The sequence below is a fragment of the Balearica regulorum genome, chromosome 2 (genome assembly GCF_011004875.1).
Source record: "Balearica regulorum gibbericeps isolate bBalReg1 chromosome 2, bBalReg1.pri, whole genome shotgun sequence".
Lineage (NCBI taxonomy): Eukaryota > Metazoa > Chordata > Aves > Gruiformes > Gruidae > Balearica > Balearica regulorum.
The window spans coordinates 88,808,272-88,880,360 of record NC_046185.1 but is presented as its reverse complement, the minus strand read 5'-3'; positions in this window follow the sequence as shown (position 1 = coordinate 88,880,360).

The following is a 72,089-nucleotide window of genomic DNA, read 5'->3' as shown; positions in this document are numbered from 1 at the left end:
TTAAGCTGGTCCTTCATGCAAACATTCCAAGAAATCTGATTATAATTTTTAGTTGGCAACCTACTGATTTTATAGGGAACCTAGACAACGTCCTATTTTTCTGCAGGGCTCTGATTTACCCTACTGTTAAACAAGATAGTAGCACTGGCACTATCATAAGTTCCACATGTCTGCCCGCGAGCGTATGGTGTCATTGCCATTCCAGCGATTTCTGTCAGGAGATATTGAGATCAGGTCAGAAGTTATGTCAGAGGTGGGGATTTTTGGTTTCTAAGTTGGTTTGTTTATGTGGTGGTTTGTTTTAGGGTTTTTTTGGGTAGGATTCTGATTATTATGGAAGACCAGATAATGCATCCAAGTAAATGACGGTACATGTTTTCCCCCATGATTCTAAACTGTTTTCTTTGACCTTTAAAACATGTCCAGAGCTAAGTACTTTGGGCGAGTCCAACAAAACACCTTAGCATTAGCTTAACGTTGCTCTCTGCCAGTGTTTACAGGGCTTCATAGATGATGCAGGTTGATTTGCTGCATCAAGACAAGGTTGTTAAACATCCTGAAGGAGCCACCCCATGAACTGTCCCCACAGGCTCTTCTATTAATCAAATTTACATAGTAGTCATATCTTACAGATGTAAAATAGTTAATATAATTCATCCCATGATAATTAGCGAAGGATATTACTACATTTAATAAACCACATTCCCAAATCAAGAGCTATTTTTTAGACTTCTTTCCAACATATTTAAAAATAAACTCCTTAGGTAAAAAAATGCCAATAAGAAATTAAATTAAACTCATAATTACTACTAACAGAATACATTTATGCTTGTTGCTTACCATGTACCAGATTGCACGCATAGTTAGCTAGTAATTTATAAATGAGCAATTATCCATCACTAGGGAATGAGAAGGAGATAGAAAAGTTCAAATGTTATGTATCAGCATTTAATGGTTTAGATAATAGAAAAAAATACTTAAACCAAAAGAAAAACTACTACTCTGTAGAGGATATGGATTTAAATACTCCCATAGAGAAAAATGTCAGTGAAAAAGAAAATGTAATTTATTGTTTGCCCTTTTTTTTTTTTTTTTTTTTTAACACTGCTAGACTCTGGGAGGAGACCTTCAGACAGAATTACTTCTTGGTCGAATGTTTTCTATCCCAGAGTGCACTGGTAGCAAAATGCAGGAGTATGAGTGAACAGTCATCAGTAGCTAAGTGGATGGTGAAGCACTTACTGTAGAGGAGTACAGCCCATCTGCACCTGCAGTACTATTGAATTTGTAGCTTTGGTACCCATGTAACCTATTTATTTTCTTAAGGTAAAAAAGGAAAGTTTTCATACAATTATTAAAAAAAAAGAAAGCCAGTGGACTTCACACAGACCAATATCCATGAATGTTTTCCTGTCTGCAGGGATCTACTAGAGGGGAGGCTTTATATGTGCTATATAAACAGGATTTATCATACTTTATGACACAGACTACCTCTCCCGTTGTTGATAGCCATAGGCCTTTGGAAGCAGTGAGTCCCCTTTTTTCAGATTAGAGGAAAAATTTTTTCCAAATGACTCCCAGCCTGTCATATTTTTAATGGGATGGGTTTGGTTTGGTTTGGTTTTTTGTTTTCATTGAGATTCATTTCAGAACGGGTAATGCAACTCACTTGAGGGAAAACAAACAAACAGATGAACAGCAAAATAACTTATCATCTCTGACAAAGGTTTGGAAACCAGCTTAGAAATAGGAAAAAGTGGTGTCAGGATGCAGCAAGGACTGCCTGCTCCCTAAAGGACGAGGAACTGGGGGCTGAGGTGGCCCAAGGGCGGCCAGCACCCTCTCCAACGGGCAGCATCTCTCAGGCTCTGACCACATTGGGCAGAGCCACGTCCTATAATGGGGTCCATCGACAGCCCCAGGCAGGACAAGCGATTGCACCGGTGTCAGGGTCCGTCCAGCAGCAGGAGATGGGGACGGAGACAGGGCTGGGGACATGGCTACAAGCGTGCACCTGAGGTCCGCCCAGGGCCGCTGGTGTCTGGACTTGGGGTGAGGATTGACAGCCCTGGGGGAGAGGCTGAAATGGCAGGACTGGAGGAAGGCCCCAGAGAAGGCCGGGCAGGGTCAGTGCCCTCAGGGCCCTGGCAAGTGGAATTAACCATGCACAATAAAATAATTCTCTCCAACTTTAACAAGTAACAGAAGCAACAGTAAATCTCTGATTCTAGTGGGTAAACTTAAAGTATGAGGGAGAAAGTGGAAAATTCTAGCAAAGCAAAAAAAAGGCAATAGTTGAACTTGGATTAAGAAAACAGTTTTCTACTAACATTTAAAGCTTTTCAGATTTGTCTGTTGCTTTGTACATTACTGTCATTGTTATTCTACCTCTGTTTGCAATTACTTTTATCTTGTATTTTAAAACAGTGATGAGATTGTATTCTTGATTCAAATTGCAAGATGAGAAAACTAGCAAAATATTTGTCAGCATGGCTTGAGGGTGTAATTTCTTTATCTTTGTAGTTTGTTAAAATAACCATAAGAGTGGATGAAATTTGTTGGAAATTCTCTGAAGAATATTTTCCTACAAGTATGCTGAAACTACAAGTTTCTAGGACTGAAAATGCCAAGTATACTTTCTCACAGCAGTCTATTAATGCAGCTTCCTGTTCCAGAAAGCCAGGAAACATGGAAATGTGTAAAATAAAACGTAGCAATTTTTCAAGTGTTAGCCACACATTTCATGTGCTTAGTAATAGTAACATTTTAGTTTTAACTGAAGCTGCAGGACAATATTTCCGTTTTAACCAAACTTGTTTTATTGTCCCTAAAAGTTTTACTCATAGATTCTTTAACTGTACATCTTTAAATTTAAGTCATAATTAAAAGAATTTGAGTGACTGAAGTGCAGATACTGCTTGGATGACTGGAAACATGTAAAAGAAAAAAAACCAGTAAAAATATAGTTATAAATAGTAATGTAAGAGAGAGTTAATGATTCAGAATACATAAATACAATAGCTTTATTTCATTTTAATACAAAATGCACATTTTTACAGGGTAAAATATGTTTAAGAGCAAAGACTAAACAATTTACCATGAAGAATAATGCCCATGCATACTATTAATTTTTCCAAAACAGCAGAGGGAAAGAAAATAATGCAATAATTCAGGTTTAACATTTAGATTCTCACACACAGGGGAAAAAAAAAGGCCATCTATTTTCTGAAAACAACGAGAAATATATGTTACTGATTCTTACCTAAGCATACTTGCAAAATAGTATTTCTAAAAATGCCTTTGGATTAATAAAGGTATACAACAGACACTTGTATATATGTTTTACTCACTTAAATTCTTAATCAAAATTTCAGCTTTTGTCACTGCTACCTGATGAGAGAACACGCACACAAGGGTATAGCACCTTCCCTTTGGGCAATTCAGTTCAAAACTGCCTTAGTATTTTCATGGAAACTACTGAGCTTCAGCCACCAGTCGAGCACTAGTACCTTATAATGTTAGGCTATAACGGTTACTCGGTGTCCGATCTGTCTGAGTCATGGACAGATGGGAACAAATGAGGAGAAAAGGAAGCGCTACATCACTGCTGCAATCCCTCCAGACCTTGTCTGTAAGGTAGAAGGTGAATTTCCCTAACAATTAGAGGCAGATGCTTTGTAAGGTTCAGGCGTTTATCTGTGATACCATGAACAGTGTTTAAACTGCTGTCCCACTGCAGCCAAACTGAATGTCATTCATTCTCTGGATTGTGAAATTTGGAGTTGTGTAAACATGAGCTATATCCATAATATGGGCAGAATGGACATAGTTGAACAGATCTACACAGGTTAACAATAAATTTGTCTGCCCAGGTATAAACATTGAAGATCCATCATCATGAAACTCAGAGAGAGATATTTTATTCTATTTTACCTAAGTACTTGCATTAGGATATTCATATTCAGCAAAACACGTTTCTTAAAAAACAATGCACTTCATCATCTGTTTAAATATTTTGCTAAATTAAGACCTTAATTAATCCTCTGCTAAAACCCTGTACTTGGACCCATCTATAATATGAGCTAAACCAATTTGATTCCACCTTCATAACTAGCTGTTAATACAAACTTGACAGTTTTACCTTTTCTCTTGAAAATCTTACTTCAGTAAATTCACAGGTTCTTCAGAACTGTGTTGTGAGAGAAACCTGAGGGAAATGACATTAAGCAGTCTCAGCGAAACTCACTTTATGAGGAGCTGTGGATTTCAGTACAGTTCTTTACATTTTCATAGATTGCTTCCAGTGCTGTGCCTGATGGAGGATGACTTCTCTCTCCCTCTCTTTGGAGAATGTCAAGCCAGCCAAAATCCTGGGTTAGACAAATCTTTAATATACAAGGAAATCAGCTGTCATGTTTTTATTTTGTCTGGTAGACTTTCTATTGATGTGATTGAGGTAAGAACAGTTTTTATCCATCCCTGCTTTGCTGATATTAGGCAATAACACAGTCATATCACAGCTCTGCATGTCATCCAAATAATACCAGATCTACAAGGAATTTTGATTTGATAAGGGCAACTGTCTTACATGTATCTAGCTATTTCCTGTCACCTTCCAAAAAACCAGCACTGTTCATAAGGATCCTTCATGTTCAGATTATCCAGCAAAGTTGGCATTACTTACTTTAACATTTTGGTTGTTTTAATATCTAGTTCCCAACCCAAATCTAAAAACTAAGCCATAATTCCATCCATATCATTCTTATCTAGCTGGTAAAAGTGTGGTCTTGCTACTGTAGTATCTACTCCCTGTCTTCCTTCAAAGCCTTGACTTCAACGTGGCTAGGACTGTTGAATTTTTCTTTAACATAAAGCCTGTGATAAAAATTGAGTGGAAAGTCAAGAGCTCCAGACTTGTGCTGAGATGGGATGACATGCCAATAAATACATGGGAAGCTTGGACATACATATTTTAGGGAAATCTCTAAATATACTTTCAACTCAAAACTTAAACACTTTACTCCTGATCTTATCTTTGTCTCTACAATCCATTATTAATGTATAGCTTTTGGAGGTAGAAAAAAAATGTTTTATAATGTTTCTTGAGGTCTGTATCTTTCTCATGCAACTCTGCTTTCCTGGTACTTAAAAGCTTTGTTTTACAATTCTTAAAATTCTGAGAATATAATTCTGTGCGATTAAAAAAGAACTCTTCAGCTCTTGCAAGAAGAAATTAAAATAAACTAAAAAGAAAAATATAAATACTCTTCCATGTACATGAATACTGTTAGAAGTTTAGCTCAAGCAAATTTACTCTTCAAAATTTTCTTTTAATTTTGTGTATTTGGATTCTACCTGCATGTAGCAGATTCAAGTCAGTTATTCAAAGATGAAAAACAAAAGGTTGTTCATGTTAAAGGGGGTATTTCTGGCTATGAAATATAGAAAGAGCTCTACATCTTCCTCATGGTTCATCATCTGTCAAGGAACGCAGCTATTTTGGTTAATGACAAACAGCGTACGCTATCCATCTAGGTAAGTATGTTGTGCAGTCTGTCAGCTTCTGCATTCTTTGTTATATACTTTCTGCATCTGAATGTGATTATCAATAAAGATTCTAAGAATCTGCAAAAAATACTGATGACAAGATCGGATGGGTATATATGCCACATTAAAGAAAGAACATGTGAAAACAGGAATCTGCCATGGCTTCAGAGCATAAAAATTGTATAACTGCAATCAAATATTTAAAATATCCTCTAAACCTATTTAAATTTATATTGCAAATATATTTCAAACACTATCAGATGTTTTCGTCATTTTTAGTGTTGCAGCGCAAGTTTAGAGAAGAGTGGATTTTTAAGTCGGATGGGCAATTTAAATACACTGCATAAACAATAAATTACTTTGGACAAAACCAAAACATTGTTATCGAAAGTGTTTTTAAAACCTTTAATGTCACACCAAAATATTTTATTCAATCTGAAATGCATGACTAACTAACCCCTCTTTATTGTTTTAAAAAATGCTGATCTTAAATAAGAATGCATTCTTTCTCAAAATGAAAAAAAATCTGAAATAAAACATTCTGTTACAATAATTCCAAATAGAATGCTTTGAAATTTTTTGTTCTTTTTTTCAACAGCACACCAAGGACACATGTGACCTAATTTAAACCCTTCTGGAACTATTTTTCAATTAATAAAAAAATCACCAAATTCTATGTCTTTCTTCCAGAGATTGTAAATCATCTATTTACATAAAACATGATCATCTTCCTGTATATTATCTGTATTTCTGAAATTAACCTCAAGAAATCCCTAAATTCTTCTAAATAGATAAATTTAACCAAGATATCAGTAGATGATTTAATCCTTTTATCACCTTCTCATTTAATTTTCTTTTTCCTTTTTTTTATTGCAGGGGGAGGAGTGTCATTTCAGTCATACCTATTTTCTTGCCATGAGCCTTTCACCTAATGAATGGTTATCTGGGAGTCTCCAGCCCTGATTTTCTTTTAAAGAATAGGATTTATGAACAAACCTTATTTCCCTGAACTAACCAAGAGTACTGTTACTCCTGTGAGATTCTGTGTAGCTCAGTCAGACAGAAAATAAGATTGGTGTCTGATGAAGTGTTTTTCCACATAGCCCTACATATTGGAAAGAATGGGTGGAGGGTCAAATGCAGTTTAATGTTTTGTGCTGATTTTGCTGAGATAGAGTTAATTTTCTTCATAGTATGGGGCTATGGTTTGGATTTGTGCTGAAATCAGTGTTGATAACCCAGAGATGTTTTCGTTACTGCTGAGCAGTGCTCACACAGAGCCAAGGCCTTTTCTGCTCCTCACCCCACCCCACCAGCGAGGAGGCTGGGGGTGCACAAGAAGGTGGGAGGGGACACAGCAGAGACAGCTGACCCTGACTGACCAAAGGGATATTCCATACCATTTGACATCATGTTGAGCAATAAATCTAGTGGGAGGACATTGGTGGGGTCAGGGGGCTGCTGCTCAGGGACTGGCTGGGCATCAGTTGGTTGGTGGTGAGCAATTGTTTTCATGTGCCTCACTTGTCTTTTCTTGGGTTTTATTTTACTCTGTTATTTTTTCTTTTCCTTACAAATTATTATTATTGCTGTAATTATTATTATTAATAAACATTTATTTTTATTATTAATCTGCTTTTATCTCAACCCACGAGTTTTCTCACTTTTACACTTCCGATTCCCTCCTTCATCCCACCAGGGGTGGGGAGGGAGCGGGTGGCTGTGTGGTGCTTAGTTGACAGCTGGGGTTAAACCACGACACTTTATTAAACACAATCAAAATGAACACATTTTCAAAATTAAAAATAATAATTTAATTATAAGAATCTGAAATGCAGTTCTTTATTTTGACTCCTATTGCAAATAAAATAAAAAAATTATTCCACGTAATTTTTTAATTTTGGGCAAACCACCTTTTTCTTCTGAAAATTCTTTGATCAGATATCTCTAGATAAGTTTTATTTCTAAACTGAAACATTGAATTTTGCTGTCTTTTTATGTTAGTGAATGATTGCACATCCATTTTTTTCACCTCTTCTGACATCCCGATCCATGTGAGGGAGAGAATTAATCAGAATTACACTTTTCTAGGAATCATAATTTGCAGAGATTCTGAATGCTTTGTGCAGTATTTGCTTCTTGCAAAGTGCAACATCTTCATTATATTACCATTTAGATTTATAGAAGAATTCATTGAGACATATTTCTGCCAGCCCACTGCTAAGGATAATAATAAGACTTGAGATCTTTCACTTTTAACCAAAGCAAACCAGTGATATGCATTGTACTAAAGGGAAAAGGCACCACCATGATGCGTGACAATACGAAAAGAAAATGCTTCTGGGCACTGTACCTCTGGCATAGTTTCAAAAATTACCACTTTTACACTCTATTTTAAGTATTCATGCTGTTTTCATAACAGTGAATCACTTTTGTCAAAATATAAATGATGGTAGTAAAAGACAGTTCTTTTTTCTAAAGGATAATAAGAGTTGGTGGAGGTTACAGAGTTGTCACATCTGATTGCAGCAATCCAATCAGTTTTTTAAGAATGTGTATAATTGCCACATGTTCAGAAACCCTTGAATTTCAGACCATCTTCCCATTTTGCTGTTGCTTTCCAGCCAGCTATCACTGACACTTCCCAAGAGAAGTATCAGAAGTATCTTTCCACCATCTGGACATGCTTCCAGCCACCTCCTGAAGCTTGGAAGTGTTTTGCTGCCCCTCGCCCTTGCAAACGCCTAAATCTATGGTGCCCAATAACGTTTACTCTCAGTGTGCTCCCCATTGTGCTCTTTTAGAAAAAGAGGTACCAACAAGGTTGCGAAGTTTGAGAGGCTCTCCTGTAACACCTAGTTGTGAAAAGAAGTTTAATAAGGCTGTCATCTTATGACTTACCTGTTCATGAAAAGCTGTCCTCTGATACGTAATGATGCTTTTGAAATACAATTCTCTCACTGGGCAACCATAGGCAACATCATTAATTACGTAATAAACAATCTGTTCACACACTATAAAGGCAATTTCTCCAACACCTCTGAGTTCATACAAGTTTAAGTACATAAACTCTCTAAAAACACATAGTTCAAGGTGTTACGGCTGCAGGTGAATGACTAGTTTAAGAGAGGTTCAGCTAACTGACAAGGACATGGATGACTACAAGACGCGGCATGGGAAACTGCTGGACATGACAGGAGACAGTGTGAGAGGCTGACAAAAGTTATGGATGGTGCCATGAGGGATGGCTGGGTGTCACAGGTGGTTAAAGGGGAGTTATGGGAGAAGTGACCGAACCTCACAGATAGTTGGAGGGGAGCACTGGGAACACTTTTGGGAGCAGAGTCTTGCAAGGTCAGTTCCATATAGAGCTAAGGTTACCTAGGCAACAGTATCATAAATACCAACTTTGTGTGCAGTTGCTACAAAACTGGGAACAATGGAAAAAAAGAGTAAATAGAGCAGGTTGCTTAGCTAGGTGGAGACTGGTGTGGAGAAAGAGAGGTACAAGGGTGTTAAAAATCAAGGTCAGGAAATGAGAAAAAGAATATTAAGAAAGAATATTAAATCCTGTCTGGGGGTACCCGTCAGCAGCCCTGGGTACAACCACTGGCACTGGAGCAGGACAAAGAAACAGACCTGTTTTTCTGACCACACCACAAGTGTCAGACCTGCTCCCATGGTCACAGAGGATGAAGCAGGTGCACGAGCAAAGGGAACACATGGATTAATGACTCAAGCATCTTGGTATCATCATATCCATGACCAGTGCAGGTCTGGTGGCATTGGCAACAGCCCAGCACTTCATAACATGCAGCAGAAATCCTTACACAAATGTATCAATGATGTTAAGGCATAAAACTTTCTACTAGCTCTTGACAGAGAACAAATGAGGGAGGAAACAAAATGTATCTGAGAATAACTAATCAGTTTATCAAATACAATCTGCTGACATGAGCAAAGTCCATCACAAAAGTCAGATGCTGAGATGAATAATGTGGACCAGGACACTACTAATTCATATGTCAGTGCCACTAGCAGAGTAACATCAAAGCTCCACAAATATTTCAGAAAAGGATATTTTGAAACTGCTGCCCAGTGGAACAGTCCCATGCTCTTCCTGACCCCATCAGACCAGAATTAGGGAGATTTTACAAGACTTTTTTCCTTCATATGTGTAATTCTGGCATAAAATAGCTTAAAATGCTCCCAGAACCAGTGCATGCTTCTGCATTATTTCTTGAGCACAGATCAGGCAAAGGCTAAAGCAGAAGTTTCACATCACAAAATGCATGATGCCTATATATTTCAGGTCAGGTGTTACTACTCCATTATGAAAGCAGCTGGAGATTTGGGGGAGGGAGTTGTGGTTTTAGTAAGTTTTTTTGAGCTACAAACTTGAAATCTCCTCATAGTTACTTTAAAACCCCTCAAAGTATTCCAATGTCCAAAGAGATATAAAGGCCCAGATCTGTATATTTTCAACAAATATACAAATAATGAAACACATATACCGATCTCTTTTTTTGGGGTGAAGCTCCCTACTTGCTAGGTGGATTTAAGTCCAAGTATAACCAAAAGAATTTCAATATCTGAAAGTATAATGTTCATATTTGTGTCCTTCTCCAGTAGTTTACCAACAATTTATAGGTTTAAAGTATCAAATATTTATCTCAAACTTTTTGTTACAACTCCTCTAGGAAGATCGTTAGGGTGAGTTGTAATTTTTCAGTGTAACAGGTATAAAAGTTAGGCCATATTGTCTTCCTATCTTGAATGGATTATACAGGTCTGTTAATTTTATAGTTTTGTCTCTGAAAGGTCTGAGTTTATTTCTGTTATATATTTTTTCCAACTTAAAAACAATACAAGATAAAACACATAAAAATTGTTATGGGCAGTGTATCCATAAAGATATGCCAAGACTTTTACAGAAACAGAGTTTCTGTCTGCTGACCCTGAAAGAAAACTTGATTAAGACATAAGGCATTCAAGCACACATCCTATACTGCAGTTGTTAAAGAGCTAGAGAGCCTCATATTGATCTGTTTGCTCACGGGTACACTGCTCTTGAAGTATGCACTGCAATAACAGCCAAATGTCATTTAATAGAGCAAATCATATGTGTGCGTGTGTCTGTATGTGTACTCATATTCATGCATACAGAGCAATAGGGAGATTATAGAAGTTATAGCTGAAGAATATTTTTCTGTTCTGAAATGTCATGACTTTAAAGCAATAAAATATGTTATTAAACAGAACTCACTAGAAAAATCTGCAGGTGTGAGTAACCATGACAAAATAGCATGTGAAACTCTCATACTTTTCAGCTTCTGATGGAATAGTGTAGTGTAGGAGCTGCTAGGAGAATAAGGAAAACAAAAGAGAGGACCAGGGGCATGAAATAATTAAACCAAAAATAAATAGGATATAATCTTGCTCATTTGTAAGTATTTTGTTTTATTTAGTTTTAGAAATTGGGCTTTTACCCCATTTGTAATTTGTTAATTTGCAAACAAAATTGAAAGCCCACATCACAGAATGGTCTGCTCCAAATTAAAAGGCCGTTATATATTGCATAAATGGATGCAAAAATGAGATGTACACACATTCGTCTTGTCTCCTGGTGTCCCTTCTGCATCTGGTTGTTTGTAGCTACAGTCTCTGTGGCTTCTTTTTGCTATCCAAATACTTATTTATGCTTGTGAGAAATAGTCACTGGTTGGTGGGGATAGCAATTTGTCCAGGAAGACAGAGCATAATTGCTCCAGGTTTGCCAGCTGGAGAGGCAGAGAACCAAGGGAGCCAAGTGTTTGTCAAAAGCAGACAGCAAAACAAAAAATGTCCAAAATAAGGTGAAACAGAAGGAAGTGGCAGGGCAAAAGCTGCTGCTGCAGAGCCTGACAAGCCTTGTGGTTTGTATTTGTTGTTGGAGTTCTGCCCTGTAAGAAAATGTATTGTCACATCTCTGAAAAGTACTGCAATTTATAAGCTAACCTTGCTGCACAAGCCAGTCCTGTGACAGCCTAATAGACATCACTGTCAGGGGAATTATTTAGTCTAGTAAAATATGGTGTATCTAGGAATAATGGACCTTAGATTGGGACATATTGTATGCTATTATTCCATTTAACATCCTAAATAATCTTCATCTTCCGGAGTTTTCTTACTCTTCACATACTAGTGGACTTTTGTCAGCCATCCAATCTATGCCTATTTAACTCTTCTAATCTTTCCTCCTAACTGATCCCTCCACCTCCCTAATTGTTTTTAATCCTCTTCTCCAAAATCTCTTCAATATTTCTCTGGCAACGAGGTGCCCTACATTTAATGCAGTTCTGAATATAGTCACACTGCAGCTGTACAGAAAATAATATTCTCTGTGGCAAGACACATGTATTAGTGATTTTTGGTCCAATATCACATTGCGTACTCAATGTTAGCTTGCAGCAACTGTGACAATGACATTTCTTTACTCATTATTGCATCCTAGATTTCTGAGGTGTTAATCCTGTAAAGACCCACATGGTGCTCAGCATGGAGTACGGAAGTGCTGCACTCCGTTACTACAGGTGGAGAACTGCTGTAGGGTGGGCAATATGTGAAGGCAGTGGCTCACTGAGGCTAGAAATTTTTTTCTTTGTCCCATTTGAGAGCTATTCAGGAACAATGGAGCAAGTTACTCCATTTTCATAACCTTTTCCAGCTGTTAGTGGGTCACCAGCCATTTGTTGCCATAGTGCATATCTGACCACTACTAGCATCTTAAAGTTGCTGTACCTGTTTTCAGGAACCTTGATCCCCCCTGCTGTAGCTTACTTTGCAAATACCTCTCCCAAAATTCCTTTAGCCTACCAGGGAACTAAACATCCTACAAAAGAAACCACTGGTACTCGATACTTACCACCAGAAAACATGAGTAAAACATTCGTTTGCTTCTTCCCCCAACCTTTCAATTGTTTGCTATAGGCACCAATTCCATAACAGTTCATTCCAGACCATCAGATAAAATATATAACTGCTCCTTTGTGGGAGAATTTTACACCATGGAGAATGCTTATGCATCAGTGCCAATATATTTTTGTAGCTGTCAGTACTTTTGGTTCCCAAGGATTCATAATTTTTGGGGGGTTTTTTGTGAGCAATAAAGAGTTAGTAGCTACTTGTAATATCCTCTGCTCCAGTATTCTACTATCTTTCAGTCAGCTCCTGCTGGGAAGATGCCCTAGATCTGTTCTAAATCTGTTTCTTAATGATTAACCAAACTCCTTAAAAAACTTTATAAGGTGTACAATTATGCATTCATCCTATTTGTGTCCTACTTGTTCCTTTTGCCAATGAAATGTAGCTTTGCCTGCTTCTGAGAGTACCTAGACCTAAGCAGCAGTTCTCATGAATCACTCATAGGTATTGTTCTTCATACCTTGTTTCTTTGTATGAACCTACTAATACACTGTTGAGAATCTGCAGTGAATGTGCAGAGAAAGCTGGGTATGTACCACTGAGCCAAAAGTGTAGCACTTTGTTCACAGATTCACATACCAACTTCTACAACTCATCCCCATGATTCTGAAAAAAAAAAGACAAGCCAGAATATTCAAACATATATAATACACTGAATTCTCTTCCCATTACAGTAATGAAACCTTAATGATACATACTCTTGGACATCATAACAAACATTTTTTTTAAAAAAAGTAATTTCTATTCATGTGAGCAAATAGCCAGACTAGATTGCCTAGAAATTTATACTGTCATCCTTTAATTATCCTTAAATTGACACTCAGAAAGAGAATAAACTTTGTATATATATAAACTACCAAATCCTAGCTGAGCCTTTCCTTGCTGAATCTGTTCCTGGTCCTGGAAGATGTTGTCACTCAGTAGCCAAAACACCACAACAATAAGTTTCTTATGAGAACTTCCCTTGCCCTCGCTGGCAGATAAGTAAATTCTTCCATGTTTAAAAAATTTAAATGAATGCTCAAGGTATTTGTGTCTTGTCTTGAGAAAAAACTAGTCTAGAAATAAAATTGTCAGAGGCTTAGCTGTGTTCATGTGAGCTCCTTGCCAGTTTCCAACAGCATTCTCATATTCTACTTTACAATCTGAGTAACCTGATGAATGAAGAAATGCTATCATTGCACACTGAACTTTGCTGACGGATGCTATAAAAGGACTTCTCTCACTGTGGATATGGTGAATTTATCAGGGAAGAGGATGAATAAATTAGGTAATATGAAGGGTTTAGCTGATCCTCCTTACTTCCATTATCCTCTGCTTCTGCACTTTTCTCTCCATCCCTCTTAGGTACTGGAAATGTCACAGATCTGACTGGTGTGGAGTGCCTTACCTTTTCCCTAAAGCCTCTAAAACCAGAAATAAATTGCTGAAGGATATGTGTCTTTCCTCTGTCCTTTCTAAACCTCTGTTTGGTTACACCACTGTTCCCCTAAGACTCAATTAGTACCATTCACACAAATCTTCTCCTGGGGATCCAAGGCAAATATTCCAGCATTGCATTCACACCATTTTTCAAGTCAAGACCATGCAATCTTCTCTTTGCAAAAATAGTATAACATTGGTTAAAGGATTGTTCTGTTCTCAATAACATCCCTGTCCTTTCATTTGCCTTTAATAATAAATTAGGTCTGGTCATGGTTGAGGCGGCAGTCAATTGTCAGATGCTAAACACCTATCCCAAGGACATCACATGTGTGAAATTGAAGCTGGCTGGGCATGTTGCTCACACAAAGTCTAGTTCTGTAGTTGCTCAGCTCTTTTGGCTAACATTCACATTCCTGCTGATTTATATACTCAGTGATGATATCTACCTCCATTTTTCAACTGGAGTCCAAGTGCACCCTGGCCTATTTGGGTGACAAGCTGGAAGTATTTTGAAAATTTAATTTGTTGGAAACCTTCCTGCCTTTCCAGCCACAAAATAATTAATTCACAGGTTTGTATTCTCCCTTGCATCCAGCTTTGCTGCAAATAAAAAAAAAATTAATCTAGAGGCATCCCTTGTGCAAAAATGATTTTAATCAAGAAGTGATTTGTGGCTGCAGGTAAGCAGTGACAGGTAGGGAAGGGATTGACAGTGATCATCCTGTTCCACATATGGGAGCACGACATGAACATCAGCTCCACGTGCTGATCCACAGCGGGTAAGCATTGCTGCACATGGCTGTTCTTTTGTGAATTGCTTGCACTTCAGATGTGCTCCCTGGTTGCCTTTATTCTGATTCTAGGGTGATACCATTCAGTCCTTGCTGGGGCCCTTCTGAGTGGAAGCTGGAGAAAAAAATACATGACCATGAGCATAGTCTTGGCAGACTTCATACTTTTTTTGCTGGTTTTATTTCTTTTTTTTTCTTTTTTTTTTTTTTTTTTTTTTTTTTTTTTTTTAAGACAAATTCAAACAGATATTTTGAAGCTGGAAGCATACCTTAGAAATGTTCCTGTTCTCTCAAATGATTTTACCCCTTATTGACTCCCCACCCCAACTCCAACCCATAAGGGAAAGTTCTTTTAGGTCATGCAATCTCTTTTTTGTGATAGACCAAAAAGAAACTCCTATACTATCTTGCTTCTGGGACTGCAAAGCTTACAGTGTGAGGTGGAGGTCTGCATAGGAGCATGCCATCCCCACATCCTGGTAAAATTCACAGTCTCACTAGATTTTGTGGGAGTTTCACCATTGATTTCAATAGAGTATATTTCCTTCTTAAACTGCATCCCCTGCATGAACAAATTCACTTTCTCAAGCAGTTATTTCATTTCTCTTAGTGTATTATATTTTAAGAAAAGGAGGGAGAAGGGGAGATGCATCAGGAGCATGTCTGAGGATTCAAAGATTTACTTGTGATTCATGTCATGGCAAATAAAATTATGCTTTCTTTCCTCATTCTCCTTAATCTTATTTCCAGGTAGTAACCTAGGACACACAATAGAAAGCTTATTAATGCAGGATCACATTTACATCTTTTGAATATTCTTATACTTTTATTTTTAAGTTTCATCTGTGCTTTATGGAATTTACATCAGCAAAGAATTTTAGCTTAAGCTTAATCTTATACCCGTGCTTAACTACTTCATTATTCCACACAACATGTGAGCTTATGATTAACACTTACTGAAGTCAATGAGAGTTAGAATATGCATAAGAATTTTGCTGAACTGCAGCTTACCTCACAAAAATTGGATTTTGGAAAATTTTACATAAAATCTGTTTGTTGATATTTTTCAGCTTTTGCTTAGGATTCAAGTTCATCTTCTGCATTAAAGTGCAGAAGTACACCACAGCACTTTAGCCTTTATAGTTCCTCCCAAGTTAGAACCCTCTGCAAATTAATTAATGTGCTGTTCATTCTCTCTTCTATGTCATTCGTGGAGGAACAGAATATAACCTGACCTTCTCTGGCAGTAAACCAGCAGTCATTTCCTCCTAAGTCACTGTTTTGCAGCTCATCATTTCCCTTTGTTTACTATCTTCCACCAGTGGTTATTCCACATGATAACATTCATATTCAAGCCAATTTATATTAATTTTGAGAGAAGAGCTTTTATAGAATGCAGTATCAAATGTTTTCCTTAATTAATTGGAAATGCATATCATATTATGCTTTTCTTTCATCCACTAATTTTATAATTCTATCAAAGAAGCAATCAAGTTTACCTGGCAAATCTTTATTAAATAATTTTGCTGCTTAGCTCTAAAAATATGAGAACGAATCCCACAGCTCTTTTTGACAAACAGTTTTCCTTATCCAGAGTGGAATCAGTAGATGCTATGACACAAGCGAAAGTAGCAAGAGAAAAAAATCAAACACAGATCTACAGAATTCTAATATTATAGTTATAACAAATTATTTACTGAAACAAGCAAGCAAACAAAAAGAATATGGATATTGTAATCATTAGGGCTTTCTTTGATTCTGGAGATGCTGTTCTGCTAAAAACTTCCCAGCTGATCCCTGGTAAACCAGTCACACTTCTGCGCTCTACCTCTTCCTCTGTAATGTTTACATTTAATGATGTCCTTAAAAGTACTTGTCCACTTCATATGTAATGAGAGAAAATACAGCTTTTCTCTAGCAAGAAATTCCCCTGTATTTCTAAAAGTCAAAATTCTCATCAAGTTGAAGATGTCTAGTATATACTGCTATCATGAATATTAAGAAAGGGCATATGTGACATCAGAGTAGAGATGGATGCATGTATAGATAGCATCAATCTAGACTTCATTTAGCTATTTGAAGTGCCAAAAGCAATTAAACTGCAGCAACCTGAGCTTGCTAGTGCCTATACAAGAATGTTGGAGATGCTTGAAAGTAATCTGGCTGCCAGAATTCTCTTCACCGCTACCCAGTGCTGTCAGTACCCAGGCTAATGTGGGCATGACCACAGGAGGTGCAATTATATCCATGGATATTGAGCGATTGATATACTTTGAAAATGTAGCAGACAGTTGTTGGGGAAGAACACAAACATATTGGCACAATACCACAACCTCCTGCAGCAGCTGTGCAGTTGCAGCAGGTAAGTGTACACATCAAGGAAAACCAAAGAAAGTAGAGACTGCAATGCCTGAACTGTTAGCAAAAGCCTCACTTATCTCACCTTCTGGAAGGCCCAGAATAGGGAATTCAGAGGGTTAGCCTTTCACCTCTTGATTCTCGGGGGGGGGGGGGGGGGGGGGGGGTGGAGAAAAACAAAGAGAGACAAAACCCTCAAGTTTGGGGTTTTTTTAAAATAAACTCAGATACAAGTTTTAAAATCCCACTACTTGTAACGTAATGTCTGTGTTTTGAAGGAAGATTTTAATCCCTAGAAGAGCTGCAGTGGAGTAGAGACAGCGATAGGAACATTAACAAAATTAAAATAGAATTTTTGAGTTTTACAGTGATATCTTTCACAGGTTATTAGTGAATCAATAATAATCTTTGTGCTTTCAACTTTATTAACATTTTTGGTCAAAGCAAATGGTACTTAAAGGACAGAGACTATAGCATAGGGCTTTCTGTTATTACTGGTAGTGCCTTGCAACATTTTGCATGAAGCTGAGGTCATTAACAAGAAGATAAACATGCAAAGAAAAATGCTTCTTACTTCTCACTGTTCTCCATGTCTTAACAGTGACATAATCTAAACTCAGCTAGAGACAATGGAGGAACTTTCTCGCTATGCTGTTTCTATTTCAGCATATGGAGGGGTCTTTTTAGTAAATTCAGCTCTGTATTCTGCATATTCCTAGCTCCACATCATCATCATCCTACTGCTAATGTCTCTCATCATCTGTGAGCAATGTAATCTCATAATTTTTCTTCTACCATTTGGCTTCATAGCTAACCAATGATCGTATGTGGGCATACCTTAACTGATAAGATAACCAGTGCTCCACTCAAGCAAAATAACTGTTCCACGTGAAACAAAGACAACACTGGTTTAGACACTGCTGTGCAATCATTGCAAATCTTTCTTTCAAGGAACTGTTTGTCTTTTGGACTGGAACTTTGTTCACATACTGCAAGAAGAGTACTTCTAGCACTAATGAATTCCCATTGTTATAACAACAGAAAGGAGCTTGTAGTTTAATCATATTTAATTGGCCTATGGCATAGCAGGATTTAAGTATTTTTTCAGCAGTAACTTAAGCCTCATGAAGTCTTTAGAGGTAACAAGATACAATAATAACAGTAAGATAAAAGGTGTAATAAGACCATTGAACACAAGTGGCCTCATGGACAGTGATTAGATTGAAGAGCTATCAAGTGAAAGGTCTCTCTACCTTCAGGCTGTCTGATATTTCTTTCAAATGAAATTGACAATACGAAGAGGGAAAAAAGAGTCATTTATCTGCACTAAACTTACAGTAATGCTTTGTTAAATCCTGGATGAGCAGTGACTCTTCAGGACTTAACTTCTGAAAAAAACAGTCAAAAATTTTAGGATGGATTTAAGGATCTTGTGGATTGAACTTAACAAAGACATAGCCTACATATTCTTATTGGGGTTTCCTGTTTAGGTTATGGGTGTTTTTTTGCGGGGGGAGAGGGTGTCCTTATTTTAACTGACTTCCCTCCCTGCCTAGACAATTTTAAACAATTGTCTTCAAGTCATGTTCATCTTTGACTATTAAGATCCGTATCTTCCTGCATAGCACCGCAGATGTGGAAAGGAGTTCAAGAAAACTTCTAGTCCAGAATACTTGAGATAAGACGGGGTGGAGTATAAGGAGGTGTTTATGAGAGGTTTTTTTAATGTCTCATTGAAATATTACTCTGAACAAAACGCCAAAACCAAGTGTTAGGTAGCTTTCCTACTATTGTGTTATCCCGAGGGTAGGAACATTTTTCCAAAATCAAATCTAGATTTTTGCAAGAAAATATATTTCTTCTCACTGCATTCCCAATGAAAGAAGAAAAGTCACAAGATTCCCATCATATTTGCCCCTCTGATTTCCTCATTGTTTTTTTTCTTGTTTAAAAAAGACTACTAACCTTTGATCCTAAACTGAGTAAATTCAGGGACTAAACTTTCTTAATATATGTTTTCTAAGATGCCTACAATTCTCACTTGTTATAGCTTTCTGAAAGACTGGTTCCTCAACTGCATACAGAACCTGAAATGAGATCTTCTAACTCCTTGATCAGTAGAGTAGAATAAATAACCTGGTTTCTCACATATAACTCATACATGAATATATACTAGATGAAATTTTCTTTTTTTATACAGCATTACTATTGCCTTATATTCAGTTTGTGATTCAATTCAACCCCCAAATCTTCTTCTGCTGTGCATCTTATATTGTCACCTTGCGTTTATGCAGTAGATTCATTTTTCTTAGTTCAGCATCTTTGCACCTTTCATCATCAAACAAATGAAGAAATCTGTTATGAATTCCCATATGGTCCTCCACCATAAACACAGTGCTTCCCGAACTGGTGTTTCCAGTGCAGTCCGTGTGTTTCCCATTACCCGAGATGTTAATGAACTGATTACAAACAGGCTAAGGAGAGACCTCAGGGACCACCATCTATTCCCAGGCCCTTTAGTTCTCATAAGGAACCAGATAGATACCATCATACACTGAGTTTTTCAGTCAATTGTGATTTCTTGCATATCAATGTTTCCCGAACTTATTACAGAAGAAAACCCCTTTTACGGCTATCTATTGCCTGATGATCTTTCCCACAGCATCTGGGAATGGGGAAAAGCTAACTCACTTCAGTCTTTGGCAGGAGCTCAGGTCTCCCAGAGCTGAGGAGCAAAAAGAGACAGCAAGAATTGGCTGTTGGCACATTGAAAAACTAAACTGCTGCCAACAAGTAGTTAGCAAAACTCATATTTTGTTATTTTTATTTTGGTTTACCTTTTACTTTTTCATAATTGTCCTGGTTCTGGCAAGGATAGAGTTAATTTCACAAGGAGCCAGGACAGATGAGCCAAGTTGGCCGGGGGCTATTCCATACCATGTGACATCATGCTCACCATAAAAGGGGGCTAGTGGGGCAGGGATGGGACAGGCTGAGCTTCTGGTCCATCAGTAAGGGTAAATTGTTTTCTGTTATCACCCATTGTGAATATCTGTTATCAGTACTGTTGCTGATTGTTTCCCTCTCCCTTGCCATCCCAGTAACCTGCCCTTACCCCAGCCCCGGGGCTTTGGCTTTGTTTTTTCAGTTCTCCTCTCCATCCCGCCGGGGGAGGGGTGAGCAAGTGGTGCCTGGGGCTCAGCTGGGGCTGGGGCTGAACCAGGACAGTACTTTTTGGCGCCCAAGGTGGGGCTCCTTAAAAAGGACTGTGGTGGGTTGACCCTGGCTAGAGGGCCAGGTGCCCACCAGAGCCGCTCTGTCACTGCCCTCATTCACCAGACAGGGGAGAAAAGGTCTAACAAAAAGCTTATGGGTCGAGATAAGGACAGGGAGAGCTTACTCACTAATTATCGTCATGAGCAAAACAGACTGAACTTAAAGAGGAAATTCATCTAATTTATTACTAAGCAAAACAGAGTAGAGCAATGAGAAATAAAACCAAATCTTAAACCACCTCCCCCACCCCTCCCATCTTCCCGGGCTCAACTTCACTCCCGGCTTTGACGGGGAATGGGGGTTATGGTCAGTTCATCACACGTTGTCTCTGTCGCTTCTTCATCCTCAGGGGGAGGACTCCTCACACTCTGCCCCTGCTCCAACATGGAGTCCCTCTCACGGGAGACAGTCCTTCACAAACTGCTCCAACGTGAGTCTCTCCCATGGGGTGCAGACCTTCAGGAGCAGACTGCTCCAGCGTGGGTCCCCCATGGGGTCACAAGTCCTGTCAGCAAACCTGCTCTGGCGTGGGCTCCTCTCTCCATGGGGCCACAGGTCCTGACAGGAGCCTGCTCCATCATGGGCTTCCCACGGCGTCACAGTCTCCTCTGGGTGCCTCCACCTGCTCCAGCATGGGTTTCTCCATGGGCTGCATGTGTATATCTGCTCCACCATCATCTTCCATGGGCTGCAGGGGAACAGCCTGCTTCACCATGGTCTTCACCAGGGGCTGCAGGGGGATCTCTGCTCTGGCGCCTGGAGCACCTCCTCCCCCTCCTTCTACACTGACCTGGGTGTCTGCAGAGTTTCTTACATCTTCTCACTCCTCTCTCCAGCTGCAAAAGCTCTCTCTAACTGGTTTTTTTCCTTCTTAAATATGTTATCACAGAGGTGCTGATTGGCTTGGCCTTGGCCAGCGGCGGGTCCGTCTTGGAGCCGGCTGGCATTGGCTCTATGAGACACAGGGGAAGCTTCTAGCAGCTTCTCGCAGAAGCCACCACCACCAAAACCTTGCCATGCAAACCCAACACAATAATAATTCCATTTTATTTTTAATAACTTAATTAACATTTACAATATTTTTGACAACTGTTTGTGATTCAACTGTTTGTGATTGAACTATGTCAATCTTGCAAATAATTTCAATATCTAAAGTAAAGAAGACAAGCAATACTCTTCTGAGTGCCTGAAATTTAAGAGCTATTCATATGAGCTATCTTGCTCCATCCCCTGCCAACCTGGTCGACCTGCAGTGAAAGCAAAGACAGTGATTTGCAGTTGAAACTTACCTTATACTCACAGTCATATTCTGAAGAAGCCTTTCTCTAGTGATGACATAGAACCCGGTGAGATTAAATTCAGTAGACTGGAGTTAATCTTATGTATATCACCCTTACTAGGTATCTCAGAGAATATACACATCTTATTGAAGGAGGAAGAGATGATGAATTTTTTAAGGGAGAGTTTCATCAAAACATTAATTATGATGCTTATGTAAATATTTACAGCCAAGAAGTTTTAAGCCTAACTAATAAGCAACTCACTTCTTTCAGCTGTCAGGTAAAAGGAGGAAAAAAAAGCATAGCAAACACTATCCCCGCCATCATCAGTAGACTTCAAAGAAATTTTTCTAGCTTTTCTTGTACTATTTCATGAGCTTTCTGGTCATTAAAGGATCTTTTAAGCTAGATGGGGATTTCAAATTTTAGCTTTGAAAACAACAAGAGAATAAAACAATCTAGGAAACTAATGAACACAAACTTCCAACCTTAATTATCATAAATTACCATTCATCATTATAAAAAATAAAAAGGTTACAGTTCCTTTATTTTCCCACCTTTGCCACTTCAAGGAATTTTATCTGGACAGTATCTAACCTTCTAAGCTTTGATTATAATTAAGAGTTTCTAGAGCCCAACCTTGTAGACACACACTACATCAATTTGGGTTATCAGTCATTAAAAAACCCAAAACAAAACCAACACTGTCTAACAAGCAGTTGTCAGCTACTATAACTTGAGTTTCATGCTTGTAATTTGCCTCTGGGAATTGATCTGACTACTTTAACACCTATTAATACTGTTCAAGGGTTAACTTTTCATAGAAGTAACATATCTCTGTGTGTTCCTCCCACTGAAATTTGCACAGCCATCTGCCTGAAAGGAATGATTACTCAATGATTTAGCTATTACCACAGTTAATGATGGTAACAGCTCAATGACGAGTTACCTAAATATAATGATGAATTACTACTCATTCTAACAGAGAAACAGAGGATAAAAGTCTATCACAGATTTGGAGGTCTTAGCCTGTTTCCACAGGCCAGTAATATCACATGAAACTCTCTTTCACCCCAGGTCATTCTTTCAAGCAACAATGTAGAGGTTACCTTAAAATGGAGCTATTTCCATTTTCAACAAAAAATCTAGATTAGCTTCATACAAAGTGTTCTCTGTTTCCTATGGCAAACCACATCAATAAATGTCTTACCAGTGGAATACTATTTTTTACAGGGAACTGAGAGCCCTAGAGAATGCCGTTTTAATGGAAGTCAACTAACAGCTTCTAGGTAGATCTGAAGACAATACGGAGGTAGGTGTTCCTGGGCTCCTGACTTTCTAGAGTTGGGCCATCAAAGAAAGAAAAAAAAAACCAAAAAACTTAACCGAATTAGCCAGGGAAGTCACAGAACAAGAGGAGATTGTTAGTGTCACAACTAGGAGAAGGCAGCCAAAAACAATTTGCAATTTTTTTTTTTTTTCCAAATATTTAGTGAATATAAGTTTGCAGTCCTCATTTGTTTCCTTTCACTTTACACTCTAGCAATCTGACATTTACTTGCTGGGAAGGTTTGCTGAAGAGGTGACTGTGCAGATACAATTTTTTGAGTCAGCAAACAGAAACTTTACTTCAGTCTATTCAAAACAAATAAAATGTGAACAGTAAATATGGAAAGAAATGGTTAAAAAAAAAAAAAAAAACAAAGAAAAGAAAAGACTGGGACACAAGCAGTTTTGAAGGATCAATGAGGAATACATTCTGAAAGTCTTCTTCCAAAAAGTACATATATGCAAGCAAAATTCTTTAAACATATGTAATCAGGATACAAAGGTATTTAAATATCTTTTAGCATAAATATTGCAAGTCGCCAGTAGGCTGAGATATATTCATATAAAACATAGGTAATCTTGTGTATTAGAAAAGAATTTATGGCTTTCGTGACATATTTAAAGAAGAAGATGCAATTTTAGCAAGTAGGTCAGTTTTTTCGTGAAGAGCTCCTCAAATTAATTTGTAGGGGTTTTTTTATTTCCTCTAATCTAAGCTCTTCTTTTCTGGGACTGTAATTTTACTCCCTTATGCAAGACAAAGCAAAGAAATATGGCAGCATTAAATACTCCCTATCTATATGATAGCTGGTGAATGGGTCATTAAATAATTTTCCATATTTTTTCCCTAATTTTTAAAATATGTTTTTCAGAGATTTTCACAAGTCAACACTGCTTTTGACCACCTAAGCCTCAACATAGCAAAATTATCTTATTTTGGAGCCAGAATCCCAAAACTTTATGAAACAGTGAATGTAGATGTAACTTAGTCTTGTAATTCCTTGCTAGCAGATTTCTTTTTTGCATTTCCCTCTCTCCTGTCAGAATGCAAATTTTACTTGGCTTCCATGCCTAAATCTCAGTTTTGTAAATATTTACAACTCTACCTTTTCTATCATGAATGACCCTATCAAAATCAAAGGAACTGAATGCATCATTAAGTTGTGTATAAGTATGTGGAAGACAGAGGGCAGACTCACCACTTTAATTAGCATTTCAGACACTTTAATCACCATTTGATTCATTTTTCAAATACTGTTGAATTGAATAAGTTACCCACATTATAAACCAAGTGAATGAACTATAACAACATAAGTACAGTTATATGAGGGACATAACCTACATTCTGATGAGATAAACTAAATTAGCATTTAATAACATTTTTACACCCATAATTAATCATAATGGAAAATGGGACAGTTACCTAATTACCTAGATGTTTCATCAAATCAGGTAACTGGATAATTAGACTCCTAAATCCAGTCATGTATACCTTTAATTAATTGTTGTTAATTATTATTAAGTGTGGATTAGCTCATACTGCACACTTTCACCTACGCATTAGGAGCTGTTTTATGGTCATTATTTATTCTGGAACAGCGTTGGGTTATTCTGGTTATTTGTGTATTTAAAAAATCTCATATCATTGAACTGGAATAATTTAAAAGCATTTTTAACATTCTTTGTTTCAGCTGTACTTCAAAAACCTTGAGTCCTTCACCTCCTGATGCAAATGTGTAATTTCTCAGTGTATTAACCAGCTTATGCTGATGTCAGTCATATTACCTTGCTAATTGCTTCATAGTTTTTAGAATTTGCTATCACACTGGAACAGAAAAGAGGTGGGTTTATTAAAAAGAATCATGAGATTTTAATTGCAGCAATTTCCCTGTCTGTTTTCCTCGTAGAAAGCTATAGTGATTTCTAATTTAACTTCTTCCCCCCCCCCCCGCAAGAGTGAATCTTCATTAACGTGAAACTCAATCTCTTACATTGTTGCTTTAAAACCTCTTTGACAGTTTACTTTGTTTTCAATATAGAGCATGATTTATTGAGAATTTAAAGCTAGATTAGTCATCTTTCATGTGAATAAAGTCTAAGGAGTAACTCAGGCTTTTCCCAAGTGGAGATGAGTTAATCTTTTGAGAATCGTTTAAGGGGAAGAATATCCATTGCTTAATGCAATACTGTATACCAATCTGTATCTAAATACCATGGTGATAAACTCATTAGAATTACCAAAAGCAGATAGGTATACCCATTCCAATATTTTATGTTGACCTTTTGGAAGCGTAATGAGGTAGAATGAAATGAACTCATACCTAAGTGGCAATGAATGAAAAAAAAAATTAAAAAAAAAAATCAGTAAAGACAGTAAAGTAGCTACATAGAAAAGAAATGAGGAAAGAGCAGAAGCAATAAGAAAGACTGGCACAGAGAGCTTCAGTGGTTAGTTATAATGCCAGAGAGAACGGGGAAATTAAGGAGGAGGTCTTAAGACATTGAGATAAAGTGCAGAGCAGAGAAAGGGGAAGGAGAAAAGAAGGGAAATGGAAGTTGGGAGGTCAAGTACCAAAGAAACTATTGTGCTTCCATAATAAGGGAACATCAGAGAGTTCAGCAGTTAAGATAAAAGCAACCAGCAGATGATGATTCTATTTTTAGAGATTTAGAAAGTTGACTTTTTCAGATCTGCACAGAAACTGAACATACTTGGAACTTCCCACAAAGGCATATTTTGAATATATTTCATTCTGGAATGCAATGTTTAGAAAAGCATCACAAAAAGGTTTGGAAAAAAACACCATTCTTTTACTTGAAATTTGGTGGGTTTTTTCTCATTTTTTCATTTTTAGTTTTTATAAAACTGCATATTCACAGTTAAAATGGTTCAATATTTTTTTTCCAAATATCTGTAGGTGTTTTTTCACTAATAATGATAGAACCTCACTTGCCAAAATCTAATAGGAACAGAAATAGATGATTTAAAAGGTGTATACACACTCTAACTCTTGGGGTCGGGGTGGGGCTTAAACCCTAAACCAATTTAGAGATGGTTAATTACAGGAACCTTTGATGCTGATGGGGAGAAAAAGGAGAGGGAAGAAGAAAAGGAGGATTTAATTTCTCATAAACAATTAGTAAGTGTTAGGACCAATTAGGATGGTAAAGGTAGGTTGTACACAGAATGTATTATTAAAGGAAATCTATAGAATGTGCATAGAGGGTTTGGTGGAAAGATATGTAGGCTAGCTCTGAACATGGTAACAGGTCTCCAAACAAGGCACAGTAAAAGATTGTTCAGAGAGACCAGAGCAAACCCCATGAGAGGCTTGCATGGGCGTTTGTGGGGAGAGAGAGGAGGAGGGCAGTTGGCTAATTAACTGGAATAAGCTATTACTCAAAGGATGCAAGTGTGGTCCTTAGCAGTTTTGCTTAAAAAGTCAATATTGACAAGCCCTTGGAAAATTTGCATTATCCATCCAGTTTTACTTTAGAACAGTGTTTTGACTGGTTCCTGAGTTTAGATACTGGTTGGCTCTGTACCTGGCTGAAGAGAGATTCCTCTCTGAGCCTAGTTGAGCTACAGAACTATCTGAAATGTTCAGTGGAAATTTTGGACTGCTGGCCCATACCCAGGCTTACTAAATCCTCTGATTAGTTCTTCATTTGCTCTAAGTTTGGGTTATTTATACAAGGAGAATAGGTCCAGCATAAATGAGATCAATCGATTCTTTCACGGCAGTAATTTTCTACACTGTCTCTAATTTCATTGTCTCAGTGAAATCAATTGAGAGAGACTACTTTTTTTAGCCTTTCATATGAGTCAGATTGTACTCTCGCTCATGGTTCACCTTCCATAATGGGCCATTTCACAAAGCTACACAGCTTTGTGGATGATGCTTTAAACAGCTTGAGGCAACATTAAACTGTTGGTACCTCTCATGTATTGGTTTGTGTTACTGTCAGACACATTTGTTCTCATTTTCCAAAGCTCCTGAAATGGGTATCTTATCCTGCTTCAACTGATGTAAATCAGAAGGAATTCTACAGAAGTATCAGAAATAGCGTGGCCAGCAGGACTAGGGAAGTGATTGTCCCCCTGTCCTTGGCACAGGTGAGACCACACCTTGAGTACTGCATTCGCTTTTGGACCCCTCACAACACAAAAGACATTAAGGTGCTGGAGCGTGTCCAAAGAAGGGCAATGAAGCTGGTGAAGGGTCTAGAGAACAGGTCTTATGAGGAGTGACTGAGGGAACTGAGGTTGTTTAGCCTGGAGAAAAGGAGGCTGAGGGGAGACCTTATTGCTCTTCTACAACTACATGAAAGAACATTGTGTAGTGAGATGGGTGTCAATCTCTTTTCCCAAATAATAAGTGATAGACCAAGAGGAAATGGCCTCAAGTTGTGCCAGGGGAGGTCTAGATTGTATATTAGAAAAAATGTGAAAAGTCTCTCATAAAATGTCATGGATTTTAAGATGCTTCAGAGCATTGAAACCAGGCTTTAAAGGCATCACACCCCAGATCCCTCACATGTTCTAGTGATGCCAACTCTGTCTTAGCTAAGAGATCTAGTAACCTAGGTTTTGAAGAGCCTACCTTGTAAGGCCACCTTGTAAGGCTTCTCAGACTCCTTGCCAGGAAGCCAGTAAATGAACAACTGTTTTAATTAAATATTGATTTCTGGATTCATCCTAGGGAGCTGGGAAGCCCCATAGCCTTCACAAGGCAGCCTGTCACAATTTTAGGTTCTGAGGTCCACAAGAATCCCAAGAAAAAAAACACTCCCATATCTCTTTCCACTCAGAAATGACTTTTCATGGGAAACTTTGAGACATTTGTCTTAATTCCACTTGGCTTAAAATAAAATGTCAATCCTGCATATCAACCAGTTATAATGGACAGAATTTTCACAATGTAAATTCATTATTGCTTAGAAATACATGAAATATAAAAGTGTGATATATTGCTAAAATATAAAATTTTTCACTTTATTTAAATTTTAATATGGTTTTGACATAATGTAATGACTGAATAGCATTAAAACAAAAAAAAGTGTTGTTTGTGAATATTTTTCTTTCTTTACCATTTTCATTTGAAAAGAAATGAGAGCTACTAATTTTGTTTAATTTTGTTTAGTTCTGGTTTAGACCAAACTGATGGTCTTTTCAGCCAGATAAGTATATCACCTTTCCTTTTGGTGCATATTAACTTTTTAAAGAATTCTGTAGTAGTTTTTTGGATGAAGTTCTGGGAAGGTATTTACAAATGTGTGCCTCTAAATCTTGCTTGGTTTTCCTTGTAGTTATTTTATCATATCCCTTTCATGATGCAGATGTCTAATTATTTTATAATTTTAAATTTTCCCTTGGTTCTCTGAACACTGGCTGAGATTCTCTGAGAGTTCGCACTGGACTCATAAACATACTAGATAAAGTTTTTACTTGCCACCTGAATAAAAGGATAATGTCTCCACTAAGAGCACTAGAACTCTTATCTTGCTGCTCTGGTGAACACGTATGCAAAAATTCTACCTGTAGAGATCTGAGCTCTAATTCAACAAGCAATGTAAGTACCTACCTAATTTTCAGCTTGTGAATAGTCCCGGTGAGGTCCTAAAATTATCCACTGATTATTTAAAAGATTAATTTACCTCCAGAAGATATGATTTTGAATTCAGTGTGAAAAATAGGGATTCTACAATGAGATGATAAGCAAAATGCAAAGTACATATGGAAAACCTGAGTATAAAACTGAGCTCATCAAGTCTAATTTATTCGTCAAAATCCTGTGCTTATTCTCAACACAGGAAATGCATTCAGATGAAATACACTTTGGCTTTAGGGTTTTGGCTGTGAGTTTGGGCTTTTTTTTAAGTAATCTACCAGTCCTTCCTCTGTGACTACTGAATCTGCAAAAGGTTGCCATAGAGATTAGCAAGAAATGAGAATGTGTAGCGTATAGTGCATCAGGCATAAAACCTATACTTTTAGACTTCATTAATTTTTTGTAGTTCTTTCCTTCACTGCAATCTTTTCACCAAAGAAGGTTGACATATCCAGAAGAAACTTCCTAGCAAAAGAGAAAAAAGTAATCCTATATTTCTACATAGCATTGGTAGGATATAGTGTGTCCAATTCTGTGGCTGTTTTAAGAAAATCCTGGAGAAATGTTGAACACAGGCAATGAAAAAGATTTGAGATTATATTGTGAAGGGACAAATATAAGAAGATTGAAGGGTGCTTTTTCTCTGTGCTTATAGTCTCATATCTAAACAGTTGGCACTTTTCACTTTTTTCAGGCAAAGGCATAACAATACACAAAGGTTGAAGTTAGACAAATGCTATGAAAAAATACAGGCAAGGTGATTATATACCACTTTTGTTTTGACAGTGGTTCATGATTAAGATCTTCCTGTGATCAGCTACAGATGTTAGGACAGATGTGTCTTCTTGATTTGCAATTGACCAGATGGATTTTTCTGTATTTAATTTAGACTTCCCTAAAATTTCATGAATTGACTACAGGAAAGGGGACAAAATGATATCATATAATGTCCCTTAATTCACTGCTTGGTTGGTTAATCTTGCTCAATGTCAAATTGATTAGCAGATGAGAATTAGAAAGCAAACCCCACCTCTCCCCAATCCCCTGGTTATACTGGCCAAAAAATCCCACAGAATCCTTAAAAAAAAAAATTTTTTCCCCCTCCTCTGCAGCATGGTTTGCCTGCTAAAATTACCTGGGCATATTTCACATAATCATTCTTTTGCCATTACAGATGTCTGAGAAATAGATGTCACTTCAACTATATTCAATGTGCCTGACACATATAGTTGCACAGTTTTATCTCCAAGACTAAAATGTTTTAGTTTCATTAAGGTTGTTGCATTTTAAATAGCCGTTTCTGGGCTAACTTTATTATGTGATCTATCGATCCTCTCCAGTTGCCTGAAAATGGAATTTGAAGGATCTGAAATTAATAAATACACCCCTCATTTTGAAATGTGCTTTGAAAATCCCAGCATGCCAGAAGAAGGTATTTCCACTGATTGTTATCACTGATGGTTCCTTGAGTGACATTTAGATTGCACTTTTCTTAACCAAACTGTGAGAATGGGCTCAATCTGTTTTCCAGATTAGAGTTTGATTACATTTAAACCATTGTTTATTTAAGAGAATGAATAAACAGCTTAATATTTTCAAACACTTGTATTATTTGAAAAGTCTTTGTTGGAACAAGTGATTTTATGGATCTGTGCTGGATTGTTCAGTGCATTTATTCACAATCACTGTTTGCACTGCAAGGCAGCAAGGGAGCACATCTGGCTGTTTGCATTGTCCTGGATGCTGTACATGGGCTCTGGTGGAAGCCTTTTGAGTGAGGGGAAACTCTGCCTTTACTTGCAGCTAAACGAGACATGTTTGGAAGGAAATACTTCTGTAATTTGGGGTGGGACAAGTAGAAAAAGAGGAAATTAGAAAGCAAAAAGCCGGCACAGTTTCAGGCTTCAGAGGCAGCAGAAAGTACTTTCTGGGGTGCTGGAGACTTCCTGCGGATGAAGATTTTGCTGGAACCAGTGAGGTTCACTCAGCTGCTGAGTAAAACTTTGTAAAAAAGGACCAATTTTGAAATAACTAGTGTGAGAAAAAGTTTGCTTATTGTATTTCTGCTTATATCTTGTGTCATTCTGAGGATTCTTTTTCCAATTTTGAAAAGTTTCTGGTTGTAGTTTCTGTTCTAATAAAAAAGCCAGTCTCCAGAAGTCAAAAGTCCCTTGGTGTTTTAAAGTTCTCAAATGGTTGAAGGAAAAAGCAGGTTTACCTCGGAGCTCCGGTCAGCTCAGGAATCATCACAACCATAAAACACTAGCCTCAGCTGACTTTAAATACACAGGACTTACTTTGTTCTCATTCAGACAGTATTTCACATTGGAAAACATGTTTAAAAACCCAAAGCACAAGTATTTGCATGTTTAGTTTTATTTAGTTTGTGCCACCTGGGGTGGAGGAGGTAGAATTAGGAATGAAGGAGTGAAGTTGAGTCTGGGAAGAAGAGGGGTGGGAGGGGAGGTGATGTTTTAATTTGTATATGTTTCACACTATCCAAACCTTTTTGATTGGCAAGAAATGAAAATAATTTTCCCCAAATCAAGTCTGTTCTGACTGTGACAGTTATTCAAAAGTGATCTCTCTGTCTTTATCTTGACCCACAAGGCTTTTAATCTTATTTTCTCCCCCTGTCCTGTTGAGGAGAGGGAGTAGAGAACAGCTGGGTGGGTGTCTGGCAGCTGGCCAGGTTCAAGCCATCACATACGTTTGCAATGATATTAAGCTAAATGTATGTCGTGTTTTAACCCCAGCCGGCAACTAAGCCCCACGCAGCCACTCACTCACTCCCCTCCATGGTGGGATAGGGGAGAGAGTTGGAAGAGTGAAAGTGAGAAAATTCATGAGATAAAGACAGTTCAATAGGTAAAGCAAAAGCCATGCACACAAGCAAAGCAAGACAAGGAATTCATTCACCACTTCCCATGGGCAGGCAGATGTTCAGCCATCCCCAGGAGGGTTCTGTCACACGTAACAGTGACTTGGGAAGACAAATGCCATCACTCTGAACATTCCCATCTTTCTTCTTCTTCCCTCAGCTTTGTATGTTGAGCATGACATATGGAATATCGCTTTGGTCAGTTTGGGTCAGCTGTCCCGGCTGTGTCCCCTCCCAACTCCTTGTGCACCCCCAGGCTACTGGCTGGTGGGGTGGGAGCAGAAAAGGCCTTGGCTCTGTGTAAGCACTGCTCGGCAATAGTGAAAACATCTCTGTATTAGCAACACTGTTTTCAGCACAAATCCAAAATACAGCCTCATAGTACTATTATGAAGAAAATTACCTCTATCCCAGCCAAAACCAGCACAATGTAAAATTTCTTTCTTTTTTTTTTTTTTTTTTTTTTTTTAAATAGTCTAAAATCTCATAGTGGTATAGGTGAAAACTTCAGGGAAAATCTCAGAACCTGAGAAGGAAAATATAGTGTGACTGTAGTTATGAGGTGATATTTAATGGCCCATTTGAATTACAGGTCAAGTCCTCTAACCTCAGGTCTTTAATGTTGGAAGAGGTAAACTAATCAACACTGGAGGAAAAGATTGTAGGGGAAAAAGGGAGACCTGCATATCTTTCTATCAAGCTGCTAAGCAACAACAAGTTATGTTATGCTTTAGTTGAAAGGTCTTAAGGGGTTTTTTATCTTTGCAATAGTTGCATATTTGTAGAAAAAGGAATTGTAAATAAAGGAAACAAAGAGGACTAAAGTAAAGCTAGGTTCTGATAAAATGTTTTCCTTTGCAGAGCAGGCTACAGGCTGCTGTTGTTGCTGCTGTTGTTGTACCTGAAGGGAAGTGAAGAGCTATGTTCACTGGCTTGTAGGAGACAAAAGGTAAGCAGGAAAGATTCACAGAAAGAATTTGCTGTTCCAGGGACATTTTACTCGTGTGGCTTGCTCAATTGCAGCACAGTTTCACATTCATGAGTGACCTATGTGATGGCCCACGTGGTCAGGTCCACCCCTTAATCACGAGCCCGTCTGTATTTTGCATCCCTCCCTAGACCCCAGTGTTTTGCGGGCCCATTGAGCTACAGATAGCCCACTCTTACCCTCCAAAGCCAGGTCCACCTGAGCTACTTCAATTTTGACAGCCTTGTCTACCAGTTCCCTGTTTTGATGTTCTTCAGTGGTGCAGCTTTTGGGCATGTGAGCATCTATGTGACATACCTTTAGAGTCATGTTTTCTACCCCCGCATGATGTTCTGCTACAATGCAGCAGCCCAGATGGGTTTACCCCTGTGCTGCCAACTGGTCATCTTCCACTATTGCAGACACCCTCACAGGGCATTAGCCACCATCCAGGAGTCAGTACAGAGATAGAGTACTGGGCACTTTTCTTGTTCTGTGATCTCTAGGGGCTACTTGGATGGCTTTCACTTCAGCAAACTGACTTGACTCACCTTCTCCTTCAGTGGCTTCAACAACTTGTCGTCTGGGACTCCACACAGCAGCTTTCCAGTTCTGATGGTTTACTTCCACATGGCAGCTGGTCCTGTCCAGACAGACCCAAGAGCTACTGCACGAGCTGTTTACTGTTTGATATGCTCAATGCTTGTTGTTGCTCAAGGCCCCACTCAAAATAGTTCTTCTTTCAGGTTACTCGATACAGAGAGCTCACAAGCTGACTATAACCTGGAATATGCATTCTCCAGAACCCCACAAATCCCAGGAAAGCTTGTGTTTCCTTCTTGTTAGCTGGTGGAGACATAGTTGCTATCTTGTTGTCTACATCCATAGCCACATGATGATGTCCATCCTGACATTTTATTCCCAAGAACTGAATCTCCTGTGCAGGTCCCTTGACCTTGTTTTTCTTTAAGGTGAAACCAGCTCTCAGAAGAATCTGAATTACATTTTTTCCTTTCTCAAACACTTCTTCTGCCTTGCTGCCCCACATAATCATGTCATCAATGTATTGTAGATGTTCAGGGGCATCACCCTTTTCCAGTGTAGTTTGGATTAGTTCATGACAAATGGTAGGTCTGTGTTTCCACCCCTAGGCCTGTCAATTCTAGGTGTATTGGACACCCCTCCATGTGCAAACAAACTGTGGCCTGCACTCTGCTGCCAAAGGAATTGAGAAAAATGCATTGGCAATGTCAATCGCAGCATACCACTTGGCCGCCTTCAACTCCAGTTCATATTGGAGCTCTAAGATGTCTGTTACAGCAGCACTCAGAGGTGGTGTCACTTCATTCAGGCCATGATAGTCTACTGTCAACCTTCAACCCCCATCAGACTTTTTCACTGGCCATATGGGACTAATAAAAGGTGAGTGAGTCTTGCTGATCTCTCTTCTAATTAAAATTTCAATCTAGCAAGTAGATTGGCCAACAAGAGATACTGAAAATTTGGATTCCAGAGTAGCCTGTAAATCTTCCGGTTCAAACAATATCTTCAGAATAAGAATATATAGGTTTAAAATCATCTCAGGCTGTAGTTTCATGTACGTTTAGTTGGCATTGTCACCAAAAAAATAAATATATCCTTTTGGTTGCTTGTACTCATCCCTGTACTGCATGCGTACAACCACTAAGACAGACAACCAAAACATTTCTATCCCATCTTTTACCTTCCCTCTCTCCACACAAAAACCTACCAGATTTGTTTTAGTGGAAATTGTTGTTGTTTATTTTTCTTTTATCATTGCAATTGGTAACATAAAGTCATTTAATTTCAAATCATAAAGCCTTTTCCTTACAAAATGTCAATGTTACTTCAATACATATATTTGTAACCTAGTTATGAACATGGCTACATACATGTACAGGACTGTGGATGTGCAATTGAGTGCACAGCCACATGTAAATATATATATATATTTGAACTGGTTTATTAATTGCATTTCTTGTTTATATCCTTGTCAAAATAGGTATGCTTTTTCCATTTCATTTTTTCTCTTTGAGATCTTAAACAATGAATGAAAGGTGAAATAACTTCATGCTCCTTTCAGATGAGTCACTGCACCATCTTTGTAGGGCAATATTAGGAATTAGGATGATAAAAAGCACTCTAAGCCTTCATAACTGTGATTCATACAGCTCACAGAAGCACCACATCTGTTTTTTACAAAAATGTAGTACATTTTTAAAGGTAAAAGGAAAACAAACAAGAAACCAAAAGGACAGAACATAAGGGTAAAGCTGGATGAGTAGGTGTATGGGCATCTTAGGCGAGTAATGAGTTTGGATCTTGTAAACATTCTGCTTGGAGGAAAAAAATGGTTTTTATTAAACCTGCTATTAAGAGACAGCTCTCCTGGCTTTTTGAAAGTTTTACCCACGTATTGTCTAAAGTGTGGTCACTTATCTGAAGTCTGGGCGCTCTCTGTTTTTTAAAATATTTCGATGTTACAAATGTACATATTTCCAAGCGTATTTTCAAAACATTTGGCAGCTGATCTTTTCAAGTCTTTTGTGAGCTATCCAAACCTAAACATGTCATTAATGTTCCTGATTGTTACTATCATGTCAATTCCATATTATTTTTCTCAAATGTATCTTCTATTTTACTTTTTATTTGTGATAATTCTGATCATTGTCTTCTCTAGCAGTGTCAAATTGAGAACACTGGAAACACTAATCTCATTCTTACAAGGGGATGGATTGACAACAACACACTCTTAAAGTGGATGAACAATATCCCATCCTCTCAGCAGGCAGGAAAAGACTTAAGCAGCAGTCAACAGACACACAAGAAAGAATCCATTAAAAAAAAAAAAAAAGAAGGAAAAGAGAAGAGAAAAAAAATCTTAAATCTGTTATTTTCTTAGGTAATTCTGGATTTCAGGAAATTTATCAATGATAGTCTAAATAATAGCTATGTTCCGTATAAGAAGGAAGATAATAATTTTCTAAATATTCTTTCAGAAAGTACCCCAAACTATGGTGATTTGTACTTTACATTTCTTTAAATATAGGCAAAACTTAGGACCTGGTTTCATAAGTACTCATTTACATAGGTAGATCTCAGTGAATGATTCATGAGAATAGGCTTTGGTGGGAGTGTTAGAGAACTTTGCAAAGCAGGCTTTTTTTTTTTTTTTTTTTTTTTTTTTTTTTTTTTGCGACAGACAAACCTGTTTAGATTAAAATCTGTGCTTATTTTCGTATCCATCTGGATGCTCTGCTTTCTGAGCCAATTTTTCTAATTCTAAAGGCAGTTTGGCACAAAAATCAGTTTTAAATACTTTCAAATACTATTAGCTGACTATGAAAGAGAAGAAACCAGAGTTTAAAACTTCTCTACTTTGCATAAGTTGTAAAAGTTAATTGATTATTTGGAGCAGTAATATGGTTGATATAATAACTCCTCCCCATAATATATTTAACATTAGAGTAGATTTTATGGCTATGATATTCTTCTATGGCTGACTGAATACGAGCCTGAGAAGAAAACCCAAAAGCTGCTCCTGAAGTCTGTACATTTATGAAACAAGGTTCAGAAAGTTCTGAAAGTCTTATTCTCTTTTCATGTTTATGTAGCAGTTTGTACATACAGTGGGGCTAATAGGTTATAAAAGTGAAAGAAGAATAATTTCTTGGGGAACTGGCATATCTATACATCTAACTATAGAATCTGAAGTAATCTACAGCTAATGCATTTTCTGAAAATCATCAGATAAATCTAAGGGGTTTACAGTGTTTTTCACAGTTAAGAATTTATAATACAGTAGATTACTGTTTCAGAATAACTATAGCCATCCTACTGAGTGGGTAATCAAATAGTTCCTCCTCAACTTTCTTCTTCTGAATTTCATATAAATTTTTAATTAATGCCTTACATTACTTGAGCTTTTATGCAATTACATGATAAATTATTCAATTTTTGATGTTATGTTTTAGACAGATGTTAAATCAAAGAAGTTAATGATTAAACACATTTTAATAGATTTGCCACTGTAGCTTTTACTCACTTTAAAAATAGTTTTTGATTGAATTTTGGTGCTCATGAAAGTGAAAGGCTAAGGACCATTTTTTTCAAAAGGCTCTTTACTGAGCCTCTGACTAATTACACAGCTCTGTAGACACTATGAATTACATTCCATAAACAAAAACTTAGATGAAAAGGAATTAAGTGGCATTAAGCATCACCCACCTCCCAGCCTAAAAGACTTAAGAAATAACAAAGCATAAGACACTTCTTAACCTCAGCCTGACAGTCACGATTTCCAGAGTCAGACTCCACACTTTAAAAAGGGCATTTCTTCTGCTTCTAAAAGATAAAGAAACCTGCTAGAATTACTCATCATTAAAGTGTAAAGCAAATCTTTACCCAATGTTTTTCTGTGAACATTATGCCATCCAAGGACTGTCGCAACTCAGTATCATTTTAACTATGTTTTCTCTGCAGAACTTCTCTTTGGATAGTGGTATGACTGTGAGAAAATAGCAAGATAGGATGCAAGAGAATTATTTCACCAGTTTCAATTCAGATTCCTGCTCTGGCTGGCTGGGTCCAGCATATTCTGCATTGCTGAGGAAGTGCAAAACCATCAAAATGGGGAAAAGATGCAGTTCACTGCAGCTGCCTGTTCTAAGGAGAAGATCTTCAGTGATATACCGCTACTTACCTTTGTGCGATACCTACTGATTTTGTGCTTGTGTGCACATAATGGGAGAATGTGACCCAGTGTTGTAGTTAAAGAATATTGATAGTAAGAGTCAGGACATACAAGACCAATGGACTTGGAATCATTGAATAGTTTGGGTTGGAAGGGAATTAAACGTCAGCTAGCCCAACCCCCTTGCAATTAGCAGGGACATCTTCAGCTAGATCAGGTTGCTCAGAGCCCCATCCAACCTGACCTTGAATGTTTCTAGGGATGGGGTATCTGCCACCTCTCTGGGCAACCTGTTTCAGACATACACAATGGAAATTAAACTGTTACAGTATACAGCCATCTACATTCAATGCCATTGAACTCAGTTCTCCAACCAGCATCATCTTTGACCTCTATTTGGTACTAAACTTGGGAAAACGAGAGTGGAAATCAAATGACCTTAGCCTTTATGGCTTAAGTTATTGGTATGCTGCCAGCTTTGCCCAGTGGCGTTGGCTGGGTCCCTCTCTCACCTGCTCACAGCTTCCCATAGCACCTGTCCAGCACAGGCAAAAGAGCCCTTTGCTGTTCTGCTGCATGTGCTACCCCAGGCACTGTGGCACATATACAAAACCATCCTGCCAGTGTTTTATGAGTATGTAATTCCCTCTCTATGCATCCAGGAAAGCTGGATTCAAACTACATACAATAACATAAAAATACAACATAGGCACAGTTTTAGAGATAATCTTCAAAATAATGGCTGCCTCTACAAAAAAATACCAAAACCCAGTAACTTAGTATTGCTTTATCCCATGTGATGTAAATTGAGTTTAGGGGGATAGAAAAGGGGGCAGCATAACCTACAAGAATAGTTAGACCTTGCACCAGCCATATCAAAGTACCTGTATCACAAAGAAAGTCTTCTATAGTACTGTAAAGCTTACAAGCAATCTTATTTAAAGACCAAGTAGAAAACTAGCAGCAAACACAAAGGCTTGTTCCTGGATATAGGCACATGCTGACTTTTTCAAATAATTTTTTTCCCCTTCATAATTTTTTTTTTTTTTTTTTTTTTTTTTTTTTTTTTGGCATGCACCTTATTACCCCCCACAAGTGCATGTAATTTCTAAGTATCTTCACCTTAAAATAGGAAGCCCATGTGGAAGGACAACACTTTCATACTTAGAAGTAATACACAGGATGTTAAGTGATGTGAGAGAAAAACACTGCTATTTTCAGTATGAAGACTGTTTATAGTTCCTTCCATTTGTATTACGGATACAAAATAAACATTATTGCTCTGGAAATTTCTCACAGACAAAAAAGAAACCTTACAATGGTAGCATAGAAATGTGAAATCTCCGCAAAACATTCAGTTTTGTTTTCAAGCATACAAACAGTCTTGGTTTTGTATCTTGAAACTCTCTGACATCTTTATTTTAAATATGATGATCAGATGAAAGGGAAGCAAAAAATTCAGATGTGACCACCCATGATGTTGGTTAGACTACAAACTCAGGTGCAGATACAAATATTGCAACTTTCCCTTTAAATAAATTACTCCAAAATTCCTAGCAATCACAATCTGAATCACTTTACCCAGTGTGGGTTATAATATAAATGTTATGTCTACGTGATGCTGTAACATGCTGACCTAACCATTTATAGCCTGTGTTTGCCATTTTTGAGAATTGGAGATGTTTAAAGTTTGCATTTGACTTTGCAGAAAATGTGTTTGGTTTTATATATCTATATCTAGATCTATATATCTATCATGCTTGAATTGTTTTTTACTTACATACCTTACATCCTTCATATCTAGCAGTGAAAGGCATTCTAATTTAGCGAGTGAATGTGAAATGAGAATAATGTTATATCTGATTTCCCATCTTATTCTGTAAGACTAGGCTGCACAGAATATGAAATAGAAAAAAAAAAAAAAAAGGAATGATGAATGGAAGATGCGGAACACCATTTCATAAATTGGTATTTTTTTAGTAGTTCTATCAGCATGCTTTTTGTTTCCCAACAGATGATATTGCTCCAAAGTTGATCAGGCCGAGAAAAAGGTGCTAAGAGAATTCTGCAGAAATGGTAATTCTCTCACAATTTCATGACTATTTGCCTGTACTGATAAAACGGTACCACACATTGGGGAAGCCATAAACATTTTAATACATAATTTCCTGATTTTTGAGCATAATTTAAAGGAAATACTGTAAGTTCAACTCTTATACTGCTCATCTGTTAATGCTTTTATACATATATTATATATATACAAGTAATATATTGCTTGCTACAGCACCATTTGTTCAAATATCTTCTACTACCTTATAGATATTAATGTAGTTTTGAAGTATCCCATCCTATATACATTTTGTAGTAAAAAACAAAATATGAGATTTTTTATTTTCCCAAGACATCACACAATAACCTTTACTATTTTATTCTGAGCAGTTTCCTGACTGAAGAACTTCTACAAAATGAGGATTTTCACACTCTGAATAATCAAAAAGTGAAAAGTTGTAAGTTTGGCAGCAAGCCTTTTTCATTTGAAATAAAACTCAGCCTACACAAATTCACACCTGTAATACACAGTGACTGAAATAATAAAAAATGAATGTACAGTTTCTGGATAAAGTGATTTAGCTTTCCATGTTGTATTTTTGAAATATTATTATTTATCACTGGAAAGCAGATGTCTTAGAATAGAAGGCAGTAGACATATTAATAGTACGTGTGCATATGTATGCTTATTTTGCACATGATTTTATTACCACTATTGAAGTTAGATCTACTGATGAGATTAAAGTAGAAAATAATATTATTAATAATTTTCTTATTGAAAAAATATTTTGTCTAATTTGTGGAAAAAGATCTTGGTTTCCCTGGTTCTAAAACAGAAATAAAATACTCTCCATTTTCTATGACATTATCAGTACAACATAAAATGAAATGGTGATAACTATGCATACGTTTAATGTATTGATAAATCTAGAAATGGAAACATTTATATCAGGAAAACAAATCAAAATGAATTCTTCAATATTCTGATTAAATTTAGCACTTTCATTTCTTGAAAGTTTTATTTTTCTACTGTTTATATTCCCAATCAGCAGCAAATGAAATTTTATTTTGTAATGTCATTCGGTGTTGTGTTGTTGAATCTGTGTGCAATCTCAGGGTAATTGTTCTCTGGGAGGCAGCCCTTCAGGCTGTCTGGAAATGCAGATAAATTTCCCCCAGTATAGTGAAAGGTTGCTGTAAATCATACTGCATATTTCTTCAGATCCTGAGCCTAGAAGTAGGTAGGTTGGAACAAAGAAAAATCTCTCTTTAATTACATTCCATATAAATGAGTTCAATCATAGTAATGAGGACCATCTTCCATATATAGCAAAATGACAACACTACATGAAATGTTGAGAAAGCGTATGAAATGTTCTGGAAAGGAAAATCAAATAATTTTGGATGAATAAGCAAATTGCTATGATTGATAGCTAACATTCACTTTCATAGCTACTGGCATACTAACAGAATTACTGATTGGATACTTAAATTTATTCAGGTGACCTTTCCAGAACAAATACAATAACTTCAAAATAAGACCATTATTTATATTTTAATGTTGTCTTTAAAAATCACCCTGAGGTGTAGAGAATACTTTAAATTTTTAATTTAGTGAGCCAAAATTTATTTGATTGAAATCCTCTATGAACTATGCAGTTTTGAAATTATTTCTGTCTGGGTCAGAAGAAAATTTCTCCATAAAAATCAAATACCATTGCTCCCTCATGGAGATTTTCTACTGAACATCAAGAGTGTAAGGACTCCTCACCACAATATCCTTTCTCTGGGCAGTTTTTTTTTTTTTTAGTCTTCTGCAGGGCTCCGATCAGAGAATATAAACACATGCTGTAGGAGGTGACCCTGAACTTGCTCATAAACCAAAGACTCAAAATTCTGCATTTTTGTAAACTGAGAATTTCATGCTTTTCTTCACCAGTATGAAACCCAATCTTGTTGCTACTGGGAATCAAACTTCCCACTCAAAAGAACAGCAGAGAAGCTAGCAAAGGCTGTGGCAAGACTGAACATGAAAGCAAAAGATTTAGAGAATTAATCAACAGGAAACTGTGCAATACTCCATCCCTGAAGAAAAGGCAGGATATAATCCTGCTGTCTTTATTATCAAGCTCCAAGCATCTCTCTCAGTGAGCTGAAACATTGTTTACTTTTTGATTCCATCTACCTTTTCCACCCACAGTTATCTGCTGGCAGGGAGCCTGGAGAGTATTTAAACCCTTCAGATCTCTGTCTACAAATGAACAGAAGTTTCTTGGATTGGAATAAACACTAACAAACCTTCTTTTGGAATTAAGGACCGTCTCAGAGGAAAACATTGACAAAGGAGCTAGAAGTTACTGGCAGGCAATTTTTTCTGCCCATAATTTTCATGCAAACAGGTGGGCAATTCTAACAGATGCACATTTATACTCATGGGTTTTGCTTCCAGAGTGCCACGTGCTCAGGACCAAACTAGTGCACAGGCTCAATCCCAATTTATTTGAACTTTGAAGGAAATTTTTTTCTGCCAGTAGAACTGATGCATCTCTTGGCTAAGCTCTGCTCCCAACAAAGAAGGAGGATGTTCAAAGCTGAGTCAGAATGAGTGTGCCACTGTAACATTTTTAGCAGGGTCCCTCCTAAACAGATATTAAAAAATAATCATTACTAAAGGATTAAGTTCAGTGGGCTAGATGTATGCAATTCAAGTTAGAAATTTTGTTTGTTTGTTGTGGGTTTTTTTTCTTTAAATGAAGGTAAGTTTCTAAGATTCAGAAGGCAGAGGTTTGTTTTTTTTTTTTTCCATGTAAAATGAGACTTAGAAAATGCTAGCTATACAGTCATGCTAGACACCTTAATTCTCTTGTTACTGTGGTGTGAATGAAATAATGTTATTTGGAAAAAAAGGTAGAATGAGTATTTCAAGTTGATCATCCTGAAAACCGAAGAATGGGAGAAAACACTGTAATAAGCAACTGCAAATTTACCATTTCATAGCCTTCCATATATGTAGTTTTTCAAAATAACTTTTTTGCATGGTCAACCCAGAACTTGGTTTGTTGTTTTTTTTTTTTTAACTTGGGAAACACAGTTGTACTAGTACCTGATACAACTTACTGTGCATTAGTAGCAGAGGAGTTCAGCACAGAATGTTGTAACTGGAGCTACAAAGCTAAATACCTTTGTTAGCCAGCCATAGCAGATGGGGGCGTATGCATATTTTCAGAAAGGATGTACTGATATGCTATGTTTTGCATAGGGAAGCTCATGGGTCCCTTCCCCCATATGCAATACCTGGAGTGTTTTCAAAGTAGAGCACTGGGTACCTTAATTTCAGTAGAATTGCTTTGATTTCTGTTTGGGGAAAAAAAAAAAAAAAAAGCCAGAGAATATGGGACTAATTAGGAAGATTATGGCCACTCTCCTATAATCACAATGCAGCTTCTTTATTGGGGAAAAGTCTAGACTGCCTTTAAGATACTGTCTACTTTGCAGACAATTTCAAACAGATAGAATATCTGATAAGGCAGCAAAAGGTACACTCTTGTATTTCTGAACATTCCTACTACAAACTGATCTTGCATTTAGATACTACTCATATTGTAAGAAGTGAAGAATTCATACAGTTCCTTGTTTAAATTCTACTTCTATCCAGAAAAACAGTATGATGTCACACATTCTGAGTTGGAATTTTTGTTTAGATATCCTGTGATTTTAGAGTTGTATAGAAGAAAGAATAAGGCTGTAACACTGCAACATGACGTGGTGCATACTACATAGACATTAAATTTAATCATACTGTTCAGCTAAGAAATTCACAAATAGTCTTATTTTTACCATTTCTTAATGAAATCACACTTTTAGGAATAAAATTGCATATAAATGGCATATAAATGTAGACAATTTTTTTACTGCAGTAAGTTAACTTTTAATTAACTTAAATTAACTTTTAATTATTCCTATTCATGCACCAGTGGAGTTTGCCGTCCTGAGGGGTATGGGACAGGCAAAGAGTAAAGCCAGGACCCTGAATTTTAGGAAAGCAAACTTCCAGCTGTTCAAGGAGTCAGTCAATGGGACCCTCTGGGGCACTGCCCTCAGGGACAAAGGAGCAGAACAGAGCTGGCAGATCTTTAAGGATGCCTTCCATAGAGCACAAGAGGTCTCGATCTCCAAGTGTAAGAAATCAGGAAAGGAAGGAAGAGACTGGCAGGGATGAGTCAAGACCTGCTGGTCAAACTCAAGGGCAAGAAGGAAAGGCACAGGCAGTGGAAGCAGGGACAGGTATCCTGGAAACAGTATAGGGACACTGCCTGGTTGTGTAGGGATGCGGTCAGGAAGGCCAAGGTGCAGCTGGAGCTGAACTTGGCAAGGGATGCAAAGAATAATAAGAGCTGCTATAGGTATATCAACCAGAAAAGGAAGGTCAAAGAAAGTGTACCCCCCTGATGAACAAGACTGGCAAACTGGTAAAAACAGGTGAGGAGAAGGCTGAGGTACTCAACAACTTTTTTGCCTCATCTTCACTGGCAACCTCTGTTCCCACAGCTCTCCAGTCGATGGACCTCAAGGCAGGGACTGGGGGAGCAAAGTCCCTCCCACTGTAAAAGAGAAGATCAGGTTCGTGACCTTCTGAGCAACCTGAACATAGATAAGTCTATGGGACCTGAAAAGATGCATCCCAGAGTCCTGACAGAATTGGCTGATGTAGTTGCCAAGCCACTCTCCATGGTATTTGGAAAGTCATGGCAGTCAGGGAAAGTCCCTGGTGACTGGAAAAAGGGAAACATTGCACCCATTTTTAAAAAGGGTAGAAAGGAGACCCTGGGAACTACCAAACTGTCAGCTCCACCTCTGTGCCTGGGAAGACAGAATCATAGAATTGCTTAGGTTGGAAAAGAGCTTTAAGATCATCAAGTCCAACCGTTAACCTAGCACTGCCAAGTCCAACCACTAAACCAGGTCTCTAAGCAACACATCTACACATCTTTTAAATATCTCCAGGGATGGTGACTCAACCACTCGCCTGGGCATCCTGTTCCAGTGCTTGACAGCCCTTTCACTGAAGAAATTTTTCCTAATATCCAATCTAAACCTGCCCTGGTGGAACTTGAGGCCATTTCCTTCCAGCCCTTTGGTAAATGGGCATCACATTGGCTAACCCGCAGTTAACAGGGACCTCCCCAGTTAAGCAGGACTGCTGATAGATGATAGAGCGTGGCTTGGTGAGAACTTCTGCCAGCTCCCTCAGTACCATGGGTGGATCCCATCTGGCCCCATAGACTTGGGTGTGTCTAAGTGGTATAGCAGGTCACTAACCCTTTCCCCTTGGATTATGGGGGCTTCATTCCGCTCCCCTTGCTTACCTTCCAGCTCAGGGAGCTGAAGCGGGGGTACTACAGGGGTGGCTTCTGTGAGAAGCTGCCAGAAGCTTCACCCCTGTCTGACAGAGCCAATGCCAGCCGGCTCCAAGATGGACCTGCCACTGGCCAAGGATGTATCAATAAGTGATAGTGTTAGCACCTCTTGTATAACATATTTAAGAAGGGGAAAGAACACCCAAGAGTAATTGCTGCCAGAGAGTGAAGTGAGACGAACAACTCTGCAGACACCAAGGTCAGTGGAGAAGGAGGGGGAGGAGGTGCTCCAGGTGCCAGAGCAGAGATCCCCCTGTAGCCTCTGGAGAAGGCCATGGTGAGGCAGGCTGTCCCCCTGCAGCCCATGGAGGATGATGGTGGAGCAGATATACACATGCAGCCCATGGAGAAGCCCATGCTGGAGCAGGTGGAGGCACCCAGAGGAGACTGTGATGCCATGGGAAGCCCATGATGGAGCAGGCTCCTGGCAGGACCTGTGGCCCCATGGAGAGAGGAGCCCACGCCAAAGCACGTTTGCTGGCAGGACTTGTGACCCTGTGGGGGACCCACACTGGAGCAGTCTGCTTCTGAAGGTCTGCACCCCATGGGAGAGACCCATGCTGGAGCAGTTTGTGAAGGACTGTAGCCCGTGGGAGAGCCTCGGGTTGGAGAAGCTGGTGGAAGACTGTCTCCCATGCGAAGGACCCCGCACTGCAGCAGGGGCAGAGTGTGAGAAGTCCTCCCCCTGAGGAGGAAGGAGTGGTGGAGACAACATGTGATGAACTGACCACAACCCCCATTCCCCGTCCCCCCTGTGCCGCTGAGGGAGCAGAGGTAGAGAAAACTGGGAGTGAAGTTAAGCCTGGGAAGAAGGGAGGGTTGGGGGGAAGGTGTGTTTAAGATTTGGGTTTATTTCTCATTACTCAACTCTGATCTGATTGGTAATAACTAATTTCCCTGATTTGAGTCTGTTTTGCCCATGACAGTAACTGGTGAGTGATCTCTCCCTGCCCTTACCTTGACCCAGGAGCCTTTCGTTATATTTTCTCTCCTGTGTGCAGCTGAGGAGGGCAGTGACAGAGTGGCTTTGGGGGGCACCTGGCCTCCAGCCAGGGTCAACCCACAACAGTTGGGTACCCTGAGAACAACTGGTCTTACCATTAAAGACTGAGGCAAAGGCGGCATTAAGTACCTCAGTCTTTTCCTCAGCCTTTGTCACTATGTTGCCCCCACATCCAATAAAGGACAGAGATTCTCCTTAGCCCTCCTTTTGTTGCTAATGTATTCATAGAAACATTTTTTATTGTCTTTTATGGCACCAGCCAGGTTAAGTTCTAGCTGGGCTTTAGTCCTCCTAATTTTCTCTCTGCATAACCTCATGACATCCTTGTAGTCCTCCTGCTTGGTGGATGAGGAATTAGTTGGACAGTTGCATTCAGAGGGTCAACAGCTCAGTTTCCAGGTGGAGATCAGTGATGAGTGGTATACCTCAGGGGTCCTTATTGGGACCAGTACTGTTTAATAACTTCATCAATGACATAGTGGGATTGAGTGCACCCTTAGCAAATTTGCAAATGACACTAAACTGAGTGGTGCAGTTGACATGCCTGAAGGACGGGATGTCATCCAGAGGGACCTGGACAAGCTTGAGAAGTGGGCCTATGTGAACCCTATGAGGTTCAACAAGGCCAAATGCAAGGTCCTGCACCTGGGTCAGGGCAACCTCTATCTACTTCATCTGTCTTACTCTCAGATAATGATTTCAAATAATCTCAGATGATCAGAGGGCTGGAGCACCTCTCCTATGAGGACAGGCTGAGAGAGTTTGGGTTGTTCAGCCTGGAGAAGAGAAGGCTCCGGGGAGACCTTATAGCAGCCTTCCAGTACCTGAAGGGGTCTACAGGAAAGCTGGAGAGGGACTGGTTACAAGGGCATGTAGTGGGTAATGATTTGAAGCTGAAGGAGGGTAGATTTAGATTAGACATAAGGAAGAAATTTTTTACGATGAGGGTGGTTAAACACTGAAACACATTGCCCAGAGAGGTGGTAGATGCCCCATCCTTGGAAACATTCAAGGCCAAATTGGACAGAGCTCTGAGGAACCTGATCTAATTGAAGATGTCCCTGCTCATTGCAGGGCTTTTGAACTAGATGAACCTTAAAGGTCCATTCCAATCCAAACCATTGTATGATTCTATGATTCTGATGCTATGATGCTATGATTCTTTTTTTGTTATTATTTTCTCATATGGTAACAGAACATGAAATCCTATTTGCCTATAGATACAGGACTTGTTTAATAAGAGCTCTGTACTGACATCTTTACTGATTGAATCAGTCTTTTCCTTGACTATTTTGAAATTATTTGAGAAGTTAAAATGAATAAGAGTAACAAAACGTCCTTCAATATTAAATTGTTAGGGCACATATTTCATGTTCATATAATGGAATTTGCATTTAAAAGCAGGTCTAGAAGTGCATGGTCTGACTGGACATGTACCAGTCTACAAGGGACTAACATATACAGTTTCTATCATGCATATGTTGCTCTATAAGTAATTATCTAATGCAATTGAGGAAACCTCAGATGAAGACTCAGTTAAAACAACTCTGAATTCACACTCAACATTTTCAAATTTCACACTCTCTGAAGTACTGAAGCAATGTAACAGGATTATTAGGAATCTGTTGAGAAGTGAGGCCGAGAGAGATTGGGTTCTTTTTTGAAGCAAATCGTGATTGTCTCAGGATAATTTAACACATGTTGTGATACTTTAAATTATATCTACCTTAAAGAGAAATATATAAATGACAAGTGAAAATTGGAAACATTACATTTGAAATGAGAAGTCTCTCTGCATTTTCCACATATCTAGCTAAAAAAGACTCTTTTGTGGTGCTTACAAGTACAATAAAAAACACAGTTCCATTAGAAATCTACACACATGCAAAACCAATTCTAAACTTCATCAGGTTAAAATATCCAAGATTTGGTCTCCAAGAAGAGAACCTTTTCATTAATCTTCATGAAGATTGGATTCATCAGTATTTTAAAAAATTTATCATCTTTTAATTTATCATCATCTTTGTTTTTGGAAGCTTAGAAAGTAGAGAAGAAACTTAATCAAAATCTGAAAAAACATGTTTCTTGTCCTCATAAATAACATGAAGCTTCAGAAGATAACATATTACCATCTTAGTTCTGTTTTATCAACATCATCTACTAAGGATCTAGGATCTGATCCAAAGCATATTAATGTTAATTAGAGTCTTTCTGTTGACTTTGGCTGACTTGAATTTGATATATGTCTCTATTTATGAATTCATAAGAACAGAAAAAAAATTTATATTCTAACTCTCCCATTATAATTGCTTTGCTTTTGACATCCTGTTTTCCCTCCAGGATTGCCATTAATCAATAGCTGAGCATAAAGTCTGTTTTCCATGTCTGGGAATTCTTTTGAGCTTCAAGTTGTTCCATAAGGGTAAAAAGTCAAAATCTACACAATCTAGAAAAATTAATACCTCAGATCATTCAAACAACTTTTAGATCTTCCAAACATTTCATATCAGTGTTAATTGTTTTCATTCCACAGTAATTAGCTACAAAAATCTCAAGACATTGTGGTCAGGTAAAATAATTTCTTAGTTTGAAATGTGAAAATATAATGGTTCAAAAATATAATTTCTCTAGAGAAAGTAAAACACGAGTTTTGTCAATTGATCTTTTTCTGTTTTCTGTTTTCATAAATAATTTTTTTTCCAGAGAAAAACTTCACATAAAAATTCGTAACTACTCCTGATTAGAAACTCAGTGACTGTAACACTGCAAAACTGCGTTGAATTGAGTAAATCTCTGAGACTGAGACTTTGAGGTGTTATATACCTCCTATTCCTTCCTTCTCAATAGAGTAATGGACAATTAGTCAAAGTTTCCGTGTTATATTATAAAATGTCACCTTTCCATCTATTTTGAATTATTTAAATTTTATTTTTTAGGGGAAAGCAATCACGTTTTCCTTTTGTTTGATTTTATTCTTAAGAGTTCTGACGATGTTCTAGCTGTTTCTTTTAATCCTGCCAAAAATAACAACAGATTTTTTTTACCCATTAAGTCCAGTAATTAAAAAAAAAAAAAAATTACTGAAAAAATCATCAAGGAATACCTGGAATGATTAAAAAAAAATAAAAAAATCCGCTTTTCCTTTAAAAAAAAAAGGAAAAAAAGAAAAAAGTCCACCAATACTTTAAAAAGCCTCAGCAATCCCTGGGGCTACAAATCTTCAGTGGTTAAGTGGCATCTGGATTTCCGTGACTAAGCATACACGCAGTCACATATATTACAAGAGGGATACTGAATTGTTAAACCCCAACAGATTTCTTAAACAGGTCTTTTTTATCCTCCACTTCTGTCATGTCCAGAGTCTGAACCAGAAGATGAAGGTGACTGGACACCACACCATACACCTCGCACAAGAGAGAAGGGCATGATGCAGAGTCACAGGCACTAGTCCCATGCCTGTGCTTCGAGTCACAGGCTGAAATTCCAGCCTGTCCTCCCTCAGAAAGCATCACAAATGTTAACTGGAGGAGGAACTACAACTCGGGACTCTGACCTCATCAGTCACGTACTATGCAGTTCAGTCTCTCTGGCTCATTCAAATAATATTTGGAAAATTTTACATAACAGAAAGACATTTTCAGAAAGAGGTAAAAGACATCCATTCCAGAACTGCTAATACATTTGTTTAAGGCATGCTATCTGAAGATGGAAAGTCAGAGTTCCAATCCGTCAGGTTATGTGATAAACAGCTCACCTGCATATGCACAGAGGAGCACGGGGAGACAACAGCAGTGGGGGGAGCCCAAATAACACCCTGCCCTGGCTGGTCCCAGGCCCATCCCAGGAGCCAGCAGCCCATCAAAGGCCTATGTCCACAAGACCAGAGGAGTAGAGAGGCACAAATGCAGGCAGGAACCCAAATTAAGAACTCAGAGTAAGGGATATCATCTCAATGCCTCTCCCAGGGCAGTTACAGGAGAGCAGGTATATGGAAACCCATCACCATGAGTTCGTCATGGAGCATGCTGCCAACGGAGAGGGGGTTGCTGCCTAGGGATGCAGGACACATTATGGGATGCAGGGGGAGAGCATTTGGAGATTACACAGTTTGTTATGGGATGTTTATAGGAGGAGCCAAAGGTGGTGAAAAGAAGGGATCAAAGTGGTTTGGGGATGAACAAGTATGGGAAAATAGAGGGACAAGACAAACCAGTCACATGTAAAGAGCTGGCAGGTGAATAAAGTTGACTCGCCATGCCCTGCACCTGATCAATACAGTCTGTCCTACCTTCTTATAAAGCTGCTCTTCTACCTCTTTTCCCGGGTGAGGGACTCTGTCTGTGTGTATGGGGGCCTATGGGGGTGTGCGTGCCAGCAGCTGGCGTGGGACCAGGGGCCAAGAGGCCGGTGCATCTGTGGTGCCAGCGCTGGGGGTGAGTGCAGGTGTGCGCATGTGCACATCACTGCTGACAAAGATCCAGCTGGAACAGCTCATGGGTAGTTGAAGCGGTGGCCTGGGAGGCCACTGGTGAACACTAAGTTTATCACAAGCCAGCAATGTGTCCCTGCAGCAAAGGCAGCAGATGGCATCCTGAGATGCATTAGGCAAAGCATTCCCAGCAGGTCGAGGGAGGGGATTCTTCCTTTCTGTTCAACACTGGTGAGGCCACACCTGTTGTACTGTGTCCAGTTTAGGGCTCCCCAGTAAAAGAAATACATAGAGACATACTAGAGAGAGTCCAGTGAAGAGCCACAAAGTTGATGAAAGGACTGAAGTATCTCTCCTATGAGGAAAGGCTGAGAGAGCTCAGCCTGGAGAAGGTTCATGGGAAACTTATCAATGTATATAAATGTCTGAAGGGAGGGCACAAAGAGGACGGACTCAGGCTCTCGTCAGTCGTGCCCAGTAAGAGGACCAGAGGTAATGGGCACAAACTGAAATACAGGAGTTGTCATCTGAACATCAAAAAACTCTTTTTCACTGTGAGGGTGATTAAGCACTGGCACAGGTTGTCCATAGAGGCTGTGGAGTCTCCATCCTTGGAGATATTCAAAAGTCATCTGGACATGGTCCTGGGCAACCAGCTCTAGATGGCTCTGCTTGAGCAGGAGAGTTGGACCAGATGACCTCCAGAGGTCCCTTCCAGCCTTAACCGTTCTATGATTCTGAGATGGGGCCAAGTGTGTCTCTAAGGGCAAGAGCACAGGAGGATATTGGGGGACTTGAGGAGTTTCAGTCCCCCGTTCTTCCCAGGAGAGACTGTGGCATCTGGGGATCTCTAGGTGTGAGACTCTGTGTGTGGGTGCACACCTCTCTCTAGGGTTAAGGCAACTGAAGAGCATGAGGATCAAGGACCAGCTACTGGGGAAATCTGGTGTGTGTTTGTGTGTGCCTGTGAATAGGACTGTGGCCCCAGGGGCTTGTATATCCAGGTGCCAGCAACTGGTTGGGATCAAGGGGTAGCCCATGGGAAGGCTGAATGCCTGAGCCCAGCTGCTGGGGGGATCCACACTGTACGGACGTGTATAGGCATATATGTGTATTTCTCACTAATGAACCTTCATCCTGATCAGCCAGAGAGGGGAACAGGATGAGGCCACAGGTGCTATTTGTGTTTGTGTGAGTGCTAAGTGTGTCTGTCTATGAAGACCAAAGTGGCCAGCCATGTACATATGTATGTATGTGTTTGTATATGTTCACATTGGGAATACATCTTCAGCCTTGCAACTGGTTGGATCAGCATACAGGGAGCTGTTGCAGCCTCACCTGGAATGGGCTACTGGATTCAGCACCCCCTAACAAAATCAACAGAGAATAAGTTTTTGTTTCGGTTACCAGTAGAGTACTGAAGCAATTGCAGCATATAACTAAGACCCACTTACTAGTGAAAATATCTCATTCGTACTAGGGAATATAATGAAGATTTTTATATTTTGAAGCTATACAATCCTACCAGATTATCAAGAAAAAATGTCACAGATATTTTTTTTTAAATGAATTGTACAGGTTTTCAGAAATGTTTTGGAAAAAAGAAACTTTGTACATTCTTTAGCCACTCCCCAAATATTTCCGCAGCTTGCCCTTGCATTAAAAAACCCCCCATATTTCACTAGAATTTGAACAAAATGTCACTCAAGAGACTCTGAAAGCTGGTAGTTAGCATCACCTATGGGAAATATGCATAAATTTACTGTTTGCTACATTTTCTCTCTTATGGCTATACATAGTCAACAATGGAAAAATCAAAACCAAAGTCATACATTAGAATAGCTGAACTGGCTATTTCCCTTCCTTATCAGCAATGTGAAATCTGTCTGAAAACTATCAGGGGTTTTCATGCCATTATATCTATTTGTTTAAAATAAATGTCTGCTTATCAAGAAATTAATTTCCAAGTTTTGGTGTTGTTTTTTTTTTTTTCCCAAACCAAACACGAGTACTTTTTCCCACCAGGTCCAGAGTCCACTAGTTTCTTAATTAAATTAGAAATTCCTGGTGTTCTCACTTCATTTCACAGCAGTAGCTGGCACTAGCTTTGACAGTGAATGCAGTGAGTAGTGTTTAAAGACACATTTAGTCACAAACAGATTAATGCAGGCAGGTGCAAGCTTAGTCTCCCTATTGCAATGCTGAAACCAAGAGGAAAGGGAAGATGATACTAAGACACATAAAACAGGTGAAGCTGAGCCAGCTTGAGTCCAGGTGCAGTACAGTAGGTAAGCTACAATCAAACTAATAAGCCTCTCCCAGGCTCAGTGCTTATTAACTTGTTCACAGCACTGATTCAGCAGGATTATGGGTTTTTCCACATCCAAATTAGCAAGTTTGCATTGTATAGTACGGGGCTTTAGCAATTTTTATCTTTACTTGGATTAAGCATCTTTGCATTGTGCTCCATAGCTTGATGTAGACATACAATAACGCAGTCTGGAAAGGACTCTTTTTTGTTGTTAGCAAATGAGAACTGAGAGTAGGAAAAGGCAGCAGGCAGAAAAGGAGGCCTTGTCTGCTCTTGATGGACATAGTTGCCTGATTATTTTCTCTCACCACTAACACAATTCCATTGAATTTCTGATAGTTACTCCCAATTTACCCTACTTTGAGAGTGGCTTGGCTCCTAAAGATGCCATTGCACTTTCCTCAGCAGCAGGAGCTTTCCATGATGTACTAAAACTACATTTTCTCTCCCCTTTCTTTCTGGCAGCATGCTGTGCCCATCAGCTAACTAAGAGCTTCCATCCCAGAGGAGACTGCATTTCATTAGTGATGTACTGTGCAGATATATAGTTCAAATCTGGTCTGAAGATAAAAATATTAATAATTGGATCAGTAGTGTTTTGAATTCTTTATGGCCTCTATTTCTATGCTATCATCGTCTCTCTGTGCAGTATGAGGATGTGCATGAATCTCTGGTATAATACACTTTCTGTCCTGAGCAAGCAACAAAACTCCGCAGGGTTTCGAGAGACCATTTAATTTTTTAAAACAAGTTTTTAGCTTACTTCATTGCCCTACTCTCAGGGAGCTTCATAGCCATAGAAGCTGCCAGCCTCTCTTCAGGACTTAATAGGAAGTCTTTGCCAGCACACAGATCAATGTGGACGAGATAACGATTACTGCTGTCACACTACTCATTTTTAAATGTGAAATCTGGACTGCCTTTTGTTTGGTGCACTGTATGCAAGAAACACAATTTTTCATGTGATCAAGGACATATTGATGGATAGTGCTTGATATGACATTAAATTAAGTGCTTCTTAAAGGCACCTTTAAAGGAAACTATTACTGAGCTAATGATGTATAAGTGATTGAACTTGTTCACTTCCCATCTCTGTGATGTCATTCTGATGAACAAGGAGACACTGGCATGTGGCTGGTAGTTAATGGAGGTAGATTTTGGCCTAGCATGCATCTGTCCTTCTACATTTAGCAAAGTTCCCTGTATTCAATTTCTTTTAGTAGTATCTAAGGTTTAAAAAGAAAGACTTAATAGTATAAGCATATAATAAGCCTTCTGACACTCTTGGCACTTCACTTCTTCAGCAAAGCCCTTAATATTAATCTACCTAGGTAATTTCCTGAATCTTTACTTATATTGCACCTTTTCTAGTGACAGTTATCTTTTAATACAGCTTTAAATAAATAAATAAATAAATACTCCTCTTAAGAGAGAACTAGAACTTGAAAAGAGAGTTAATTTCCTTTCTAAGCCCTGCCACTGACTTTTTTGAGTGACCATGGGCAAATTAATTAATTCACCATGTCTCAAGCCCTGCCTTTAAAATAGAAATTGCATTTCGTTTGTACATCCCCTCTATTTAAATTCATAGTTCTGTGAAGAAAGCACCACCTCTTGCTGTATGTTTTTAGAGTATTCAAAATAATAATATGCTTATCTCTCACATTTCAGCCAAATCCTAAAGATATTATTATAATGCAAAAATTCGATAAAATATACATCGTCAACATGCACACCACAAAATTCTTCTGCTTTTTTCTTTTACTGCTGTCTTTTAGAAAAATCAGTAAACTATAATTCACATTCACCTCCTCCCAATGTCACCGAAATCCGGGAATAAACCTCGTAACACCAATGTAGTGTTAAAAGGCAGGCATTCTTTATTGCAGCGCTGGATGCACGGGGGATAGTTCCACCTAACGTGCATACCTAGCCTACGAACACGCACATATTTATATTCTCAATACACACATGGTCACAATTACATCACATAGTTACATAGTTACTTCATTATGATTGGTGTAAAACTTTCTCGCTTTGCTTTTAAAGCTATATACTTAAAGAAATTCAGAGAGCATGCCCAGTGAGGGGTGGTCGTACCTTGGAGGTGGGTAGTTTTTAGCATGGAGGTGTGTTTTGGTATTATAATGAGATTATAATGAACAAAGTTCACTCAAAGGACATGATTTTGACAGAAAATGAAATATTATTTGGCTCATGTACCAACCATGCAGTTTATCAGTTCCATGGTACATACCAACCTCTCAGGTTCTCATTCCTAAAATGTTTTTCTCATTCCTTATTACTGCTAATAATCTCATCTTGATCCCATCACCATGGTTAAAAAGTTAAACACATCGGTTACAATCCCTCCTTTGGAAGTTTTGAAATAATCACCTTTTCAATACTTCCACTATACTAATTATTTTCTATGTGTTGGAGGAAACTCTGGGATTGTTTGTTTATTTTGCTGTTTCACAACAGCTTGGATGATCATATGAGTGAGAGAAGTTTCACGAATAATTTGTTTTTTTCAGATGTGTTAACCGATTCATCATTTTCCAAGTTATGATAGATAATATTATTGACAAGGTCATACTGATCAAAACCAATGTTAAAAGAATCACGATGGGGCGACACAACTTGTTTAGGATGCCTGTAGCAGTAGGCGACCATCCGAAAAGTGTGTCCCACCATTTAAGTTCTGCATCTCTCTGCACTCTTTCAAAAACTCGATGTATTTCTTTCACATTATGATGAACAGTTATTAGGGTTTTCGTTAGGATGAACCTCAAAATGGCAAATATTTTGTTTAGTGTCCAAACAAATATTTTGTGCCTTAATTGCTTTATCTTCACAGACAAATCCTTGTTGTTCTCATACGATGCAAGATTCCAAATTAACAGTTTGCCATTTTTCATTCATCTTTCGGGCCCATACTCTATGCTCGGAAGGATAGAGTATAGTTCCGTTATGGTTTATCCCTAATGCAATGATGGGATAAATTGAGTATTTAGTAGCATTAGATATAGTGAGCACAAAAGTTGTAGCTGTGTTTGTAACAGGATCATAAGTAAAGTTTACCAGGCTCCACCAGGACTGGAGTTCTTTCTCAAAATCAGTAGCACTGTCCCAAATTATTTTCCTAATTTCAGTAGGGAGAGTGCCTTCTTCGCCTTCTCTTATAATTGAGGCAGCCACCGACTGCATCCATAATTGAGCCTGAATGCAACTGAGAGCCAAGGAGAGGTTATTTTGGATCACCCCAAGTGCGTCCGTAATTAACTCGTGGTCCCTTACATTTATTCTTTCCCATGTGGGTAATATACTTGACAATAACCACTGGTTAGTTCCTAAAGCCAGTAAAGAGGATCGTAAAGGTTGTTGTAATCTAGCCAAATCACTAATTGAGGCTGCCAATTTGTTCATTATTATTTCTGAATCAATGCTATTTAAAACTCCCAATCCTGTTCCCAAAACACCGGTCAAGTCTCTTTGTGTTCTTTTCGTAGTAAGAGTTCGTTTTTGTAGCCAGGTTGTCCACCCCTCATATGAGATTTTTAAGAAAGGTGAACAAGCTGGTTGAATATCCGAAACATTGTTTTGCATTGACAATTCAACTTGTTTGAGAGACCATGCCGGGTTAAACAACATTTGTTGCAAGCCTGTATTTCTGATCACGTATGGTCCAATTTCAAAGATTTTCGGGTTAAGCGCAACAATTGGTTGGGTAGTAGGTATTATAACGTCTATTTTAAGTTCTCCCCAGTATTTGGTGTTATTTTTACCACATATCACTTTACGGGAGTATTGTACAGTAGTCAAATTTAACCAACAGTCTAAATTTTGATCTTTACACAAAATAGGGCCATGTGATCCATTTTCATAACTGTTTATAGGTTCAATGCGAGATTTAGTGATTAATCTGCATCTTGTGATGTCATTCCCTTGTGGTACCATAAAAGAGGGGGTGACTTCACTTTTACTAGTTAACGTGAAAAGGGTATCTGTGCCAGCGTGCGTGACTATTGCAACAAGCATCACTAGGGGTTTAGTTACAACATTTATCTTGAATTTGAATGTAAGGCCTCGTAATCTTCCTGTCAATGGGTTAGGTCGCCAATTGCATATCACATAAATTGGCTTAGTCAAAGTAAAATTGTGCCAACAATCTCCTTGTTCCTTAATACAGAATTTGGTGATTTCAACATTATTGGTACTAGGGTCTAAGGAGTAATTACCGACATTCTGCTGGCGGCAACACGTAATGAGAGAATCAAAAAGAAGGCATCCTTTAAATCCAGCACAGTAAACCATTTATGTTCCTCCCTCAGAGATGTCAGCAAGGTATATGGATTGGCCACTACTGGGTGTGTATCTTGAACTATCTGATTTATGGCCCTTAAATCCTGAACTATTCGATATTCCCTGCCTCCTGATTTCCTTACTGGTAATATAGGGGTATTATATTCTGATTCACATTCTACTAACAGCCCATATTCTAAAAATTCTGTGATTAATTCCTCTAGCCCCTTTCGGGCTTCCCATTGGAGAGGGTACTGTTTTTGTCTTACCGGCTTGGCTCCAGGTTTTAAAGTCACCTTTACCGGTTCTGCCAGTTTGCATCGTCCCGGAACTCCACTTGCCCATACCAGGGGGATGACTGCATTGTCCACTACTTCTGGAATCTGTTCCTCCTTGGGGGAATCCTGTAACATAAACACTCTCGCCTCTATAGCTTTTGATTCTGGTATTAGTAATCTAATTTCTCCATCTTTAAAAATAATTTGTGCCTTTAATTTGCTTAATAAATCGCATCCCAATAAAGGCAATGGACATTCGGGCATATATAAAAATTGATGTGTTACCCACTGTTTTCCCAGCTTAAATTTTAACAGTTTCAAGAAAGGCCAGTTCTCTTTTCGCCCTGTCGCACCAACACCCTCTGCTCATTTATAGCTGAGTTTTGCTTTACATGTTTATTATTCTCGGTCAAGATTGCCAGAATTTTCCATCCCTTTGCATTTGTCTGACTTCTTTTTCTTTTTCTCTGTTGTTATACACAGCCCAGGCTACTTCAAGCATTTTACCTAAGTCTCTGGACTCAGCCCCTTCCAGTTTCTGGAGGGTTTTTCCTTATGTCTGGGGCTGATTGTCCCATAAATATAGAGGCCAATTGTAAAGCTTCCTCGGGTTTCTCTGGGTCCAGATTGGTATATTTTCTAGCAGTCACCTTCAGTCTTTCCATAAAGGCCGAAGGGGATTCATTTAATTCTTGTCGTATAATTTAGACCAATTAATTGCTTTTGGCATTGCATGTCTAACGCCAAACAAAATCCACTTCTGGTACCTAGTCAACATTCTTCTGGGCCCCGGCTGATTAGGGTCCCATTTAGGGTTTGTGGATGGAAAATTCTGGTCCACCGATCCTTGTATATTTCCATTAGCATGGGCACTTTCTACTTGTTTTCGGGCTGTGTTTAATACCATTTTCTTTTCAGTGTCTTCCAATAATGTATCCAATATTACTTGCAAATCTTCCCAATCAGGATTTTGGGTTCTAATTATTGTTTCCATTACTTTGGCAACTCTTTCTGGGTCATCCCGATAGGTGCCTGCAGTTTCTTTCCATGCTCTTAAATCGGTTATGGAGAAGGGGACTTTCACCATCACCGGACCCTCATTGCCAACAGCCTGTCGAAGAGGGGCCTGGAGGGGAGTTAATCCGTTTCCTCCCCCTCTTCCCCTTGTTCTCCCAGCAATTGGGCTGAATTCTTCCGCCTCTTCTTCCACAGGAGGGGCGGAAGCATTATTGGCCCCCAGATTTTGATCCCCTTGATCATTTCCTAACCTCCTGCGAGGTGCAACCAATAATTCAACATCATCATCTTCAAATTCACATTTAAAACATTGTTTACCAATATCACAAGATGAGCAACCTGTTTTCAAATCTTTACCGGGTTCCTGCCCCTTTAATGCCATTACTGCAGAACTAGATGGAACCAATTCACATTGCCTTTGCCATTCCGGATGATTTCGCAGTGTGAAAAACAAAATCCACATATGCCATTTCATTTCATTTACCTTCCCTTTACAAAATAACATTAGTTGCAAAATTGTGTTATACTGCAACGTCCCGTTTTCCGGCCACTTTTCCCCATTCTCTAAAATATACAGTGGCCACCAGTGATTACAATATTCAATCAACTGTTTCCGAGTCAAAGGATCAATGTTTCCCAGATCTTTCCAATGTTCCAAAATACATCCCAGTGGTGTTTTTCGTGGGATTGGTTTCTTACTCGGAAAAGTACCCATCTCCCAGGGACTTAGTGGTTGTGATTGTGCACTATCACAAGCACTAGTCAGAGGGACTCCAACCCGTGTTAGATCTCCCTCAGGGATTTCCCCTGCCACTGGAAATCCCAGGGATTTCTGCTGCCACCAGAAATCCCTACCTTGGAGGCTTCCCCTCCCCAGTGGGCCCTGCTCCACAGGCTTTCGCCTAGCAGAGACTTTTACCTGAGACGTCTCCTCAGCCCAACTCTGCGCAGCTTTCACCGCGCCTTACGAGCAGGCCTCCCGTGCTCCTAATGTGGGCCTGTCCCAATGCGGGCCTGTCCCGGTGCGGGCCTGTCCCGGAGAGCCACGGGGCTCCTTGAACCTAGTGTGGGCCTGTCCCAATGCGGGCCTGTCCCGGTGTGGGCCTGTCCCGGTGAGCCACGGGGCTCCTTGAACAAGGCCTTCAACTTGTGCTCTTGGTGCGGGCCTGTCCCGCCACGATGGTAAGAGCAAATATTCAAAAAAACAATATTCAAATCAAGTAAGAATGCCTTTACCTCTCCCAGGGGTCTTGCTCAGAGCTCTTCGGTCCGGGGATCAGAGGTTCTCCCCGAGAATTCCCTGGTGCCGGCTGGAGATCCTGCGATCCCACGGATCCATCGAGGTTCAAAAGCAGAGTCCCATCTGGGTCGCCAGAAACTGTCACCGAAATCCGGGAATAAACCTCGTAACACCAATGTAGTGTTAAAAGGCAGGCATTCTTTATTGCAGCGCTGGATGCACGGGGGATAGTTCCACCTAACGTGCATACCTAGCCTACGAACACGCACATATTTATATTCTCAATACACACATGGTCACAATTACATCACATAGTTACATAGTTACTTCATTATGATTGGTGTAAAACTTTCTCGCTTTGCTTTTAAAGCTATATACTTAAAGAAATTCAGAGAGCATGCCCAGTGAGGGGTGGTCGTACCTTGGAGGTGGGTAGTTTTTAGCATGGAGGTGTGTTTTGGTATTATAATGAGATTATAATGAACAAAGTTCACTCAAAGGACATGATTTTGACAGAAAATGAAATATTATTTGGCTCATGTACCAACCATGCAGTTTATCAGTTCCATGGTACATACCAACCTCTCAGGTTCTCATTCCTAAAATGTTTTTCTCATTCCTTATTACTGCTAATAATCTCATCTTGATCCCATCACCATGGTTAAAAAGTTAAACACATCGGTTACACCAACACTACAGAGAGCTTTGTGGAGCTTGGGATAACCAACATGTCTGGGTGCAACCACACCCCCACCCTCATCTCGCACCAGTCTCTGTTCCTTTCTTTCATTCCTTCTCTTATCAAAACATGATAACACATTGTCAACTGCAAAGTGCTGGAGCAGCCCCGGAAAAGCAGGAATATGTTCTCCTGAGATATTAAGGGAATGGTTATTTGGACCACCAGGGTGGGAAAAAAAAGCTTTTTTTTACCCATTATTATCCCTAGATCTGAGGGAAAGGCTCTCCATTCTTCTCCACTCACAGCAGTCTTGCTTCCCCCCCTGCTAGACAGCAGCCGCGCAATTGAAAGGCACGTTCCGTTTTGGGACAGGTGGTCCTTTGCTCTTATTCTTCTCTTCCCACCCCAAGACTGATAACCTGGGTAGGTCCCACTAATAACTCAGAGGGCAACAGCGTGGGGTGGTTTCTTTCCTGGAGGGCTGACATAAGAGACTGCTGATTATAAACTTATGTTTTCAGTTTGGTCCAGATTCCTGCCCAAAAGATACAGAAGGAAGTCACAATTCCTAAGGTTTACCAGAGTTGTGCTACAAATTTATCTTGTTCCGTCTATATTCTGATCACAGTTCTAGTAGGGGAGGAAAAGGAAGCAGGAAGTTTGGAATTACATAGTGCAGTTTGTAAAACTGGATATGATGGATTAAACAAAACATCTTATTTAATCTATCTTCTTCAATAAGGTAAATCTGCAAATCCAAACCTGTAGTTTTATCTCCCCTAATGATATCAAGCCAATGCTTGGCAGTTAATCTCTCACATTATTTTGCATTTTTTACTCCTTAGCAGTTTCCCTTCTCTCTCCTAGAATTTTGACAATGCTGTGACTGCAGGTATGTTTTAAAATAAAATTAATAGCCTACTTACTTACACTTGTTCGTTGATCCAACATATTGCTCTGACATCGGAGCTTGTGCACTGCTTACCATTTAATTCTACTGATTTTAAGTTTGTACTCATGGAAGTTGAATACCTACTTTGGAAAAAGTGCTGCTTATGTGGCAAATCTTCAGACAGTTTTCCTTGTTCTTTATGACTCTTGGAAGAGAAGCTGCTAATGGTTCTGTGTTTCACAGTTTTTGTGGGTTAGATAATTTTCTGCCATTCACACTTCGAGAAGAGTCAGTGTCTATTGTCATGAACAACAAAACCACTAATGATTTGTAGGAATAAAATCCTTGAATGCATGCCTGGCCTTTGATTGGTGCTGGTCCAAAATACCTCTAACTTTTTTATAGGACACACAGGGTTATTAAGTGTGTTGGGACTGGCCCTTTGTGTGATGTGATGCGATGTGATGCGATGTGATGCAATGTGCAACCTTTCTTCCAAGCACATACTCCTCATCATTTACACCTTGCTCCAGTTCTGGTAATAAACTCAGGAGGAAGAGAAAAAATCACTTTTGTTGGCTTGCTGAACTGAATTAGTCCAGAAGGGTCTAATGAGCACCATAGCTGGAGAGAGGATGCAGGACTTAGCTCAGGGGACAAGGGAAAAAAGGACACTCTCCTGTTGGCAGTAGGAAGCAATGGGTTGTCTGTGAAAAGGTACTTCTATCTGGAAGCCTCATTAAAAAAAAAAAAAGAACCTGGGGTGGCAGGTAGTAGAAATCTAACCAATTTACCTAGTATAATGAGGCCATTATCTAACATGGATTGCTTAGGGAAAAAAAAAACCCAACCAAAAAACCAACCAAACAACCCCCCCCCCCCCGGATTTTAACATTACTAACTTGTAGTTAGCTGATTTCAATCAAGGTAATAACAACTCCTTTTTGTGAAAACATTGGTGAATTTTCTTGTACTTATTTAAAAATGCTAAAAGGAAGGTTTATATTCACCTTTTCTATCTGACATATGACAGCATGACTGTAGACTAATCATGGCTAGGTAAGGTTCTTCCCCTCTCCTCCATAACATCTTTTTTTCTCCCCCCTTATTTTTGTTGCACTGATAAAAATCTCCTGTGGTGAAATTCAGCCTAATACAAAACACCAGAACAAGCCCTGTGCAGCTGCAGCTTATGTTCTATTCTGAAGAATAGATTTAAAGAACTGGCAAGGGAGGAAAAAACAGACATGTCCATTGTTCCAAAGTCTAGGCTTTCAAATTTTAAAATGAGTCATTTTACAGCCATTAGTAAAAAAACCAAACCAACCAACCAACCAAAAAAACCCAACCAAACCCCCAAAAACCCAAACAAACACAACCAAAAAAGCCTTATCCCTTTAAGTCAATTCATCTATTTCACAGATGTATGAAAAAAAAAAATCCAGTAATTTCTGGCATGTGAATTTCCCCCCTTCATTGCTTTTATCTCTTCATTTTGTCACACACACATATTTGTGTGTGACAGAGAAGAGGTCAGCAATCAGCTAGATAAGATACAGAGAGCATTCATGCTATGTAGGACTTTAAGCAAAATGATGACATTGTAAAGGACTTTGTTTTCATAATAAGGGAGGAAACTCCCAGCAGCTTTGGTTTATATATTATTTATGCTGCAGTGTGACATACTGTCCTTGTTGCAGTTAAGTCAAGTGAAAAGAGTACTGTCACGAGGTTCTCATCACAGTCCATCCCTCAGTATAAGCACAATACCACAACAGATAATCACACCTCCTCAGAGCTGCCAGATTAACTGTGCATTTGGTCACTCTTACTCTGGTTGAACCAGAACAGTCAGGGCTAGAAGAACTTACTGTCCTACCATCAGACCAGGATGTGTCAGCCTTGCCTAAGCTGCATCTCTCCCCAACAGGAGAACTATTTTCACACATAATAAACCAAAAAGTAACCCTAAACCAGCACTCTTCTGTGGCTGGTCAAATTTGTAATGTGTGCTTTTCAGAATTCTAGCTAATGCATGCTCCATAATAATCAGATCCTTCTGATTTTGGACACTTCCAATGAAAAAGGAATTTTAATTCCAGCTATGTGGAAAGATTTTTTTTCCCTAATTATGTTTCCCAATATGGACTTATCTTAATTATACAGCTGGGAAAAAAAAAATAAATCTTAAAATACATGTGTGTGCGTGTGTGTATCCCCTCCTTTTGAGAGGTGCAGGGAATGTACCAGAATTGTTTCTTGTCACATTACTGAGAAAGATTAAAATTGGAACCAGGGTGATATGAAAGCTGCATTTATGTCAAATGTACTAGCTTGTTCTTCCCCTATAAGTACAGATTTGGAACACACACTTAGAATATATCTACTTGTCTCTTTTACATTCAATAACTGTTTGTGAAGAGCTTTGACATCTCAAAGAAGGCAATAAATAGAAATATATTAAGATACGTGGCTCATCGGTATGGTTCCAAAGCTCACATTAAATCAAAGGCTAAAATAAAACTTCACATACTAGTTTCCCCTCTGGTGTATATACTGATTTCTCAGCGTGTTCCCTATGTGTTATGTTTTAAAAGGGAACTGGGTTTTTGCTGCAATTGTAAGCAATTGAAGGGTACTTTCCATTCAGGTACTCTTTGTGAAATATTCAGCAATCTGCCATAGATGGTAAATGCACTCCTTGCCTTTTTCTTGGCCTGTTGAACTGTCTTGATGATATGGACACCTTTCACTTTATTGCAAAAAAAATCATAAGACAGAGGGAAGTTTCAGGTAAAAGAAGAATGTATAGATAAAATTGAATCATTTCCAAAGAAAAAAATGGAGCCTGAGAAGATCACCTAGAGCTGATATTTGTACTGCCTAATGTTGCTCCTACACGACATGATTTAGTGTCCTGCATGCTTGAGACTATTTGGCAGTGCTTTGGTTCTTGAAGGATCACTATAGTCATTCTGAAGTGAAGTACTATTTGATGTAAAAGGAGCATCTGTCTGACAAGAAGGACCTCAGATCTTTAACATCTACACCTTTATGTTTAGCCAAAAAAAAAAAAAAAAAAAAACCTTGAATTTTCTAATGCCATGATCAGAAGCTTGTTGCAAGTTAAGCAAATTGCCAAAGGGAAGCTGTGATCACAAAATTCAGCTCTCTGCAGTGGCTGTGGCAAAGCAGCAGCCTGATAAAATATACTTTCATTCTTCATAGATGAGAGTGACACACAGTAGTTCAGTTTGCAAAAAAAATTCTTTAGAGCCTATCTGCATTGAGACTTGCGGTCAGTGATGCCTGAACTAACTCTTTGCTAGAAAAGGTATGTCAGAATGGCTCTTTACTTGCACTGAATAGCTGTTCTGAGAAAAAAGGCTATATTACAACTGCTTCTTATGTCTAAAACTATCATCTTTAGAGCTGTGCTTGTAAACATATGAGGTGGGTGAGTGGATATTCTTGGTTGTTGTTGTCAAAGCTGACATCCCAATGATCAGAAATGCTTGTTCCATAACCAGCCACAGCTGGAGAAAAAAAAAAAAAAAAAAAGAAAAAGTATTGTTGATACATGCCTTGGATATTAGGATATTAGGGATTCACTTTTACGTATCGAGAGGCATATATATATTTACCTACTTATATATTCTTCAAAAGTTGAGTCTGAAAGACAAAATACAATGATGGAAACTATTAGAATGTTTACAGTACTACAAAATATACTAATCTACTTCATAAAAAGTTGTACAAAAGTAGCAACAGAATATTGTGCTGAAATTATAGGAATATCCTAGGATGCTCAGCTGTGCTTCTCAAATAGTAATGTAATCCTCAGTCAGGCACTTTTTTGCCCATGGAGAACTCACCAGGTACGCCATTGATTTACCATGAGCTCCATATAAACTGTGTCAGCAGTTAAATTAAGAATTATTCACTTTAAGGCTGTCATGGAGATGTTGTGATAGAGATGCCATGCTGATATTTTTCTTGATGTTAGGAGGTTTTGTGACCCTCAAATCATTTAAACATAGATGTTATATGTGATGCTTAGGGACTTGGTTTAGTGGTTGGACTTGGCAGTGCTAGGTTAATGGCTGGACTTGATGAACTTAAAGGTCTTTTCCAAGCAAAACGATTCCATGATTCTATATCGAAATAAACCCATGACCCTGGCATATAAAAATAACTGAGTATTCTTGAAGGCACTAGCTTAACTGAAACATTGGCTATTGTCATTCATTAATTTTATCTAAAAGCAGTGTTTAGGCTAGATGCCGTAGAACATATCTTGTTTCGCTGTAACACACAAATCTTTTTTAAATATCCTCCTTCCACCTAAGATACCAAATGTTAAAATAAAAAAATAAGACTACTTACAACAGACAATAATCACTGTTATATTTACTCAACTTGTGATTAAAAAGAAAACCAAAAAATCAGCCACTGTAGTTCTTTCTATAGTACTGTATTCCATGAAATTTCAAGGTGGAGCAGATTGATCTAACACAAATCTTGTTTGCCTTATGAGCTGAAACCTTCTGGTACAAAATCTCTGATGAGAAATAAATAACGTGGAACATGTAGGTGACATTTTACAGGGTCACTTTTCCAGCCTGTTACTATAATTTAAAAGGTAATTCCTTTACTGTTGCCTATTCATTGCTGTTTGGCTATTTCAAATGTTCTCACATGTGAAATGAAATCTCACTTGCCCTTTATTTGGAAAGAAAAATCGAACGAAAAGGTATACTTGTATACTAGAATTGTCAGAGCTGATTCTCGTATTACACACACTCAGATAAGGCAGGAGTAAATCCACAGTAGTCTATACAGTGATATTTATATTAGCAATGTATTGTCAATGAAATAAAAACTGAAAATGTATTTTCCACCAGTGTACAATAGGTATTTATCAAAATTTATTCAAAAAATGAAAAACAAAGTGCTATTGATTCTATTCTAATGTTTCTCTTTTAGCACAAGCTACATCTTGACAAGAAAATATGCATCTTAGCATTTGATAATGCTTCCAGCAAACTGGACATCAAAGAACACATCCTAACTGAAAAAGCAACATACCTTTCTCTTCATAATTGATGACTGTCAGACATTACATTTCAGAAATTAGAAGTCAGTTAAATAAAAGCATCGTATAAAATAGGCATTTTTTTGACATCTTGTCAACCCGATATTCCTTCTTATATGGTACCTAAGTCACAAAAGCTAAAGAAAGGGAAGAAAGCAGTGTACACAACATATAGCCCTGCTGAGGATACACCATCCCGCAACAGCCTCACTGTGTACTTTTATTTCCTGGGAAATATGCTCCTTCAGTAAGCAGGACAGCAGTCACTAGTTATTTCTCCTTAGTTTCAATCTGAAGATTTAGCTGGACCTTGACAACTGCTAATACCTGGTTTGCTGATAAATGCACAGAAGCAGCACTAAATATAGTCGATTTGTGTGTATTTACAAACAGAAGAACAATATGGCCTTTTTTTTAGCACCATCAATTAGAAGTTACACTTGGGAGTGCATTTCATTGTCAGTAATGCAGTAAGCATATGGTATAGGCTGGTATCTTATGGATTTTGCTTTTACCTCTATTCCCCATCTTTCACCTGCTGAGAAAGAGACAAGTCTCTTGTTGAATTTGAATGGCCATGGCTTGATCTGCTGTCTACTTGAATGCCACTGCAAATAAATGTTTTCAGTTGTATTGGCAGAAACACCCTCAAATAACAGAAACATGCATGGACCAGTTTCAGCGAAGCCGACTTCTTCAAATCTTAGTTTGTAGACAGTGTATTCAAAAATGTCAAAGAAAACCGATTTTGTCACACTGCTTTCCCATGATCTATCTCTGATCTCCATTTTCTTACATGCTTTGGATAACAGGCTCATTGTATTTGTTTTTCTGACTTTCCTCATTATTATTACCTTTTAAATAAACCTATTAAATGAAGCTAGCACTTGCAAAGAGTATCAGACAATTATATTTAACCACACAGTTTTAATAACACATCCGTGAAGAATGTAAACAGAAATGTGCTTTATCTCAGCTGCAGAGAACCAGGTCTAGAAAACATATACCCAACCATGATAAAAAGAGTTTGAGAAAAGCACATGAAAATGCTAGTCATGATTTCCTGAACTGTACCAACATAAACAAAGTCTTTCTAGATGTTACCCAAGAAACACAAAAGTTTTAGATTTCTGCTGTTATAGCTAGTATCTCTATTTTTTCTCTCATACATTTAATGCTTAAGAGAACATGATGGGGAACTAGCAAATCTATTTTGCTTGTCCAGTAAGCTTAACCATGTAGTCATGCCCATGCATCAACATCATTAATATAGATGTGTAATTTACTAGAAAAGGGAAAGAGAAAGAAGAAGAGGAAGAATTTTCTTAGTCCAGAGACATTTCAGTGTGATGAAACATCCAGAAGTCTAATGACCACATTTTGGCCCTAATGAGGTCAATGATAAAAATCCTAGTCTTTCCCGCTAAGGTCTAAAAAGTATGGGAAAGCTGGCATGAAGATGAAGCTCTGGGATGACAACGGATTGGCATCACACTTGCCTAATTCAGCAGGATCAGGAATACACCTTCAAATATCCATTTTAATCAAGTATAAATCAAGCCATTTTTTATTGCTTTTCAAAATCCTAGATCAAAATGGCGTGGGAAATTTGGGGAATGTATTAATAAGGATATTAATTTCTCACTACTGAATTTCCTTGGAAAAAATACCAAATACACAAGGTTTGTTCAAAATACAAATTATTTGATGCCAAAGATCCTAACAAGGCAATCTCTGTATCTTTATTCCCCCTAAAATTCACAGATTTGATTTTTAAACTCCTGAAATATATCCAGTTCGATTGAATCAGTCTTTAAAATTCAGACAGGAAAAATCTACCCACTTCAGAATTTTACACCAAGTAGAGAGATTTTATGGAAAAAAAAAAAAAAAAAAAAAACAACAAAACTCTAAACCAAAGGCATATTGGAGTTCAATGATTCTTAGCTTAGCATATTCACTTCTAAACAGAAACAACATAAAAAATCCAAACAAAACAAACATTAGGGAAGAAAAATAAAGAAGAAAGAAACCGAAACCAGAAATATGCTATGTGCTGCTGCACTGCATTTGTGAGATTCCATCAGTGCTAAAGGAAAGCAGAATTTGCACTTGCCATTGAAATGTTGACACCAGCATTCCTGAGGAAAACTGTCTTCCATTTTTTTTCTGTTCCAGCATTCTCATTGTTTTTTCTCTTTTATGCTAACAAGAAAAATGGAAAGAAAAATGCAGACAGTAAGACTCTGATTATGCACGGAAACAAATTGGATAAAAAAATGACAACATCATTTTTTACCAGTAACTAATCAGGGAAGAGCCTTCCACAGCCAAAAAAGTAAAGGGTAAAAAAGAAATAGAAAATATCTCATGCAGTCATTGGGGGTGGGAACCTCCCCACCCCAAGAGCCAAAGAGGTTTTGTTGTGAAGAAATTTAGCTCATCTTACAGATATACCAGAATTGACAAGACAAGGAAGAAGGGAGTTTGTACTTCAAATTAAAGCTTATTCACCGGTGTACAAAAGAGCCTGTATAGTCTATTAAAGTAATTTAGAAGAATTCTTCCTACTCTGAAGTAAATCTGGACTACCACTAGTAAATGTCAGAGTTGCATTTACTATTCTTGTCAAGAGACACACTGCTGAGTGGTGAAGAGATGTGTAGTAACTATTTTTTTTTAATAACAAGTCATTAGAAGATGAAATTAGAGTTCTTTTTAAAGGTAAAGTAAGAAGAAATCAATAATTCAAAGCCTAGAAAAAGGAACGTTGGTACAGATCCAGATCCAGGTGGATGGACAGATACAAATTAGCTTATAGTTAATTATAATAAAGATACAAAGAATATGGAAATAAAGATGCAAGAGGAAATAATTTATATATCTTCCCTTATTGGAATCCCCATCAAAACCAATATCACGATTATAATATGTAGTTTGGTGCTTGTGGTACATGATTTATTTATAATTCAGGATTGAATAGTGAGGAAAGCGCAGGAATTACACTGTATGATTCTCCCCAGCAGAGATTTTAAAGCTAGTCACAGTAAAATAAAACATAACAGTCAATTGAAGGTTTAACATTAAATTTTAAGAGAAACCAGACAAAATTAACAACCTATTTTAACACACAACGAAAAAGCCAATCCAGAAAGTGCAAAGATTCCTACCTTCAGTATTTTTGCTTTCTCCAATATCAAATCTATTTTTTATAGATTTAAGTTTCAGGCCCATCTGGTAAGACTCAAGCATAAAATGGCAGAATCTCTAATATGAGGATAATTCCCACTGAGATAGGTAGGTAGGTAGGTAGGTAGGTAGAGCAGTTTGTTAACAAAGTTCATGTATTATTTTACACAAGAAAAAAAAATATCTGCTGTCCCTGTTTAGCTACTTTTTGACATTAAGACTTTACTGTGGGTATTTAAAACCTAAGGAGCTTTGGACTCCTACATGAAACTTGTCCAGAGTTCCACACTGGCAGCATCGTCTGCGGATACTGCCAGGGAATGACTCTTACAATTTGTCCTCATCCATCCATCCATCCATCCATCCATCCATCCATCCATCCATCTCCTCTTTCTAAGCCATCATGGTCTGGTTCACTGAGTTCAAATGGAGATGAAGTATTTTGCACTTTCTTCAGGGATTGTGGAAGACCCATAACTGAGGCTACCAGGGATTCCTCCCGGAGACTCCAGGTTTAGACCACTGCCTGGTGTCTGCATGATGACTCATGGAGCCAAGGACCAACCACAGGCTAGCAAAGGCACATAGCAGTTGCTAAAATAGTTTGGTGATGCTCTTCCTAGCATAAATTAGAAAATTTCAAAGCATTTAAGAAAGCATTAAAAAAAAAAAAAAAAGCCAAAAGCTGCTAATAATTCAAGTCTTTAACAGAATAATTTGAAGAGCAAAGGAAAAGACAGTTTAAAATGTATGGTGTTTGATAGCAATAATACAACTCAAAGATTCTTCATTTTCTTAGGAATACTTAATGAAAATACTTTCAATTGGCAGGTTCAATTAGACTTTGATAATATTAAGGCTGAAAGCATCAGATTCCATTAAATTCAATGCAGATACTTGTGTCCTCCAAGCACATAACTAAAGGTTTGTGAAGTGTAGTCCTATGGCCTTGCTGCCAGCTCTTTGCTTTGTTTTATTGTGACTGATTTGGGTTTCTTTTTCTTTTATTGACTAAGGACCAGGAAGCAGGCCTTTAGAGATGTCCCTTGTCTCTGTGACTTGTGTGCATCGTAGCTATGCACAGATGTAACTTGGAACAATTTGTTTGGAAATTTAAAATGTATCTGTAAAACAATAATGTCCTAGTACCAATAATAGCATTGTTATTCACAAACTTATGTGACTGCATAGAAGCAGAAAGTACACAGAATTGCTTCCCAATGAAAAAAAAAAATTACTACGATCCCCATTTTGCATGTTTGTATTTGGTTTTCATCTTCCTTCTCCTCTCACTTTCTCTTTTATAACAAAATAATAAGACGAAGTCCTACACTTACCTATATGTCCCAGTCAGATGCTTTGACAGTGAACCTGTTTTAAAAGGTCATTTGAGTATCCTTGTCTTTGAAATATAGTCAATTGTTGATCCAAATATGTACAAGCAGTTCTTTGTAAAGCACTAGTACCATGGCTAATATTTACCTCAATGACTTTCTTCTGGATTGCTCACTATTTCTGCTTTCATAAAAGCAGGAGCATATAGACTAATGAGCCATTGACATCTGAATAATGACAGAGCCTGGTGGGACAAATTCAAGGCTAGCTTAAGCCCTGTTGGTTCCAACTGCACTTGCTGCCTCAAGCAGCCCGAGACCAGCCTTGGAGCAGCCGCAGAGCTTTGCTGCTTGTGAAATGAGCAGAGTCACATTCTGCATCGTAGCTGAGGTTTCCAGAATTCAAATTTCCATTTATTAGCCAGAGTCATGTTACCCTTCCTATACTTTAATGTTCAATTAAAAAAAAAAAAAAATCTAAAATTAATTCATTATTTAAATAGATCCCCAAATGACTTGATTCCAAATAATGGACTTGTAAGTCTGCAGGTCTCTACTCAAGAGATTCAGAACACATACATATTACTAGCATAAGGAAGAATCAGATGGTACAAATCCTTTGTAGCATGAAGGAAGAACTGTAGTCTTTAAAATATGATGAAACCAACTTTTTCTTTTTTAGTAAAAGAAGGAAGCTTTTATGAAGAAAGTCAGCATAATTTTGTGAAGCGGTTTATGTATATTTTTCCTATGCAGAAATATGATGTTATCAAAAGTAAGAGCTTTCAATTCTTAAGGCATAATAAAACATTCAATTAATTGCTCATTTCAGGTAATTAGTTAAATCTAACTCTCTTTTTTTTGTTTGTTTGTTTGTTTTGTTTTGCTTGTCCTTTAATATTAGGAAAGTTTTAACTATCTACCCTTGAATTTTTAACTAATTTTTAAGTAATTTTAAAACTACCCTTGAAGTTTTAACTATCTACCCCATGAATTTTTACATGTTGTTTCACCTGCTTAGTACAGGCCAGGGTAATGCATATGTCTAAAAATCACAGCAAATTGATAGAGAAATGCTACTGGGATTTCAGCAATGGAATGAAAGTCCTGAATTCATTCTGCCCTAAATGATCTTTGCTTACATAATGTTCCAAAATTTTCACATTTTGATATGATACATTATCTTAAATTACCTTAAAAGATAGAATTCATATAGAAATCTAGATCTTTCTGTTTATTTAAAATGCTGAATGAGACCTAAGAAGCTCATGATTATGCACTATGGGATTTGTTCCAAGGCTCTCTTTGGTGAACTCATGGATTTTTGCAAGGAACCACTTACACAGTATAAATAACTGTGGGAGAAAAATCATGTCATCATTGAAATATTTTCCAGTTTCATTCTACTGCAGTTCTAGGTCTCTGACCTAGTTAGATTAACCCAGGTATTCACAGAGTACGGCCAGAGTTGTGCCATATCAAAGTTCTTTGCAAACCTCCCTTAATTACTTTTGTAAATGTCACACATCTCTGCAGAGTTACCTAAAGCAAGTGTTGTATTTTGGTCAGACTCATCCCTTACTCACTGCAACTTTCAATGAGCTTGTGGTTGTTGAATATAAATGTGAAAATATATTTGTCCTGAGTTCTTGCTGAGTGTTGTTGAGAAACGTGGGAATATATCCTTTGTTCATTTAACCAACGG